This window comes from Schistocerca americana, chromosome 5 (assembly GCF_021461395.2).
Source record: "Schistocerca americana isolate TAMUIC-IGC-003095 chromosome 5, iqSchAmer2.1, whole genome shotgun sequence".
Taxonomy (NCBI): Eukaryota; Metazoa; Arthropoda; class Insecta; order Orthoptera; family Acrididae; genus Schistocerca; species Schistocerca americana.
In genome coordinates, this window is record NC_060123.1 from 140877688 (window position 1) to 140949776 (window position 72089).

At 44.6% G+C, this 72089-nt stretch overlaps 1 non-coding gene across 1 annotated transcript; it reads right to left on the reverse strand.

The window, feature by feature from the left end:
* Positions 1 to 26783: 26783 nt before the first annotated feature.
* Positions 26784 to 26867, reverse strand: Trnas-gga. The gene is given in 2 exon segments: positions 26784 to 26818; positions 26828 to 26867. It is a non-coding gene; the product is annotated as a tRNA-Ser (tRNA).
* Between the last annotated feature and the right edge of the window lie 45222 nt (positions 26868 to 72089).

The following is a 72089-nucleotide window of genomic DNA, read 5'->3' on the forward strand; positions in this document are numbered from 1 at the left end:
AAAATCACTTGCGACTTGACGGGAGTTCCAGCGATGTCGACGCACACTATTTGTGGGACGAACACAGCCACTGTTAGAGAGAGTGGCACGGGGCAGAGTGGAATGAACTATATGAATATCCATGGGCGAAGTTCCGCGAGCCTGAGTATCCTTGGTTCGATTCCGATTCCGGCGCGATGCAAAGGACCTGGAATGATTTTGAGTTTCCAATGTGAGCTTTTTCTGGCAAACACTTTGAACATGTCCTTTTTTATTACAGTAAAAGCAAAGAGCTAGGCGTGACGGGCAATTCTCACGCGAATGTACAGTAGCACACCGTGGTCATGATTTTAGCACTGCATTTGCTTGCCAGCACGGTACACATGGCTGAGAGCCTGGCGGCAGCGGCGCGGCCGGGTGCGAATGCTGTTTACTGCTCCGTGCAGATCGCCCAGTGGGCCGGTTAACCTGACACACGGCTGGCGATGTTTCAAATGATTCTTGAGCAAAGTCAAGTGTGTCCTGCCGATCCAATATGTCCATCACTTGGTGAAGGGAGGGACTGACTAGTTTCAAAATCTGTTCCCTTATATGAATATCAGGAACGTTCTTTGCAATTGCATCACGTACCATAGTATCTGAATAAGGGAGTCCACATTGACACTCAAAAGCACAATCCCTAGTAAGGCATGGTTGTGTGTGATGTCCTTAGGTTAGTTAGGTTTACGTAGCTCTAAGTCTAGGGGACTGATGACCTCAGATATTAAGTCCCATAGTGCTCAGAGCCATTTGAACCATTTGAACCCTAGTAAGGCCTTGCAAGGTTGCAACCCACTCCCGATTAGTCTGACCTGCCGTACGTTTTGTACGAAAGAAGGTATACCGTTTGCGAACTACATTGACTGGGTCTTTGAAATATGCATCTAATGCAGACAAAATTTCGACGTAGGAGAGAGTTGCTACGTCGTGTTGGGGAAATAATTTGACTATCACACGGTATGTTTGTACGCCGACTGAAGACAACAAAAACGGCTGCTGCTCGTTACCTTGAATTCTGTAGGCTGCGAGGTGGAATCCAAATTGGCGTGACCACTCCATCCAGCTTTCCAGTGCAGCATCAAAAGGACGAAAAGTTGGTGCAACTGCGTTTTGTGGCTGTGTTAGCGGTGGAGCGGCGGCTGCCGCGTCGTTTTGCGGTGCACGTTGACCCTGGACGAGCTGTCCAAGGGCATCCAGTAATGCCTGCGTCTGCTGATTCTGTAAGCGATAAAATTCGGACAGTACATCTGGAGATGGTGGCGAAGCCATTACACAAGTAAGTCAGGGCAGTATAGGTAAGAAAGCAGTGTTGCCTCGTCGCCAATGTTGTGGTTGGCAGGAGAGCCAACATCGTGTTACTACAGGAAGCCAAAAGGCATGCGTTTTAGCTCACACAGGCTGGCGTGAGGTCTGGAACAGGACAAGGAAATTAGACTTTAGAAAAAACGGACGTAGCTGGTGGAATACTTAACTTTAATCCATTAACGGTGAACGTCGCTCTTGACCATACATGGTTCAGTATCAATAGTAACTGGTAATGGCTCGTTGCTAGGTCGTAGCAAATGACGTAGCTGAAGGCTATGCTAACTATCGTCTCGGCAAATGAGAGCATATTTTGTCAGGGAACCATAGCTAGCAAAGTCGGTTGTGCAACTGGGCGAGTGCTAGGAAGTCTCTCTAGACCTGCCGTGTGGCGGCGCTCGGTCTGCAATCACTGATAGTGGCGACACGCGGGTCCGACGTATACTAACGGACCGCGACCGATTTAAAGACTACCACCTTGCAAGTGTGGTGTCTGGCGGTGACACCACATTTATCCTGCTGGACGATGCAGTTGCGTCGGGGAAGACCTTTATCGTGAAAGAATGCGGGTCGACCGGTGTAATGTTGACGTGGTCCACAGTTGTCAGCGTGTCTCCGGTACCGCTACCGAACGAGTGAGGTGGCGCAGTGCTCAGAACACTGGACTCCTGTTTGGGAGGACGACGGCTGAAGCCCGCGTCTGGCCATCCGGATTTATGTTTACCGTGATGTCGACAGGACGTTAAACCCAATCTTCTTTCCTTTCTATAATACTACCCCACCACCCTGCGTCCGTGACGCAGTGCATGTTTCGGGAATGGATGACAGCATATCCGAATACTGTCATCGACCTCATTTAACAGGAAACGTGATTCAACTAACGATGCTACATGCTTTCACTGATCTACTATCCAATCTCGATAATCCCATGTCCATTGCAATCGTAACAGACTATATCGTTGGGTCGACATGCGAACACGCAGGGGTTGTCTGGTGCGGAGCCACGTATTCAAAAATGAACGCTGAACTTTGTCCTCCGAAATACTTCTGCCTGCACCAGAACTGTTCTCTTTCATCATATCCGCCACAAATCGGTATCTATCCTGCTTTGCAGAGAGAGCAAACCTTCGACCTCTACGTTCTGTGATGAGATGTGGACGTCCAACACCTCCTCATGACTTCATCGACATTTAACCACTTTTCATAGATGCTCACGACAGCAGCATGCCAATATTTGACCAGCTTCGCCATTCGCTAGAGAATCGTAACCAGCCGTAAACCCATAAAAACCTGCCTTTTGTCAGATTCGCTTATGTTGGTGGATTTCGCCATTTGCAGCACATATCGTCACTAGAATGATTCCTTATGTGTGTTTGTACAGCTAATGCAGTGTGTATCATAATTAATGGTATAAACGCATACAATTGAAAGTATGCGTTGTTGTTGTTGTTGTGGTCTTCAGTCCTGAGACTGGTTTGATGCAGCTCTCCATGCTACCCTATCCTGTGCAAGCTTCTTCATCTCCCAACACTTACTGCAACCTACATCCTTCTGAATCTGCTTAGTGTATCCATCTCTTGGTCTCCCTCTACGATTTTTACCCTCCACGCTGCCCTCCAATGTTAAATTTGTGATCCCTTGATGCCTCAGAACATGTCCTACTAACCGGTCCCTTCTTCTTGCCGAGTTGTGCCACAAAATCCTGTTCTCCCCAATTCTATTCAATAATTCATCATTAGTTTTGTGATCTACCCATCTAACCTTCAGCATTATTCTGTAGCACCACATTTCGAAAGCTTCTATTCTCTTCTTGTCCAAACTATTTATCGTCCATGTTTCACTTCCATACATGGCTACACTCCATACAAATACTTTCAGAAACTACATCCTGACACTTAAATCTATACTCGATGTTAACAAATTTCTCTTCTTCAGAAACGCTTTCCTTGCCATTGCCAGCCCACATTTTATATCTTCTCTACTTCGACCATCATCAGTTATTTTGCTCCCCAAATAGCAAAACTCCTTTACTACTTTGTCTCATTTCCTAATCTAATTCCCTCAGCATCACCCGACTTAATTCGACTACATTCCATTATCCTCGTTTTGCTTTTCTTGGTGTTCATCTTATATCCTCCTTCCAAGACACTGTCCATTCCGTTCAACTGGTCTTCGAAGTCCTTTGCTGTCTCTGATGGAATTACAATGTCATCGGAGAACCTCAAAGTTTTTATTTCTTCTCCATGGATTTTAATTCCTACGCCGAATTTTTCTTTTGTTTCCTTTACTGCTTGCTCAATATACAGATTGAGTAAAATCGGGGAGAGGCTACAACCCTGTCTCACTCCCTTCCCAACCACTGCTTCCCTTTCATGCCCCTCAACTGCCACATGGTTTCTGTACTAACTGTAAATAGCCTTTCGCGCTCTCTATTTTATCCGTGCCACCTTTAGAATTTGAAAGAGAATTTTCCAGTCAACATTGTCAAAAGCTTTCTCTAAGCCTACAAATGCAACAAACGTAGGTTTACCTTTCCTTAATCTTTCTTCTAAGATAAGTCGTAAGGTGAGTGTTGCCTCACGTGTTCCAACATTTCTACGGAATCCAAACCGAAAGTACGCGTTAGCAGAGGCAAAAAAGTCAGTGTAAACATGGGTCTGCAAACGAACCGTTTGCGAGGTAGTTGCCACTTTGTGGTTACCAGCCAACACTGATTTATTCTGTGTAAACGTGATCCCAATTATGAAGAGGTAATAATACTATATAGCATTAAGAAAAGTAATTAGAGACTTTTGGTAGAAGTGCAGATGTTTTTGAATGAACACGACAACAGGTACAGTAACAAGTCTGTTCTCCAGTTCTTCAACCACATTAATCAGAGTGGCGTACAATACACCTTTAACCTGGCCAGAAACTGAGAAATACATGGGGTTCACATCAGACGATCTTGGACGCCACAGTACACATCCTCCTCGCGCAATTCTTCTTTGATCATCGTCGCGTTAGATGTCGCCGCACCATAGTAGCAATATGTGCTAGTGCTCCTTCATGCACGTACCATACCCTCTGGCATTGCTCTAACCGAACATCTGTAAGATGATGCAGCAGACCCCGAACTTAATTCCGTCCACTGAGTTTGTTTGATAATATGTACGGTGCAACAAGACGATCACCTAGTACCCCTAAGCGTTGCACATGGACAGCCTGTGATTGGAGGTTAGATGACTCCAGACGAGAGAATTGTGGTAATTAAACAGACCATCACGAGTGTACTCTCTACTGCCGAACCTACGGTTCCCTACAATTTGCTGTTGCATCCACTGACAGAACGTTAATATAGGACCAAATTCCACCTCACTGAGACACTGAACGCCATGCAGAAGGTATGGGTATATTGCATTGCCATGCGTTATTCTCCATGCACTACTGTGGATCATCCAGGAATTTTTGTGGCAAATCTCCTTGTCGGGACACGTGGAGAGTGTGAAACTGTTTCCAGCACCATCTTTTCAAGCGCAGGTGTAATTCGTGCAGACCTACCCGCTCGTGCAGTATGCTCAAAGCTCCCAGTTTCTTGGAGTCGTTGACGCACCCTGTAAACATTCATCTCCGACGGTGCATTCGCGCAGGTTATGCTTCTTGGTGCATTGCCGTTAGTTCTACCACACATCAAATGCATATCTGTGTATTCCTTGTTGCTGTAATGTTTCATGTTACCACGAACACGTCTCGAAAACGTAAACAAATACATCAGCATGCGGTGTTTACACAGAGTAACGTCAGTAGTGGCTGGTAGCCACAAGGTCTCGGTTATCTCGAAAACGGACCTGTGTTTACTGAGACTCTTTTGCTTCTAGTCTAATGCTCAACCACATGAGTCTACGCCATTAATTACGTTAAACCCTGTACACTTCCCTTATAGCGTCACTCGTCCGCAACTCCGAGAGGCAGCATTCAGTGTCGCGGTGTGCACTGGTCATGTTTCTGCTCATTAGTGTACAACTTCATGGGCATAAATAAGAACCGAAATTAAGGGGGAATATTACTCGATGCAATGTGTTTCTAAAAACACCTTGTGGCGTACGTAAATGAAGCCGGCCGGAGTGGCCGAGCGGTTCTAGGCGCTGCAGTCTGGAACCGCGTGACCGCTACGGTCGCAGGTTCGAATCCTGCCTCGGGCATAGATGTGTGTGATGTCCTTAGGTTAGTTAGATTTAAGTAGTTCTAAGTTCTAGGGGACTGATGACCACAGATGTTAAGTCCCATAGTGCTCAGAGCCATTTGAACCATTTTACGTATATGAAGGTAACTGCGATCGATCTAATAACATGTAAGTTAAACACGTCACACAGCAACTTCAGAAAAAAAATTGTAGGTAAATCGCTATCACACAGTTACACACTGCAGTTAGAGGTGAAAAACATACTCCCGCCAAAAGTTATAGATCATAGAATTGGAGACAACAAACGTCGATTATGTGTGAAATACGCCATGTATAGCACTCCTAAACGTTTGAAATTATTCAAAATTATTCATTGTCTCACAAAGTACAAAAAGTTATGTAAATACCAAACGAAAACCAGGACACAATATTATTTACATTTAGTTGGCTTCCAAGACGTTAAAGCATAGTTTTTTTAAGGAAAATTCTCAGGAACGCGTGGCGTCAGTAGCTCACAAAACAAAGAAAACGGCTAAATGTATTTTGAACGAGTGAGGTTCACAAATTTTCATCTATATTTAACATTCGAAACCTGTAGTGACACATTCTACACAAGTGTGAACACAGTTCATCTCATTTCAAAACAGGAAAAGTGAAGAGCGAAGCTACAACGATCCTTTCCCGCTTGGAGAACTAACTTATGAATTGTAATGACGCTCAAATTTTGTATAAAAATGTTCTAGACACGTTACAGATGTAGGTATTGTTTACGTAACATAGCGTGGAAGCTATTAGTTAAATTCCTTATGCAGCAAGCACCAGAGTCAGCTCTGCGCTATTACACAAGCCAGCCTCCGAGAGACATGGTAGGATGAACCACGTCACACTTGCCTCATAGAATTAGACGGCTGGGTATCACAAGGATATGAATAATTCACAGAATGCAGTTGGCAGTTCGGAACTAGTTAGGCACGTGATAATTTTCGAGAGTCCAACAGCCTGAGTCCTGGGTGGGCTTCTAATCAACGCCGCTTATGCTACGTCGAGACGGAATACTGATGAGTCGTAAACGCTCCTGCAGGTGATCGTTTGTTGCTAATAAAAAGTAGAAGACGTAGTTGTAAATAGTTGGGCAGTATCTTTCGTTTCACTTGGCTTCTTAAAGAATATACGCCCGAATCCAGATTTCGAAATCTTGTATATTTTGTGGTCTAATGAAATCCCCCTGCCTCAGTACATGCATTTTGTGCACGAAGAACTGGACAACACGTAAAACAGAGCTGTTTTGTCGGAAGGTATAGACAAGTCGGAACGTAAAATTATCGCGTAGTTTAAAAAGACTGTCTGTCGCATATATTGTCGCTATTTCTCCGTTCAGTGTACGAATCAGCTTCTTGACTGATATTACAGATCACTGTAGTTATTCAGTAAGTGACGTTAGTAGCAGTGGTTGTTAACACGGTAATATATACATATTTTCAAATGGTTCAAATGGCTCTGAGCACTATGGGACTTAACTTCTGAGGTCATGAGTCCCCTAGAACTTAGAACTACTTAAACTTAACTAACCTAAGGACATCACACACATCCATGCCCGAGGCAGGATTCGAATCTGCGACCGCAGCGGTCGCGCGGTTCCAGACTGTAGCGCCTAGATTAAGTCCCATAGTGCTCAGAGCCATTTTTGTAGCGCCTAGAACCGCTCGGCCACTCCTGCCGGCTTATATATTTTCACGTAGCAAGAAACTCAGTAACAGCATCCTCAGCTTTCAAGCTCCAACTATCACGTACATTTGGAACTAAGACATTGAAAATTTACTAACATTCGCATCACTACAACCCAAATCCTAAATGGGACTAACACTCTCACTGAAAATACGAGGGTCGTTCAATAAGTAATTCCTCACTTTTTTTTCTCGGAACATATTTATTGTTATGAGTCACAATTTGGTGACAATATACATGTCTTGTCAATGTCCTATATTCCTACGTAGTCTCCTTCGCGTTCTATGGCTGTGCGGCAACGTGTGGAACATCATGTATTCCCTGCTGGTAGAAGCTCTTGTCCTGTAGGCGAAGCCATGTTTTCATTGTATGACTGACACTCTCGTCATCTTCAAAGTGTGTTCCTTGGGAGAAAATTTAAGCGGCTCAAGGAGATGGAAGTCCGAGGGTGGGAGGTCTGGACTGTAGGGTGGATGAAGCAATTATGTCCAGACCTATTTGGCAATGTGTTCTCGGGTTCTCAGTCTTGTGCGTGGGAGTGCATTACCGTGTTGGAGCAAGATTTCTGCTGGATTCTTGTCCGATCGAACACTTCGGAAACGGTTCTCGAGTTTATTCAGAGTCTTCACGTATGCCTCTGAATTGATGGTTTACCCACTTGGCATCACATCCACGAGAAAGACGCCATCATAAACCCAGAAGACTGTCACCACGATTTTGCCGACAGAGGTGGTTGTCTTGAATTTTTTCTTTTGTGGTGAATGAGGATTATGTCACTCAATGGACTGTCTTTTTGTTTCTGGTGCAAAGTGGTGCACTCAACTTTCGCTCCTCGTAACGGTCAGTAGCAAAAAAGTCTCTCCGTCGATCTGCAAACGCTCCAACAATTCAGATGAAATGGCCTTTCTTTGGATCTTATGGTCCGCTGTGAGCATTCGTGGAACCCATCGTGAGCACCTCTGTGAATATCTGAGAGTTTCGATCACTGCGGACGCACTTCCAATGCTGACCGACAACTGCACAGCCAATTGTCGAGTTGTGATGCCCCGGTCGGCACGAGTAATGGAATCCGTACGATTCAGCACGTCTGGAGCAGTGGATGTGACAGGATGTTCGGAGCGTGGCTCATCATGGAGCTCTGTTTCTGCATTTTCTGAGGCTGTAACTTTGTTTACCCATCGCCCAGGTGTACTCCTATCAACTGCAGCATCGCTATACACTGCACACAGGCATTTATGGGTGTTCACCACGGTTTCTTTTTCTGCACGCAAGAATTCAGTAACAGCACGCTGCTTGTACCGTGAGTCGTATATAGACGCCATTTTGTGGCTACACTGCGGCTCTGCCATCTGCCAGAACGGTTCGAAACTTCACCGGCGCCCAGATCAAACATGAAATGTGAAGCACCATCAAGGGCGTTCGTCCAATTATATTGACGGCTTTTTAAAAAATATAGGAAATTACTTAATGAACGACCATCGAATGTCTTATAAAGTCAATACGTCACAGGATGGAAAACATTGTGGTCTTAAACAATGGATTTGTGTCTTCTCAGAGAGGTCTATTTTCGTAAACGACAACAATTTTATTCGAATTTCACATGGGCCTGAGGCAATATCGCTGTTACGTAGGATGACAAGTTTGAGAAGTCACAATCTTCAATGAATACTATATCGAAACAATTTTAAACAAGTTTCAGATTTGTGCTCTTAATTAAAGCATATGACCTAAAACAATGCCAAAGAACACAATTTAAAATGAATAACGGATGCAGTGAATTCAGGGAAAGATAAGGCAGACTCTGGAGTGAAGACGTACTGAAACAAACATGAACCAACGGTGTTAAGAGATTAGACATTGGCAAGAATATGAATGGGAGGCGAGTTTTTTTGCCTGTTACGCAACTCTCTGATTCATTTATCCATTCATCTCTTTCCGTAGAGAGCTTCAAGGAGGACAGACTTCGGGAACGTAAGTAGAGTGAGGGTAAACGTTAATAAAAGACAATCAAATCATAGAAACTTAATCCACAGAATGTGTTAACATTAGACTATCACTGTCCTTCGTAATCCAATTCATGTTCGTGTCAGGCAGATTCAACAAAGTTAATTAGAAAGAAAGCTGTTATCTTGACAAACCAGTTGCCGCATAATCAGTAATGAGGGTGAGATAAGATCACACTGCCTGATTTATGAATTTAGAAAATATTTGATGAGGCGAACATCCGCAACTGAGGAGCAATTAAAATCTGGAAAAATCCGCTTCAGTTGCCAGTTATTCGTTTGACGCCTTCCTAAGAAACAGTCTCCATTTCTTCCAATCTGTAGACCAGATGTGGTTTAAATTCAAAGAAATATGTCGACGGCAATTGAGAGAGTGGTTCAAATGGCTCTTAGCGCTATGGGACTTAACTTCTGAGGTCATCAGTCCCCTAGAACTTAGAACTACTTAAACCTAAGGACCTCACACACATCCATTCCCGAGGCAGGATTCGAACCTGCGACCGTAGCGGTCACGCGGTTCCAGACTGTAGCGCCTAGAACCGCTCGGCCACACCGGCCGGCAATTGAGAGATATATACCAAATAAATTAATTAGAAATGGTACTTATCCCCCACGGTACACAAAACAGGACGGAATACTGTTACAGAGGCAACGAAAAACCTTGCCAAATTGAAAAGAATGCAAAATCCCCGGGTTTGGCAGAGTTTCACGGAAACTGGAAATTTATCTCGAACATCAGTGCTAGGTGCTTTTAACAGCTTTCACAACGAAACACTGTCTCGAAATCCGGCAGAAAACCAGTAAGATTCTGGTCGTACGTAAAGTGCACCAACGGCAAGACGTACTCAGTACCTTGACTGTGCAGTAGCAATAGTAAAGTTAGTGATGGCAGTGCCAATAAAATAGGTTTCTTACGGAAGAAACACGAAGTAAACATTCCAGAATTCAAATCAAGGACAACTGCCAACAAGACTAATTTAGACACAGATATCCTTAGTTTGGCAAAGGACCTTAAATCACTTAACAAAGGCATCATCTCCCGTCCAGTTAGGCTGCTATCAGGGTATGCTGATACAATAGCTCCGTACATAGTAAAAATGTAAAACCGCTCACTCATCGAAAGAACCGTACCTAAAGACCGGACAGTTGCACAGGTCGCACAAATACTCGTGAAAGGTGGAGTAATACGCCGAATTACAGACCCGTATCACTAACGTCGATTTACAGTAGGATTTTGGAACATATAGCATGTTAGAACATTATGAATTACCCCGAAGGAAACGATTTATTCACATACAGCCAACAGGGATTCAGAAAACATCGTTCTTGTGAAACACAACTAGCTCTTTATTCTCACGAAGTAATGAGTGCAATCGACAGGGGATGTCAAATTGATTCTATATTTTTAGGTTTTCAAAAGGCGTGACACTATTCCTCGCAAGTGGCTTCGAATCAGATGCGTGCATATGGAGTATCGTCTCAGTAGTACGGCTGGATTCGCCCGTGATTTACAGCCAGAAAGATCGCAGTTCTTTGTAACTTGAGGATAAGTCATGGAGCAAAACAGAATTAATATCTACAGTTCTCGAAGGAAGCGCTATAGGCGATCTGCTGTACCTTATTTACATAAACGATTTAGGAGACAATCTGAGCAGCACTCTTAGATTGTTTGCAGATGCCGCTGCTATTTAACGTCTTGTAAAGTCATCAGATGATCAAAACCAACTGCGGAATGATTTAGATAAGACATCTATGGTGCTAAAAGTGACAATTGACTTTAGATAGTGAAAAGTGTGTAGTCATCCATATAGGTACTGAGAGAAATCTGCTAAATATCGGTTAGACGATTAGTCAGAAAAATCTAAATCCTGTAAACTAAACTAAACGCTCTGGGATTAAAGTTACGAATAACTTAAAGTTCAACGATCGCGTAGGTAACGTTGTGAGGAAAGCAAACCAAGGACTGCGATTTTCTGGCAGAACAGTTAGAAAATGCAGCAGCTCTGCTAGAGAGAGAGAGTCCTATACTATGCTTCTCCACCCTCTTAGGGAATAGTGCTGCATGGTATGGGATCCACCTCTTATAGGATCGACGGAACACAAAACACTTTCTGAAATGATCAAGAGGGTAAAATAATATAAATTCTAGCTCGTACGGGCTATTACTGACAATCGTTCTCCTTGAACACCATTCGATAAAGGGAACGAATTGTGCAAAAAAAAAATCTGTACCCGTTAAACCACTGGGCTTACCATATATCGCCGGCCGGGGTGGCCGAGCAGTTCTAGGCGCTACAGTCTGGAACCGCGCGACCGCTACGGCCGCAGGTTCGAATCCTGCCTCGGGCATGGATGTGTGTGATGTCCTTAGGTTAGTTAGGTTTAAGTAGTTCTAAGTTCTAGGGGACTGATGACCTTAGAAGTTAAGTCCCATAGTGTTCAGAGCCATTACTACACATAATATGGAATATATTCCCTGATAAGTGAGTGGCTCAAAGACTTTTTCAGTAATAGAACCCAGTTTGCTGTCCTCGACGGAGAGCGTTCATCAGAAAAAGGATTCGTCAGGAGCGGCCAAGGTAAGTCTGATAGGACCGATGTTATTTTCTATGCAGTATACACCCACTGATAAGCCAGTATATTATGACCACCTGCTTAATAACTTGATTGTCCGGCTTTGGAAATATATCATTGATTCTGCATATCAAGGATACGACAGTTTGTTGGTAGGTTTGTGGAGGTATGTTGCGTTAGATGTCTACGCACAGGTCATGTAATTCGCGTAAATAACGGGCCGCTTATTTGCGCACGCGGTGATGGCACTTATCAGCTACCCAGACAGGTTCCATAGGATTTACATCACGCGAATTTGGTAGCGAGTTCCTATAATGATCCTCAAACCACGGTAGCGCGGTTCTGGCTCAGAGACACGGACAATTATACTGCTGAAAGATGACATCGTGGCCGGGGAAAACATCAACCATGAAGGGATACAGGTCGTCCGCAGCTGTCAGCGTGCTTTAGATTACTGCTACAGGTCCCATGCCACAGGAGGAGAATGTTTCCCATTGCAATAATACTGCTCCCACCAGCCTGCGTCGGTGGTGCGCTGCAGTTCGATGACGACGTTTGTGGAGACGACCATAGACCTAGTGTAGCAAAAACGTGATTCACCCGAAGACCGTTTTAGGTTGGGGATGATAGTTTTGTGCTATATTCAGAGTATGAGTTACAGCCAGGTGTGGGCTGTATTCCAGTAAGTTATGCATACCAGCAATTGCGAAGGCAGGGGGTGGTCCAATCCCGATGGTTCTGTGCCCACTTTAATGGTAAATGACGATGTCGTTGTGTCAACATGTGAAAACGTGGGGGTATTCTGCTCTGAGCTCCTTGTCCAACCAGGTACATTGCTCCGAAACACTTGTGCGTGCACCAGCATTGTGCTATTTTGGCAGAGAGGCCAGAGATCACCATCTATCCTGCTTTACACAGCAGGCAATCCTCCGAACCCCATGTTCTGAGAAGAATCGTGGACGTCGTACCATATAGCACCTACTGGTAGTCTCAGTGTCCTTCTACCTCTTTGGGTAGATGGTCACGACAGTAGCACGTGAACACTCTGCCAGCTTCGCCGTTTTAGAGATGCTCGTTCACAGGCTATGCGTAATGATAAGCGACTTTTCAAAGGACAAATTATCTCAGTGGATCTCCGTATTTGCAGCCCATATCTTCGCTAGAGCGATCCCCCATCCATCTCAGCTTCCCTTATATACTTTTCATAGCGCGTCACCTGTCCGCAACGTCACCAGGCTGCGTCCACCCTCGTGGTGGGCAGTGATCATAATATTTTGGCATACGTGTGTAAATAATCTGGCGTACAGAGTGGCCAGCGGTTGTTTGCTGATGATGCTGATGGCGGGAAGCTGTCGAAGATGACTGTAGGACGGTACAAGATCTCTTAGACAAAATTTGTAGGTCGGTGATGAATGGCAGCTAGCTCTAAAAGTAGTGTATCAGGATGACCAAATGTGGTGGGAAGACACCAAATGTAGTGGGTGGATGCCAGGAGGTGCCGTATTAAAACTCGTCCGAGCTTTTCAAATGATAATGATTTATCTGCTTCCGCTACCGTGCTCCTTTCACCTTGATCTGCATCACAGGGCCCCGAATGCTGAGGAAGCACCCCAGTGGCCAGTGCAACGCAACGCTGTGTCGTGCCGGCCTTGACCGGCCCGCTGACTTCCGATGATGTCAGGATCGCTGCGCCAGCAGCCGACTCAGCAGCCACCGTCCCCATTGTCTCGATGATGCTCTGCTGGGAGTTGTAGGCTGGCCCCACTGCTGCTTCTTCCTTGCTCGCGTAGCTGAGAACGCGGCAGCAACGACCGCCTGCAATCCAGCGTCCGAATCTGTGGCCCTCTCCTCGGAAGTTTCTGGCGTGTGTCAGGAGCTGAGACTACTGCCCGCGACAGCGAGCCGAAGAGTGGCCCACCGCTGGCTGGCTGCGGACTCTGCATCAGTCTCAGAGGGTTGAACCAACGACCCGCCATGGACTGGGACACTGTCGCCCCATCTGTTGCTGCGTGTAGCCTGGCGGTGTGACTCGCCTAGCTGTCCAGGAGAGCTGCCACACTTGAACGAATCTCTTTAGAAAACGGCACCTATTTATACTCGGCTGTGCGCCTCTGTTTTGTCAAGTGCGTCGCTTCGCATCACGTATGCATAACACTTAGGTTGGCCAGTGGCCCTCCTCTGCCTGGGACTTGCGCCATGGAAACTACTGTGTGCGCCCTCTGCAGCAGTTCTACACCCCTGTGGCCTCCATTTGCCTCCGAAATTACTGGTATGCATAGCTTACTGCAATGCAGCCCACACCTGGCTGTAGCTCGTGCTCTGAATATAGCACAAAACTAACTTTCCCCATCCTAAACGGTGGTGCTGCTACAGTAGAAGAATGTAAGTTAATGCAAATGAGTAGGAAGTCCAAACCCATAGTGTTCGAGTATAGCGCTGCTTGACACAGCCACGTTGATTAACTATCTAAGTGTAACGTTGCAAAGCGATATGAAACGGAACTACAATCTCAGGACTGTGGAAGGAAGGTGAACGGCCGACTTCCGCTTGTTGGGAGAATTTTGGAAAAATGTGGTTCATCTTTAAAGGAGGCCGCGTATGGGACGCCAGTGTGACCTATTCGTGAGTACTGCTCTAGTGTTTGAGATTCGCAACAGGTCGCATTAAGACATCGAAGCAATTCAGAGGAGGGCTGTTAGATTCCTTGCAGGCGGGTTCGAACACACTTAAGTATTACTGGGATGCTTCGGGAACTCAAATAGGTATCCCTGAAGGGAAGATGATGTTCAACATCACTGAGAAAATCTAGAGGACTGGCATTTGAAACTGATTGCTGCTGCCAACATACATCTTGTGTAAGGGTCACAAAGATAAGATATGAGAAACTAGGGCTCGTAAGGAGGCACCTAGACGGTCATTTTTCCCTCGCTCTATTTACTAATGGAACACGAATGGAAATGACTAGTGGTGGAACAGGGTAACATCTGGCACGTACTGTACAGTGGCGTGCTGTGTATATGTTTAGACGTAGATCCCGACCTTAATTCCGAAAGTATATCGTGAAGATATAACTGGGATGCACTGTGTTTGAATGAAACTTTGTAACGATTGATAGCGGCTTCCATAAAGGCAGGATGTGGTTATTAGTGAAACGCGTTATATGAATGCGTGGGTGTCTTCTCTTGTGGACATGTCTGAAAGAACAGACAGATGCATTCGTATAATTGATATGACTCTATGAGCAATGAATCCACCATCTTCAGTGCGGATGCGCAATTACGTTCGACCTCCTGCAGGTATCTCAAAGTAGTGAGCATGGGGGACATGGATGGGACTGTGAGAGTGTGGGGTCGGCCGAAAGGCGTGCCCGGATAGTTGGCGCAACTACAGTAAACTATGTCCGAATTGCACAAAGGTTAAACCAAGGGCCTAGTTAGCAGAAGAGTCCGGGTAGAATTCCCCTCCAGCACAAATTTTCAGTCGTCGCCACTGATTCCGCAATTCCGCAGAGAAGTTGCGATGCTAAGTCCCTTGCCTTTCCTATCCTTTCTCCCTTTCCACCTTCAATTGACATAAAATGAGACACATATCCCGATCTAGCGTTTCCATTATTTTGCCCAGTCTGCACAGTGCCTTGAGCACAACATGGAGCAGGCACACAGCGGTCTACACGATCGTCGAAAATTCGCCAGAATAAGGCACGGTTGCTACACTTTCGCCGGCAGCGCCGAATACTGTCGAAGGCACCCGCTGCCGCTCGCTTTCAATAGGATATAAATTGCAATTGCTGGCCGGCTTAATCACGATACAGCTGGGTGAATATTTCGTCGTGGCCGTCCGGCGATAGGGCAGCTGCGGCCGTGAGTCACAGGTAATGGCTCCATTTCGCGTCCCAGATTTATACGCCGCCTCCGAGCGGACGGGCCGGCGATTTTGTTCACCGCCATTCTTTTTGCCCCGCCAGAGGGACAAACGGGCTGGAGGGGGCCCCTGAGCTCCTCGCAGGAAAACTATATAGCTCCCGGGGCGCTCACGACCAGCCAGCGTTCGAAACAGCAATAAGAGATGAGACTACTGACTCTTGGGAACAATGTGGGAATCCCGGATTTGTTTCTGAATACTACTGCCAACGATTTATAGATGCTTGGATAGTCCCAAGCCGCACTGTAGTTTGGAGTTCATGATAAAGCGCACGTCCCCTACAACGCTTTGAAGGTCGAATTAGTGAAAGAGGATATACTCTGCAACAAGCTCATGCCAAGTAAATCACTAAGATGTTCCTCAAAGCAACCTACGGGTTCATGACAGCTTTATTTTAATAAAACGTTGGGATAGATTCACCGTTGTCTTCCTTCAGTCAGTAAGTTTTAAGAACAGCTGTTTTTATTTTGTTGCTATGTGTTGTTATGCATGACAGAGCGATGATGAAATCGGATATGGCGCATAATCTATTCCTTTTAAATAACACCAAAGGGTTAGCTCAACACAGTTATCCAGCTGCCCAACGGAGCAGAAAGAAGAATTTATATTTCTCGTCTGTAGTGAACTAGACCCACAACCGTGTAAAATATAAACTGTCTACTTCCGCGTTTCCTTCCCCATATGGTCAAAATATGAATCTAAAAGTTCCTAAAATCCCTTATTTTGGAAAGTTAGGAATGTATTTTAGGACATTCGAAAACATAATTACTTGCAAACCAGTAACATACAATGTTAAATTAAACAATAATTATAAAAAATCCAATATGAAATAAAGCAGCTCATTAACCTACTCTCCATCGACTCATTACTCTTACATATTAATAGCTCTCTTGAAGAACTAGTAACCACAATAATGAGACTTTTCCCTTAGGTTGGCGCCCGCATCTCGTGGTCGTGCGGTAGCGTTCTCGCTTCCCACGCCCGGGTTCCCGGGTTCGATTCCCGGCGGGGTCAGGGATTTTCTCTGCCTCGTGATGGCTGGGTGTTGTGTGTTGTCCTTAGGTTAGTTAGGTTTAAGTAGTTCTAAGTTCTAGGGGACTTATGACCACAGCAGTTGAGTCCCATAGTGCTCAGAGCCATTTGAACCAACCCTTAGGTTGGCAGAAACTAGGAACACGTTTTGAGCCTCTCAGTGAGGTATTGTCCAGTCCCAGGCTCCTACAGTCGTCAAGAGAGAGCTGGGCGGGATGCGTTGTGAGGACCTAGTTTTATAGCACAAAGATAACATCATTGACAGTAACACAATTGTTAGTCGACAATGCAGGATTGTCTACCAAAGCGCCACACCTCAGCCAGGCCGGCAGAGCAGCCCTTGCCAGCAATTGAAGGCCGACTTGGGCATGACTTGAGTACTATCAGGGCAGCAGAGTGTCAGCTGGCAGCTGTTGCATTATGGGGCGGTCATCGACCCGAGGTCTCCAGGAGCCTCCAGCCTACCTATCGATCTCCGAAGTGCTCTTGTTGACGTCGAAGATTTGCTCTCAGGATTCCTTGCAGGGATCGTCACTCAGTCCCCATTTAGGAGACAGGAGTTAGCAGCATCGGTATTCGCCACAGGAATGGGATAAGCTGCAGCAGTTCCCTGCCCCCCTTCCCCCCCCCCCCCCTTCCTCTCGAAAGCAGATGACGGACATTGTCCAGGTCGTGCAGGTCATACTTCCAGCAGACCTGCAGGGTGACGGCGGCCTTAGACCCTCAGCGTTGCCTCAGAAGTTGTCTGAACAGCTTGTACCAGCAACGTCCATTCCATCCGGATTCCTGGTTCCATAGATGATCGAAGACAGCTGGTTGTGCCAAGGCTCGACTTCCATTGGATAGCTGCAACTGACGTAAGGGATGAGACTATGCACTGGGCGGTTGGGAGTCAGTACTCACAGTCAGTACTCACCAAAATGAGGCATTTGTTAAGAACGGTGGGGTATTTATGTTACCACTTCCTGTGCGCTCTGAGGCAGTGGAGATGGCTATGCCAACAAGAGTTCTGATTTTCCCTCGCTCTCAGCTCTCCTAGTGACTTCAGACTTTCGAAATTCACCTGACAGTGGCTCTTTTCTGCTGGTTCAGCACCTGAATACTCGTCGTTGTGTTATACCTGGGCTTACTTACGACACTCAGATTTGTCACCAGTATGATGGTATCTCTCCGCTTCCATGATTTCATTATGCTTCTCTTGCAGATTTGGACATTCAGTCGTTCCCCCACGATGCGATAGCTTCCATGTTTGTCGAAACTCGCTCTGCATTTCCCCCTAGCTGCCAGACTACTGGTCACTGACACAGGCCTTTGGCGTCTGGGAGCTACCAAGGAAGAACTCGGACGATTTAGAGTCCGCTGGAGGTAATATCCTGGGGTGTAATATTATATCAAGACATGGATTGCTTTTCATTAAATTATTGTTTCCGAGTAATGGGGAATCTTAAAATGGGGATTCAGCTACAACAATTCATTCTTCTTCGTTTTCCTCTTCTTCTTCCTCTTCTTCTTCTCGTCAGGTATCAGGCGAAATTACCTGTTATGGTACCCACTGAAACCTTCCCGTCTCCTCTATACCTCTCTTGTTAATGATAACCTTCCCTTTTACAATAACCGATGTAACCTTTCCTTAGGATTTCTATCTCTTGCTTAATAATAACAAACGAAATCTTCCCTTTGAAATTTATTCTCTTTCTCAATCTTTGCATACAAATTTAATTGCTGCTTATTAAAAGTGATTTTCTGATTATTTCGACGAAACATAGAATGTGTCGTCGTCGTGTGGCCCTCAGTCGTTATCTGCAATAACCCAAAACTGTTCCTTACCTTTTTTATTGTTACTGGATCGCCATATGACTGCTACATCGAACTGCAACATAGATATACTTACTCTGTTTTACTATACTCTATTAGCTTCTGGTGGGCTTTCATAATAAGTGGCTGTATTTATTACCAAAGCTGACGTTATTATTCAATAGCAAAGCTGACGTTTTCTTTAATTTATTTGACTGGAGTTACGTAATTCATAGTTAAACTTTTTCTTGACAACAATAAAATTTTGCAAAGTTTTACGTTGATGGTTTTTGGGATGGATTATAATCAGTAATGCAATATTGCTGGCAAAAATTAATTATATTCTGAAAACGTTTCTTCAAGTATTTACTGCTTTCACAAACGTTCAAATGGGACTTACTTTTTACAATGATCTTCCAACTAGCATTGCGCAAACATACCTTCAGTAGCCTTGAGTTTCGCAAAGAAAATAATTCAATAATATTAGTTCCTCTTATGATAATAGTTAGTTGATGTCTCTGTACATCCGTTTATAATCTCTTGTAAACCATAGCTAGTGGCTGGCAGGCACACCGCTCCTCTCAACCTCTCGCTTCAGACCTGCTACCAACTCGCTTCACATCTCGCTTACTACTGACATCCTATGAACGCTAAAGTGCGGTCTCTCCTGCCAACAATGCTTTCTGGTACAGACAATCCCTGCTACCATTACAAAATGTATCAATGGGCGGTCTTCCCCGCTCTTTTCTTAAAATGTATCCATACGCGGTCTCTCCCACCCTTTTTAAAATTATATCAATTTGCGGTCTCTCTTGTCAACAATACTTTGGTGCAGACATTCCCTGCTACCACAGTTATTTCCAACATGACAAATATTAATCATTCCTACTTAATCCTATTAATAAAATATAAACATCTTTCATAAATTGTGATTTGACAAGAGACAATAGAAATATAAACGTCTTACACCATCTTCGCTGGGGTTTTCCTCCACCTCTTCCACCTCGGTATTTACGATTTGTAGAGTTGCGGGGAGTCTCTCACCCTCCATTCTTTCTAGGTGCTCGTTTCATTTTCTTCTATATCCCATAACTCTACCATTTAGTCTAAAAATTTTTAGCTCTTCTTTTAACATTGTGATACTTCAGCCAGACTTTTAATGTCTTTAACTCGTCTTAGCAATTTCATTTCTTCTGCCTGAATACGGCTTCCTTGCTTTTTGCTAACCACCCAGGTCTCGCTTCCACAGAGCAACGTGGGGACGGCAACTGTTGTGTACAATTTCATTTGAGTATCTTTCTTTGCTTAGTTCATAAAGTTTTCTGTTAACTGTTCCACATACCCGGCTGAATTTATTTAGCTTAATTTCTGTATCTTTGCTGTAGACTATGTCACCTCACATGGTAGGGAACTGAACTGGCTCTCTTGCTCTAAAATCTACTGATCTGCTTTTTTGGTTATAATGTGTTATTTATCCATGAAGAACACTGTCTTAAATTTCACTGTTGTGATCTCCAGGTCAAATTATACTTGTATTTGTTTCAGTAAGTAAATTCCTTTCTGTAGGTCCTCTTCTTTGTCTGCTAGTATGACCGCATTTTCAGCGATATAGTAAGTCATTTAAAAGGGACCTCCTGTCTATTTCCGATACACGCATTACACCTCCCCGTGGACTATCACCTTAACGTTGACGGTGATGTTGGTGTATCTCAATGATCCACGGAGTTTTGCTGGAGGGAGCGATGCACCTATGCCATACTGATCAGTTGGTGAGATACGAGCCCTCGGAGGCTCCCTTTTCGGGAGTATGTGGGCGGCAGTCACACGGGATCTTAGCCAAGTCTGACATTATTTCCGCTTACGTCTGTCAGGCTTCTTGGGTTCTTTCCTCCCTTGGCTAACTCCTGTTGTTTTAGACCCCAACGGTATTATGTTTCGAGGCATGAAGATGCCTTTCATTTTCGTTTTCTGTCTCCAGTGGTCAAAGGTTGGCAAAGGATTCCGAAGTCTGTCCAGACTGCTGATACCGGTTGAGAAACAAAACTCTGAGAAACGTCTACTGAAGTCCGAGGGACTAACCACTCTGCCGACAAACCCTCCTACCATGCCCAAGACGTCATGAGTTGCATGACCCCCACACGGTGCCTGGCGTACAGAGGCTATACGTTATGTAGCCAACGGGAGAGAAAGAAAGGCAAGTTTTCCGGCGCATTTAAGTAACCCAAACATATCGGCTAAGGGAGATAAACCTTAAAGAAACTCCTGGTCCTCCTAGGAAGAGAGTTGAGTAGATGGCTGAAACCAACTCTCGGAGAACACACACTACTCCTGGTACCTCACGCAGGTTCGGATACTGGGTGGTTTCGAAGGAAAATGGCAAAGCTACGAATAATACGTAATAGATTTTTTGAGGCTATTTTAAAGCAGCCGCTAGCACAGCAGACATCGCCTGATAACATTTCCGTCGGACAAAATGGTTCTGAGCACTATGGGACTTAACATTTGAGGTCATCAGTCCCCTAGAACTTAGAACTACTTAAACCTATCTAACCTAAGGAAATCAGGAAATCACACACATCTATGCCCGAGGCAGGATTCGTACCTGCGACCGTATCAGTCGCAAGGTTCCGGACTGAAGGGCCTAGAACAGCTCGGCCACCGCATCCGGCCGCCAGTGATTCGTCTTGAGCCAACTGTTCCGATTTTATTCTTCTTTCGGCGTCACCCTATTAACATTGGGTGTTTACCGGTGATGACATCTCAACGTATGATCTTTCTCACATCTTCATATTTACTGAGATAACCTTACGCCACACTGACACCGCATCACTCATCACTCTAGTTTCCACGCACAACAACAGCTGAGTTCCTGAGATGCTGCTTGTGTTTAAACAATTACTGCAACCATATTTAAATTATGATAAAGTTCTCTGCGCCTCACGCAAGTTACATAAATATACAAATCGTGACATTTCTTTACATGCGTATTAATAGTTACCGGCTACAAAATAAAACTTAACAATTTAAGTTAGATATGCATTTTAGTTATTAATATGAAGTTATCAGTTTTCACTACAGCGAACAGCACAGGCTAAACACACTATGTCTTTTCTTTCTAGATTTAGATTCGACACATTTAGCTGTTAGTACACATCAGCAGAAAATACTTTGAGTGCGAGAGTTTACGATATCCATGTCCTGTCAATCGGAGACTCTATTGTTGCAAGTCAACAGTGAAACAAGGTCCAGCTCTCCCTGCTCCAAAGCAAATTTGTTGCCTCACTGCCGCGGAAGATGGGTGGCATGAGCCAACGCGCGTAACACGTAACATCATTTGCAATCCAAGGTCTTCGTATGGTGGGTAAGGCGTTATTTTTCGCGCTAGTGATCAGTGTACGTTAGGACGTGGGAGGAACTTGTAAAAGAACGGTGGACCAAAGGCACGTGTGATTTGAATAATGCACAATGAGAGAATGTTTTGGTGGCCAAGCCATAAGCCAAGGGATGCCGGAGCGCACCTTCGCTGCTGTAGATCAAATTCAGATTAAATTCAGGAACAGATTCCACGATAACTGCTCATTAACGATGATGAGCGGTGTAAGAGAACCAGATCCTCCTTCAGCCCTGCGCTCACACTGTGCAGAGCAGCTGTATCAGCCACCCCTCGGTGTGGGCAGCAGGAACACTCCTATCAACAGGAACAGGTGCGGGAAGAGGGACAAATGATTTTCATGCCGGACACTTCTGTCACTGGATTATGTTGTGATAAATGTATTGCCTGATGGTCGACACTTTCAGCTGTTGCTATGACTCGTACATAATGCTGTAAGCTATTCCAAGGTATAAACAAATATACATATCCGGCAATCGACACGTTATCTGGAAAAAGCAACTCAGTTCAGCATCCTCTAACATTTGTACAATTTTGACTCTAAAGGTTTGTAACAAAGACACGTCCCGAATTCCTATAAATTACTTTTGTGCTATTACGGATTTTTGTAATGTTCTGGACGCATCTGTAGTGTGGAAACTGTTGTGTCTAGACAAGACAGCCTAGACACAATGAGAGGAAGCCGAAAGGCACGCGCTTAAACTCACGCAGGCTGGCGTGAGGTCTGAAACAGGATACGTAATGAATGCTATAAAGAAAAGTACGTAGCTTCTGGAATACTTAACTTTAATCCATAATTGTATAACATCGCTCTTGATGATACATGCTTCATATAATAAATATCAATTGAATACGGCACCTTGCTAGGTCGTAGCAATTGACTTAGCTGAAGGATATGCTAACTATCTTCTCGGCAAATGAGAGAGTCTTCGTCAGTGTAGCATCGCTAGCAAAGTCGGCTGTACAACTGGGGCGAGTGCTAGTACGTCTCTCTAGAAGACCTGCCGTGTGGTGGCGCTCGGTCTGCAATTACTGACAGTGGCGACACGCGGGTCCGACGTATACTAATGGACCGCGGCCGATTTAAAGGCTACCACCTAGCAAGTGTGGTGTCTGGCGGTGACACCACAGAAACAATGGTTATTCACATGCTTCTGGCCATACAGGTGTTACCCCTCCATTTATTAGAATGGCCTCTTCTGGGAGCGACATTTTGGAGTCTGAAAATTTTCGCGGTAAAGAATATTCAGCATTATCGTTAAGGTGCCATTACACTTGCGACCAACATGTTCTCACGAGCCACGAGATGGGGAAAAGAAACTGACCACAGTCTGATCAGGGCCTGAGCTTTCTGTGAACCACGTTGTGCCAGAACGCGTAGACACTTACGTTACAGTTCAGTCCCCACTAAGTCTGAGCGAGCTATTGTGTTCGCCGGAAAAGCCGACGGCAGGTGGCTCTGGCGAGCAACTGACACTTGCGACTAATGTCCTTGCGAGCGGCTCATGGGTCGCTCTGCTCGCAAGTACACTACTGGCCATTAAAATTGCTACAAAAAGAAGAAATGTAGATAATAAACGGGTATTCATTGGACAAATATATTATACTAGAATTGACATGTGATTACATTTTCACGCAATTTGGGTGCATACATCCTGAGAAGTCATTACCCAGAACAACCACCTCTGGCCGTAATAACTGCCTTGATACGCCTGCGAACTGAGTCAAACAGAGCTTGGATGGCGTGTACAGGTACAGCTGCCCATGCAGCTTCAACGCCATACCACAGTGCATTAAGAGTAGTGACTGGCGTATTGTGACGAGCCAGTTGCTCGGCCACCATTGACCAGACGTTTTCAGTTGATGAGAGATCTGGAGAATGTGCTGGCCAGGGCAGCAGTCGAACAGTTTCTGTATCCAGAAAGGCCCATACAGGACCTGCAACATGCGGTCGTGCATTAACCTGCTGAAATGTAGAGTTTCGCAGGGATCGAACGTAGGGTAGAGCCACGGATCGTAACACATCGGAAACGTAACGTCCACTGTTCAAAGTGCCGTCACTACGAACAAGAGGTGACCGAGACGTGTAACCAATGGTACCCCATATCATCACGCCGGGTGATACGCCAATATGGCGACGACGAATACACGCTTCCAATGTGCGTTCACCGCGATGTCGCCAAACACGGATGCGACCTTCATGATGCTGTAAACAAAACCTGCATTCATCCGAAAATATGACGTTTTGCCTATCGTGCAGCCAGGTTCGTCGTTGAGTGCACCATCGCAGGCGGTCCTGTCTGTGATGCAGTGTCAAGGGTAAGCACAGCCATGGTGTCCGAGCTGACAGTCCATGCTGCTGCAAACGTCGTCGAACTGTTCGTGCAGATGGTTGTTGTCTTGCAAACGTCCCCATCTGTTGACTCATGGATCGAGATGCGGCTGCACGATCCGTTACAGCCATGCAGATAAGATGCATGTGATTTCGACTGCTAGTGATACGAGGCCGTTGGGATCCAGCACGGCGTTCCGTATTACCATCCAAAACCCACCGATTCGCTATTCTGCTAACAGTCATTGGATCTCGACCAACGCGAGCAGCAATGTCGCGATACGATAAACCGCAATCGCGGTAGGCTACAATCTGACCTTTATCAAAGTCGGAAACGTGATGGTACGCATTTCTCCTCCTTACACGAGGCATCACAACAACATTTCACCAGGCAATGCCAGTCAACTGCTGTTTGTGTATGAGAAATCGATTGGAAACTTTCCTCATGTCAGCACGTTGTAGGTGTCGCCACCGGCGCAACCTTGTGTGAATGCTCTGAAAAGCTAATCATTTGCGTATCACAGCATCTTCTTCCTGTCGGTTAAATTTCGCGTCTGCAGCACGTCATCTTCGTGGTGTAGCAATTTTAATGGCCAGTATATATACGCACCTAAACACACTCTTGGCTGTCGAAGAAGCCTTTAACCAGACGCGTGTCCCATTCGTTGAAGATCTCAGTTCCCCTCGAATGGAACGGAAAGGCACATGGAGAACTGAAAACTGATATACTACGTACTCTGCACCTCACGCCCTGCGATAGCTTCTACTGCACGTATGCAAATGTAAGACGTGACAGCAGTTTCATTCGCCTCCTCCAACCGTGGCCTCAGAAGAACGATGCCATAATCGCGTTTCTTACGATCGAGTATCGCGCTGTACCTGAGCTTGCGCTCGCCCGTAGCCGCACGGCTAGAGGTACTGTCCTTGTCGCCGGTTGCTAATGAAGTGATAATGGCCAGTAATCACGCAGGCACCTGCGCCTGCAGCACACGCGAGACTCGACAGCGGCGGCTGCCCACCAGACGGCCGTCTGTCACGGCGGACGGCGGCGGTCGCCGCGCAGATCGGAATGCGCAGATAGGTGCGAGCCTAGTGGAGCTGCTGGCGCCCATGTTTACGCCAGCCGTCAGGTGCCGTGCTCTGCTACCGGAACTCTACCAGACCAACACCGACTCAAAGGAAGGCCTCGGCGCTTGTTCGTGACGTCACGTCAGCTAGGCACGGCGAACGCCAGGTCTGTTGCAGGCATACTCATAATGGTGGTGTCTCCCTCTCTGACACAGGAAAATGTGAAACTACGAGGGCTGTCCAGAAAGTAGGTTCCGATCAGTCGTGAAATGGAAACCACAGTGAAAACCAAAAACATTTTATTTACAGCAGTTAGGTACACATTCCACCTACTTCTCTGCATAGTCGTCGCTCCAACTTCGAGTTTTGTCATAGTGTTGTATCAACTTTTCAATAGCCTCGTCATAGAAAGCAGCCGCCTGTACTTTCGGCCAGTTATCTGCACTGGTCTACAGCTCGTTGTCTGTGGAAAAATTTTGTCTTCATAGCCAGTGGTTCTTGTGAGCAGAGATGAGACACAGGTGGAGCCAATTAAGGACTGCATTGTGGGTGCTCAAACACTTCTCATCGGAAACGCTGCAGGGGCTTCTTCATTGCCCCTGCAGTGTGCGGCCGAGAACTGGCATGAAGAAAGAACTGCTCGACAGTTTTGTTATGTGGGCTGCATGACACAGGCGAAATCTCTAAACAGGCCCTCATAGTTGGCAGAAGACGCTATTCCCTACGCACCTTTACGTGCTCACTCTTCACTCAAAACTGAAAAGAGTGACGGGACACGATCGACGGGTATACTAGAGACACTGCCCAACACATCTGTGCAAAGCTTTACCGGATTTTACCTGTGGTTTCCATTTCGCGACCGATCGTAACTTACTTTGTGGACAACCCTCGTATTGGTGGTAGTTGACCAACACGAATTGTTCTGAGAGATTTCTGCAATCAATTAATTGTACAATTCATTACACTTCTTAACAAATAGTGTACTCCTGATCTTAAGTTTCCATCTGTTTTAAGGATTGACGTATAAAAACAACTTCATGGTCCAGCAGCAACAGAATTCGTGCTTCTTTACCTTATTTGTAAATCTGAGAAAGTTACGTTTGTACTGGGCTGCTTTTAAGAGACACTGTGAACATATTGGTGCTCTTATTTAGGTATCTTAGTTGACTGTGGGGTGAGGAGCATTTAATGTTAATGAAATATCTTGTACACGTTGGGGGAGGGGGTGGGGGACAGAAGAAGAGGCAAAAGAGAGATACTTGTTTTATCAAATAAATTTTTTTTTATCTTATTAAGTTTCTCCTTTCAGTTGCAAGAGGGGAATATTTATCTTTCTAATTTGCATGTTTCAAATGGTTCAAATGGCTCTGAGCACTATGGGACTTAACTTCGGAGGTCATCAGTCCCCTAGAACTGAGAACTACTTAAACCTAACTAACCTAAGGACATCACACACTTCCATGCCCGAGGCAGGATTCGAACCTGCGACCGCAGCGGTCGCGCGGTTCCAGACTGTAGCGCCTAGAACCGCTCGGCCACCCAGGCCGGCCTGTGCATGTTTAAAAAAGTTTTTCAGCAGTATTTTCGATGTATTAAGCTATTTTGTTTCCTGTTTAGAATTCCTTTCGTTGAAAACGACTGTAATCTAATGACTGGCAACAGTTGGACATTTACACATGTAAATTAGTTCACATTTCCACTGACGATGTCAAACGATGATGAATAAATAAATAAATAAAAGAGTTAATTGTAAGGGATTGGGGTAAGTATCGATAGCAAAATGGATCAAGTAAATATAGTTACTTGAATGTAAAATTTCCGGAGCTTGCAATGGGGCAAAGCCTCTTCTCATATTGATCTACGTTTGTTTCGACAGGATTCAGTAATACAGAACTATGGTCTTCATTTGTACTCGTAGCTCTACGATAGTAAGAAAATCTTTCATCTAAATAAAACTGCAGATAGTGATAAGCACGCCCAGGCGTTTCTGCCTGCAACAGACCTGGCGTTCGCCGTGCCTAGCTGACGTGACGTCACCAACAAGCACCGAGGCCTTCCTTTGAGTCGGTGTTGAACAGACTCGCCTCGTACTTCCCACCGCCACTGCTGCTAGCACACCACTGCAGCAGAACCAGCGCCTGCAACGACCCCACAATGGTCTGGGCATCTCAAACTGGTCGATTTCCGTCCACTGACTGAACATCATTTATTAAGTCACAGTCGAATAAAACCTTTCGTAAGACATCGTGGTCGCCTAAGACTGTCAGATCCATTATTGCAGTTTCGGCATTTAGCAATCAACAAGTGCAGTAATTTGATACTATATGTTTGTATAAGATATCAAAAACACCATACAATCAGCCAACAGGGATGAGCCATTTGATCTACTTTACATACAGAAGAGTCGTTAGGCATATTTTTTCTGGTGTTTTAGCTATATTTGTAATTCCGTTTTTGCATTGTGTATCTGGAGTCAGCCCAAACGAACAGTGCTGATCAAGTCGTTCACGCGTTGCCCAGTGTCAACGGAAGGTATCTGTTCCTTTTCCGTTACAAAGAAAATGGTTTAAAAACGGAATTTGACTTTCTCAATCGAAATAACGGTCCCAGATTAGTCTAGTGCGACATTTGTTTCATTGATATGCTGGGTGATTACAGTTAAACTACCCCTATTTAACACGTTATAACACGGAAACTATTTACCGTACGAGTACCAAACCTGGTATCATTAATGTCCAGAGTATGGTCACAGCGCCAACGTCCAGTTCCAACTATGGCCACCAGGTGCCGTGATCAGTCATCGTGATTCGCAGTCTCACACACCTGACCAGTGCACTTGTTGATTTGTTAACATGAGCTTGGACAAAAGAAGAAAAAAGTTGGAAATTTGCGGTAAGTTTCTATGCGACCAAACGGCTGAGGTCATCGGTCCCTAGGCTTGCACACTACTTAAACTAGCTTACACTACGGACAACACACACACTCATGTCGGAGGGAGGACACTAACCTCCGACGGGGCGAGGCACGTGAACCATGCCAAGACGCCCTAGACCGCACGGCTGACAAAAGGAGCAGGGATTATTGGTGGAGCTCTGTTATCAAAACAACAGTAATGCTGCAACTGCACTTTGAGAATACCGCCGACTGAAAGGAATGCGGAAGGGTCCTTTCTCCACCAGCTGTGCAGTGCATGATGAAGAAGTTCGAATCAGCTGAAGAACTGGGAGTCGCTCCGCGAAGAGGCTGACGACCGGCTGCACCACAGGGGGTTGATGAAATCGCTGTTGCTATGGCAGAGAACGCTGCGCATAATTCCCGATAGTCAGGCAGTGTGCGTGCTGTGTCACGACAGTCGAACATCCCGTGGTACACTGTACGGAAGGTGCTTCGAACTATTCTCAAATGGCATCCATACAAGATCCATATCGTCAGCATCTTGCATCACAGGACGCACAACGACGTGTTGACTTCGTTCTCCACTTTCTCGCAACGATTGAAGTCGACGAGGGCTGGCCCTGGATCATCTTATGGGCAGACGAAGCTCATTTTTCTCTGATGGGTGAGGTGAACACACAGAATGTAGTGATCTGCACCTCCAGTCACTGTGCATGAAGTTTTTCTGTATGGTGAACGCGTCATAGTATGGTGTGGCTTCACGGCTATGTTCATGACTGGCCCATTCTTTTTTGAACAGTTTGGTGCTCAAGGACCGAAGACGCGCAGTGTCACTGGCCAGCGTTACTATGATATGCCTAGCCAGCATGTCATCCCCGCCCTACAGGAGAAACAGTTTTCATGCAAGATGGGTCCCCACCGCACATCGCTCGTGAAGTTCATCTGCTTCTTCGAAACACCTCTGGAAACGATCGAATTATCAGCCGACCGTTTCCAAATGCTTGGCTGGCACGACCATGAAATCTCACTCCCTGTAAGTTCTGGTTGTGGGCTTACCTTAAGGACAGGGTTTACTAGGAGAACATTCACAGATGTGCTAGTCTGAAGTGCAGCATACCAAGAGAGGTAGCCAGCATACCTAGGGGCATGCTTCGTTCTGCTGTGCAGAATGCAAGCCTGCGCTTTCAGGCTTTTCTGGACATTCATGGGCGCCACACTGAGCCCATTTTCTAGCAGTAATGGTACCGGTATGTAATGGTCTGATGAACCAAAGCAGCACATTAAAACTGTTTCAGTTGAATTGAGTCTGCATTATTTCTCTTCCCCATGTCCTTGACATTAATGCTACAAAGTTTGGCTCTCGTACAGTAATTAGTTTCTGTGCTATAACGTGTTAAATAGGGAAAGTTTAATTACAATTACCCGGTAAATTAAAAGGGACAATAAAAGTCGGGGAGTGGCCAGTACACCAGCAGCAAACAGCGTTGTTCTGGCCCGCGCTCGCTGCTACAGCCAAGGATGCAGCTTTTCTGAGCTGCTGCTGGATGGTTGTTTATCCGTCCTTGCGTTTTACTGTCCCTGTCAATATACAGGTTGAGTCACCTAACGTTACCGCTGGATATATTTCGTAAGCCACATCAAATACTGAAGAACCGATTCCACAGACCGAACGTGAGGAGAGGGGCTAGTGTAATTGTTTAATACAAACCATACAAAAATGCACGGAAGTATGTTTTTTAACACAAACCTACGTTTTTTTTTAAATGGAACCCCGTTAGTTTTGTTAGCACATCTGAACATATAAACAAATACGTAATCAGTGCCGTTTGTTGCATTGTAAAATGTTAATTACATCCGGAGATATTGTAACCTAAAGTTAACACTTGAGTACCACTCCTCCGCTGTGCGATCGTGTGTATCGGAGAGCACTGCAACATACATCGCGTTTCTACAGAATGGTCTGCCAACGTTGCTCGAAAATGTCCCACTGGAAACGCGTCGACGTATGTGGTATCAGCATGATGGTGCACCTGCACATTCCGCAGTTAACACTAGGCTGACCCTTGACAGGATGTTAGACGGGCGTTTCATAGGACGTGGAAGACGCATAAATTGGCCAGCCCGTTCTCCTGATCTTACACCTCTGGACTTCTTTCTGTGGGGTACGTTAAAGGAGAATGTGTACTGTGATCTGCCTACAACCCCAGAGGATATGAAACAACGTATTGTGGCAGCCTGCGGCGACATTTCACCAGATGTACTGCGGCGTGTACGACATTCATTACGCCAGAGATTGCAATTGTGTGCAGCAAATGATGGCCACCACATTGAACATCTATTGGCCTGACATGTCGGGACACACTCTATTCCACTCCGTAATTGAAAACGGAAACCAAGTGTATACGTGTACCTCACCCCTCATGGTAATGTACATGTGCGTCAGTGAAAAAGACCAATAATAGGGTGTTAGCATGTGGACGTAATGTACTGTTCCAGTCTCTTCTGTACCTAAGGTCCATCACCATTCCCTTTGGATCCCTACGTAATTCGGTGCTCTCCGATACACACTATCGAACAGCGGAGGAGTGGTACTCAAGCGTTAACTTTAGGTTAAAATATCTCCGGATGTAATTAACATTTTACAATGCAACCAACGGCACTGATTACGTATTTGTTTATATGTTCAGATGTGCTAACAAAACTAACGGGGTTCCATTTAAAAATACGTAGGTTTGTGTTAAAAAACATACTTCCGTGCATTTTTGTATGGTTTGTATTAAACAATTACACTAGCCCATCTCCTCACGTTCGGTCTGTGGAATCGGTTCGTCAGTATTTGATGTGGTTTACGAAATATATACAGCGGTAACGTTAGGTGACTCACCCTGTATATCGATAAAACGACTATCGGACAAGATTAATTTCGGAGCACTCTATCGAATGGACAGGTAACTTTCCGGTTTAAGAGTAATTTTGTTTGTAATTGGAAACAAATAGAAACCTTCTGTTGACACTCAGTGCCGCATGAAAGACGTGACGAGTAGTAATTGTTTGGGCTGACTCCCGCTGCACAATGCAAACGTTATTACAAATATCTGCCGAAACACCAAAGAAAGTGCGGTTGACGACTCTTAGGAGATGCAATAAGTATTCAAAGGTTTAACGGGTATAAGTCCAGATATTTTTATATGTAGCATCTTAACATGTATACACATCAGTGTGTTGGCTGTTTTTCCTATACATCGGACAGTCTTTCCACAGACACGTCATGTTACATCCTGACATTCTCTGCAAGGGCGTGCTTCATCTCTAAGTGGACTATACCTGTCAATATAGACTAACTTTTTTGTGTGCGTATACGTCCGCACTTCAACACCTGACCTGCTGATCAGGGGAAACAAAGCGTTAATGGCATACTTTTGCCAGTGTGCATCGTTGTTCAGTGCGCCGTTCTCAGTCCAGTGGAAGTATCTCCACTTATACCCGCCATACCCTGCATATAACAGGGTAATCAGAAACAGTCTGAAAATCTAGTAAGGCTGTTGTAGGATATTTGTGCTGAATTTCGATGCATTGCACCATTTCCCAGTTAATTAATTTCCGAGTTAATTAGTACTGAAGTAAACCAATCAGGCCATTGCACGTGCATGTTCAAGTGGCCCTTCAGATACAATTAGTGCCACCTGTTCTCCTAATGTAGATGACAGTGCACAAGGCAGCTCAGTCTTTGGTTTGGTTTCGGACCTTACTACTGCCCCATGCCCAATTCGTGTATTATTCCCTTGATCAGTTTTAGGAAATGAAACGAAGAACGTGTTTGGCGACACCGTACCTGGCGGGCCGCTTGAATTTGCGTGCGCAGAGTTCTGATGGGCTAGCTTAAATGGTAATTAACTCAGAAATCGTGCAACGCATCAGATTCCTTTCTTAACAAGTATCTCTCACCACAGCCTACACTGCACACCCTTACAAATTTTTCAGACTGTTTCTGACCACCCACAAGTCCCATCGCCACTGGCTGATTGTGTGATGTTTTCCACATCTTTTCCAGACAAGTAATATCGAACTACTGCACCTCTTGATTGCTAAAGGCCGGAACTGCAATACTGGATATATACAGGGTGTTCGGAAGCCGTTTGTTCAAATTAATACAATAATTACAGAACAGCAAAACAAATAAATTAAATTATGGTAAATAAGGCCCCTTGGCAGCAGTTTCTGATGCTACGGACGTTTTACACAGAAGGTAGTTTAGCATGCTAATAGCAGCAGTGGCATTCACAGGAACTGCTCGGGTACGCGACCACTGGGCTGTATGCACGGAGTACATCATCGGACCATCGACTATCGTATCAGTACGAAGACTTCTGGCATATCTGTAATGGTACCAGTAGCAATCGCAATTCTAGCGATGAGGTCTTCTTCTGTTCCCACAATGCTTTCATACCCAGCTGCTCCATATGCCCCTAAAGGAAGAAATCCAGAAATGTGAGGTCAGGTGGCCTGTTTGGCCAGGCCACAGAGTCACCAAAGATCATCCATCGATTCCCGAAGGTCGCTCTCAGATGATTCCTCACAGCAATCCTGAAATATGCTGGTGTCCCATTGTGCTGGAAGTAAATCCCTTGTCTAACCTTCAGAGGTAAATCCTCCAGTAGTTCTGGCAACACACATTCTACGAAGATGCTATATCTCCACTTGTTGAGGTGAAACGGAAGACTGTATGGTCCAGTCAACCTATCGCTGTGAATGCCGGCCCACACATTAACACTAAATGCGATAGTCAAAATATCCACGGGTGTGCTGCCGGTCTACAGTGTCCAACGGGCACAATATTTCGGGGATCATACATGTCGCCATCATCAGGTGAACTGACGGACTGAGCTCCTGTGAACGTGCCGGCACGGAGATTCGTACGCTATGGCTGCTCAGGAGCAGCCATAGCGTACGAATCTCCGTGCCGGCACGTTCACAGGAGCTCAGTCCGTCAGTTCACCTGATGATGGCGACATGTATGATCGCCGAAATATTGTGCCCGTTGGACACTGTAGACCGGCAGCACACCCGTGGATATTTTGACTATCAAATACGCCGGGAGAAACTCAAGAATCACTAAATGCGATGCTTGTGCCTGGATCGGTGGGTTTCCAAGCAGACCTCAGAGCCAACCATCTGTACACAGAACATTTTTGAAAGTCAGTACATATTCCCATTCAGAGACACTGACACAACAGCTTATACCAGCACCACTAACAAAATGTTCCCTAGCATTACAAGCTGACTTCAGAGACCAAATGTTCCTTATTCAAACTTATTTGCTTTTTTATGTTCTCTACCTCCAGTACTAATTTGAACAAGTGGTTCCAGGATACCCTACGAGTGGAAGTACAGATCTTTCTATTGGTGACTGAAGACAGTGTGCTGAACAACATTACATCAGTATTTACTTCGTTTGCAGGCTAATAATTGTAGCTATTTGGAGTAGTATGTTTTTAGGTTGGTTAGTACATCCAGGTACATGTGACAAGGACAAGCCATTAATGCTCACTTTCCTCTGAGTCATAGGTCAGGTGTTGAAGCATGGACGCAAAACAGGTAGTCTGTATGATAGGCATAGTCCACTTAGTGATGCTGTCATGAGCATACAGAAATCATCAGGTAATAAATTATGTGATGTGTTTGCAAGAAGACTGTCAGACTCAGAGAAAAAGCAACTAACACACTGAAGCAGGTACAAATCAACTTACCAATGATCACAATAATACACTTATTCCCCGAAAACCCCGTATATATAGGATACTTCGCAGTATGTGCATCATACATCTAGGGGTGATAGATCACAACATATGGAACAACTTCTTTACAGACAAAATCTTCACTGACCTTGCGCGATGACGCTGTGCTTAGTTTCGTATTTTCCGGCCCTGGAACGACGAGATTTCACTGAACTCCTTCAGAGTGCCTACAACCTGCTGCCACTCAGGTGCACAACCAAATAAAATAAAATTTCAGGTGGTGCCGTAATTTATATCCAGTTAACTACCAAAGCTGTGGATACCCTGAAGTGTCATGTTTAACGCGCCAGACAAAAGAAATTACACAAACATGAACTCGATGATGAAATGTTAGTCTCAGGACCTGAAAATAAGATGGGATACTCGAAACTTGTAGTGGCTAGCAGAATAAATCAGTTATTAAAAACTGACTACTAACACAAATAGTTATTCTCGGTGAGATATACCTCTATATTCAAAGAGTGGCAGACTTTACCAAAACTTTTAAATGACGGACCAAGGGAAATTAATTATCAGGCGGGACATTCCACATTGCAGGTAAACTACTGAATATCGACCCACTATCTCAATAAAATATTAGCAATTAATTTATAAACCTTAAATAGTAAAAAACCTTATAGAAAATTAAAAGAGAAGAACGTAACAATGTAAGGTAGAAGCTGAACAGCAAGAATTCTACAATATTTGATTCCATGAAACAGATTTTCCTCTCACAAGGAGACGGCAAGACCGTGGGGTCGGGGATTTGTTCGAAATTTTGTGTGGTGAAAGAGGACCTCTAACACCTCACGTGATTAAAGTATTAGGACGCACTACTCGGAAAATCCCGGGAAAAATCAATCCAAAGTTTCTTAGGTGACATATGAGTATAAAACGTTAGTGAATTGCCGAGCTGCCGTCTGTCCTAGATGATTAGGGGTCGTACTATTATGCCAGAGGTCGCGGGTTCGATTCTTCCTCTGGTACTGCTTTTTCCTTCTGTTTCATTTTCTTTTGTTATTCCATCAATCATTCAGAAAGTTTCCCAAACCTACATTATCTTTAACAAATTAGTTACATTATTGAATAAAAATTATTTTCTGTATGTCCAAGAACACAATTCATGGCGATGGGTTTTCCATTTTTCATTGTAAAGTATATGAGGAAAAATCATTAGGTTTTTAATCAGAATAACAAAGTCGATTGGGAAACATTCAATGTTTATACATATAATAATTATAAACAAGAACTGCAGTGGTAATTATCGTAAAAACAAACAAAGCAATAATTTTTGCGACATCTTGCGCAACACATAAAAGCGGATTTTTTACAATCACAGGGCGTTTGCAATAAATCTGTACAAAAACATGCCCCATTAACATTAACGAAAATGTTTTGAATTTCTGATGATTTTGAGGCAAACCAGGCATATTGAATCATGTCTCGGGATATTGGTGACGATAATTGATGGTGAATTATAAAATGAATTTTTATACCATCTTCCCAGGAATTGATTTCACGATTCTCCTGTAACAATGCGCTGCAACTTTGCAGGCAACAGAAGAAAGAAAAAGTGCCGGAGGAGGAATCGAACCCGAGACCTCTGGCGTAAGAGTCCGAGCGCTGACCATGTAGGCCAGACGACGGCTCGGCAATGGTCTAACATTTTATACTCATAAGGCACTTAAGAAACTTTGGATCGATTTTTCCCGGGATTTTCCGGGTAGTGCGTCCTAATATTTTAACCACGTGAGGTGTTAGGGGTCGTCTTTCACCACAAATTTCGGACAAATCCCCGACCCCACGGTCGTGCCGTCTCCTTGTTAGTTCCATTATTTTGTTACATTGTTCATTTTACAGTGCGATTGAATTCAGTGCCATACGACCACATACTAAGGCACCTATATGATACAAACATAAATGAAATGTATTATGTTGCAGAGATAATAGAAACTCGAAGTCACTTGATTGTATAATGAACAGGTGAAGAATAGGGCTGCTAAGAAAATCTGTTCCATATAACTAAATAGGAGCAACTGTTTCTTCGACTGTACTACTATTTATAAGTTACTTACGCACAAGAAAACCACTGCACTGTACATGGCACAGGGTACTTCGAACGTTTACTGTCGACTTCCTGCCGTATCCTGTTCTCACAATGGACAATGGAAAAATGACTGTCTGCGTGGATACATATGCATCTTTCTCTCTCTTATCTTTCTCTCATGATATGTATGTGAGATATACAACGGTGGCGGCAGACTTGTTGCACAATCTTCTTCGCAAGAGCTATATCGTCTGTGTTGGAGAGATTTTCATGTAAGTTTCTGTTACACGTTAATATGAATTTTTGCAATCCGTTATAATTCTAGCCGCGCATCTCTGTTGCAATACTATGTCTGTTCTGGACCCATCATTGATTATCAAGGTCATTGATGACATCATGCATGACTTCATGATGACGTGACGATCACTTGACGTCTTTGAAGGTCATCACATGCAGGCGTGAACCGTGTCCAGATAGCCCACTGGTAAGGCGACTTGTCGTGGTAAGAGGGAAATCCTGTTTCGTGTTCCAATCCGGCAGAAATTTTCACTATCGTCATTCCATTACACTGCTGATAGTTGCCTGTATTCGCAACTGCGAATACATTTCATGGATTTCATAACGGCTGTAGTCGTCACAGTGCCCGATCCTTCGGACATGCATGCATGTCCGAACGAACATTGCACCGTACTTCTGAACAACACAGACACTACGTATACGCCGGCCGCTGTAGCTGAGCAGTTCTAGGCGCTTCAGTCCGGAACCGTGCGACTGCTACGGTCGCAGGTTCGAATCCTGCCTCGGGCATGGATGTGTATCATGTCCTTAGGTTAGTTAGGTTTACGTAGTTCTAAGTTCTAGATGTTAAGTCCCATAGTGCTCAGAGCCATTAGAACCATTTGAACTACGTATACTGTTGTGAATGAGCAATGAAATACAGTAATGCCATCTAGTGTATGTGCAGCATATTGCATATGCAGGAGGATAGCTCTTTCTGATATAAATGTATGATAGAACAACACTGTTATCACTGACATGCATGTACAACCGAGCAGACACTATGCGTGTATAATCTGGAATCTAGGCTAGTGTTCAGGAAAACTGAAATGATGATGAGTAAAGTTTTAGTTAGGGCGGTGCAAATATACTGTGATGGAATCTAGACACAAGCGAATTTGGATGAAAAGCAATTTGTCGTACCTGAAAGAAAGGTCTTGAAATAAATTCTCGGGCTAGCAGAGGAAAATGGTGACGGGATTAGTCGATTCTACTGCGTATTATAAATCTACATACATAAGCAGATATTGTCAGTTATATTAAGATTAAAAGGCTGGAATTGGTGGGGCATGTACTGAAAGCTAATGACACGGTAATTAGGAAGCTATTCAACGTAGCGGCTAAAGGAAGTAGGACGGTTGGAAGACCAAAGTTTAATTTGGAGGTAGGTATCAGAGATGACATAAAGAAAATTGGAATTCAGGATCGGAGGGGTTCGGCAACAAACAGAAAAGACTAGAACTATCTTTTACGTAAGGCCAAGGCTAAGAAAGGGCTGTCGTGGAGCTGATGGTGATGGTGATGATGATGATGATGATTGTGAGGCTAAATTCGGCTCCGTCAGTAAACGTTTTTGAATAAATCTTCGGAGCAGTGCGTAGCTTGATTTGTCTCGCGCACCACCCATCTCACAGGGTGAGTGGATTCTTAGAAGCAGCCGTGGGGGTGATTCAGCTCGACGCCACGCAAGCTCCGATGTCGGTTGAGAAGGAACTTATCAAAGGAACATTGTCACCTGTCTTTCCGGATGTGTCTCCCACCTATCACTGCGTAAATGCCTCTAAACGCGAGCGACGTCTGTACCACTGAACGCTACTGCGACACGGGACTGCACTACCGGAAGCTAGGGCAGCAGCAGCAGCCTACGCAGCTGGGCGGTGCGGGTCGAGTCAGCTGCGCGACGCACGGAGGTAGGCAGGCGGTCGGCCGTTAATTTTTAGAGCCGCTTTTCCGCGCCGGAGGAAAGCGAGGCGCAAAACCCGGACCTGATGGATCGCAGCCCGCTAATTGGAAAGCGGCCGCCGCGAAAGCCGGGCGCCGATCCCAGGCCCGCACGCCAGGTGGCGGCCGCTGGCGGCCGGTGGGGGAAAACTAGTGTCCTGATGTGTGCGGTCGGCGAGCCGTCCTGACGCGCGCTTCCGCTCCGCTTCTTCGGACATTCCTAATCCTAGCGCGGCGACCGCTTGCAGTCAGAGTATTGCAAATCGCTTTGGACTACAAACCCACTACTGGCCATTGAAACTACTACACCAAGAAGAGATGCAGATGATAAACGGGTATTCACTGGACAAATATATTATACTAGAACTGACATGTGATTACATTTTCACGCAATTTGGGTGCATAGATCCTGAGAAATCAGTACCCAGAACAACCACCTCTGGCCGTAATAACGACCTTGATGCGCCTGGGCATTGAGTCAAACAGAGCTTGATGGCGTCTACAGGTACAGCTGCCCATGCAGCTTCAACACGATACCACAGTTCATCAAGAGTAGGTAGTGACTGGCGTACTGTGACGATGATGGAATATTAAGATTAAAAGGCTGGAATTGGCTGGACATGTACTGAAAGCTAATGGCACAGTAATTAAGAAGATATTCAACATAGCAGCTGAAGGAACCAGGACGGCTGGAAGACCAAAACTTAAAATGGAGGAAGTCAGCACTGACCAGACGTTTTCAATTGGTCAGAGATCTGGAGAATGTGCTGGCCAGGGCAGCAGTCGAACATTTTCTGTATCCAGAAAGGCCCGTACACGACCTGCAACATGCGGTCGTGCATTATACTGCTGAAATGTAGGGTTTCGCAGGGATCGAATGAAGCGTAGAGCCACGGGGCGTAACACATATGAAATGTAACGTCCACTGTTCAAAGTGCCGTCAGTGCTAACAGGAGGTGCCCGAGACGTGTAACCAATGCCACCCCATACCATCACACCGGGTGATACGCCAGCATGGCGGTGACGAATACACGCTTCCAGTGTGCGTTCTCCGCGATTTCGCCAAACACGGATGCGACCATCATGATGCTGTAAACAGAACCTAGATTCATCCGAAAAAATGACGTTTTGCCATTCGTGCACCCAGGTTCGTCGTTGAGTACACAATCGCCGGCGCTCCTGTCTATGATGCATCGTCAAGCGTAACCGCAGCCATGGTCTCCGAGCTGATAGTCCATGCTGCTGCAAACGTCGTCGAACTGTTCGTGCAGATGGTTGTTGTCTTCAAACGTCCCGATCTGTTGACTAAGGGATCGGAACGTGGCTTCACGATCCGTTACAGCCATGCGGATAAGAGTCCTGTCATCTCGACTGCTAGTGATACGAGGCCGTTGGGATCCAGCACGGCGTTCCGTATTACCCTCTTGAACCCACCGATTCCATATTCTGGTAACCGTCATTGGATCTCGACCAACGCGAACAGCAATGTCGCGATACGATAAACCGCAATCGCGATTGGCTACAATCCGACCTTTACCAAAGTCGGAAACGTGATGGTACGCATTTCTTCTCCTTACATGAGGCATCACAACAATGTTTCACCAGGCGACGCCGGTCAACTGCTGTTTGTGTATGAGAAATCGATTGGAAACTTTCCTCATGTCAGCACGTTGTAGGTGTCGCCACCGGTGCCAACCTTGTGTGAATGCTCTAAAAAGCTAATTATTTGCATATCACAGCATCTTCTTCCTGTCGGTTAAATTTCGCGTTTGTAGCACGTCATCTTCGTGGTGTAGCAATTTTAATGCCCAGTAGTGTAGATTTCTGGAGGAAGGTTGCAACGCCAGATGACTGTATGCGAAATCCTGGATGATCCGTGGAAGATCGACGATTGTTCCAGGGATCGACAGTTGACGCTGAACTAAACACAGGTAATTGTACGGTATTGCTCCATTACGCTATTGGTGATAAATCTGTGGAAGCTATAACACGCATAGAATACCAAGGAGTACCTATTCGGAGCAACCTAAAGTGGAATGACAACATTAAACCACTTGCAGGAAAAGTGGACACCAGGCTGAAAAGCACTGAAAACATCAACCGGAGTTTTCAGGTCCTGTGCCGTCAATGATAAGTAAGCCAAGTTTATGTATCTCTATCTCTGGAACCAATGAAGATGACAATGCATAATTTTTGGAGGTAATTTATCCACGTTATTTATGATCTACTGAAGCAGAATTATGAGATAAGGTACAAAATAACCTGAGACATATATTTTTAAATTATACTATTTCTTACTGTGAACATTTGCACATATGAGCTCCTAGATTCATAACTATTCAAATCACTACCATGATTTTGGTTCAATAGGTACAAAATGTTATAATAAAACAGGTCACAAAGCTTCATGTTGCTGTCACAGTCACAAGTAGTTTATGGTAAATGGGTACATAGTATGGTTCAAACGGCTCTTAGCACTATGGGACTTAACTTCTGAGGTCATCAGTTGCCTAGAACTTAGAACTACTTAAACCTAACTAACCTAAGGACATCACACACATCCATGCCCGAGGCAGGAATCGAACCTGCGACCGTAGCAGTAGCACGGTTCCAGGCTGTAGCGCCTAGAACCGTTCGACCACCCTGGTCGGCCTACATAGTATGAAAAAGTAATTTTGAGAGACTCGCGTTTGAAGTTTAAAATGATAAAAACTCAGTATAATTTTTATATTAAGGCCCAAGAGCACCCAGCGGCATTGCAAGCATCATCTTCTTTGTCTTCTTTGCCACCCCTCTTCGGTGAAGGCTTCTTCCTTCTGACTTACCTTGCATCTTTGGCGGTGAATTCGGCTGTATGCTGTGCCTTGGCATGTCTCGACTTGTCTAATATTTTCAACCACTTTATAGTATGATGGGGTGGTATTAAGATGGACTAGAGCTCTTATTCTCCCTATGTGTCCACCATTAAATTTTGATACAGCATCACTAATTACCCGTTTCGGTCTGTTAAATCCTACACTCTTACCGAAATAACATTATCTCCCCATGTAAACACTTTCGGACGTTGTTTATGTGAGCTAGGTTCCAATAAATTCGCTTGAGGCCATCCATAACTGTTTCAGGAATTCAGTTCTCTCGTTCAAAATACACTTCCGAAACTTCGTCCTTCCGGAATTTAAGCCAGGATTCAGGTCTAGATGGCCAAGTGAATGTACCGGTTTTCTGTCAGTTGAAAGTTTGTACAATTATGAGGCTAAGACTTCTTTCTTCGTAGTTCCTAAATCATTTCCGTTATTCCTGATGGCACAACACTGCTGAAGCTGAGCTGTTGTTTTATCAGTCAATGGATCACTCAGTGGCTTGTCGTATGGCTGAGTTTCTTATATTTTTCTGAGGCATGTGCACACCAAATTTTGTGTGCCTCCATTCCATTCCAGTTTCTTTAACTTCACATCTTCGTAAGGACTGATTCAGCTACACATTTATATGGTTTAGAATCGCATATAAAGAGAAGCGGTCCTAAATTAGGTAGTTTCGGAGATACGCAAGTTAAATAATAAAATAAAAATAAAATATTTATAAAGGTCGCACAAAGTTACGTTGTATATCATTTCTCTGTCTTTTCAACACTTTTTTTCTTACGAGAAGACCGAAAAGACTTGAAAATATTTTGGGTGGTCGCGTGCATCCGTGAGTAGCACAGATCGAGCGAGGAGGACATGTGCGAAAGAGATGGAATATGTGCGAGTACGGGTGAATGTTCGAGAAAGTACAGGAGCTTTTCTAGGAGTGTTATGGAACAGGAAAATATTGACGCCATCTTCAACAAATCTGAATCCTCTGAAGTATAAAAAGTAAAGTCCGGTGTGCGATTAATGTGGAATCAGGTAGAAAGTTACAGAACATCTGCATCTGTACGTACCCTGCAACCCATCTTACGGCGTGTGGCAGAGGGTACTTCGTGCACCACTGTCGCTTCCCCATTTTCCTGTTCGAGTCGTGAATTGTTCGCCGAAAGAACGATGGTTGGAAAGCCACCGCGTGAGCTCGAATCTCTCGAATTTTACGTTTGTGGTATCGATAGTTCCGCTGCCACAGCGTAGTTGTACGCTCTTAAGTTGGCACTACGAGGGCGGACGAACTACGCCGACCACAGCGCCCTCTAGCCGACGCTGTGTAGCTCAACGAGCGCCACTCTACTTTCTGCCCAGTTGATCAAGAGCAGACGACCTAGCAACTTAGCTTCTACTTGTAGGTGGGGCTAGCCATTATAGACTTTGCCTTAGTAACTTCTAATAACTGTTAGCTTTGATACATGAACAGCTTCGCACCTACGTGCTCATCTGTACCAAAAGTTAAGCAATGTGTTTGTGTATGTTTATACACCAGTAAAGGTGCTTTAACTTTACTTACATTACCGAAGTGCTTTACCTCACCTGCTCCTACTCGCTTCCTTCATTCGGCCTATTTTACAGATCTCAGGAGCAGACCCACGCGCTGCCTTCCAGGCGGGATACAAAAACCTTCATGGTCTACTCTGCAAATGTTCGAGAAACAGAAATTGTAGATGCTATATTCTATGAATTCTGAACCTCTAAGGCAAAGTTCGGGGAGCATACGTCAGTATTATTTTAGCAACGAATAAAAATGGATCGTTTGTAGCTAAATTCCAACGTAAGATAGTTTTTACAAAATTTCTAGCTAAATCACAAAGAGATAAAGGGTGAAAAAGAAACGAAAAACAGGAAGAAACAGAAGGGTATCTTACTATGTAAGAGAAGGAATGCAATGAATAAGGTAATAGCAGCCTTAAATAAAACGAAAAGATGGTAGAGAAAATGGTGAGAATCTATTACGTTGAATTCGACACAGTGAATCAGTCTAACAAGAACGACGAGTCGAAGCATGCACGAACTGAAATTCGGGTTTATTTCGAATCATAATTCGGTGATCGTAGAATCGGACTTATGTTACTTTTCTGTTGGTTGGTACTTACAGAACAGGGCGGTTATATGATAATTAACTTTCGTTTCACAATCTGGTAGAGACCGAAAACTGTTTACCGTGTGAATACCCAAATGTACAGAAATGGCTATCAGTCGGTGTGCTGCAGAGTTTTCTTTATTAGTAGTGCTAGTGTCATGACCGGCCGCTAGGCGCCAGTACTGGTACGGTGACATATTGAGGAACTCCACGAGTGAAATGCACCGTGAACGACACACATTACTATGGTCTGCTTCGCCAACATGTGAACTCACTCGGTTACTCAGTAGCACATCTGGAGAAAACCGAATCACTGGCCGATCGTTGCAAACTGCGTGGCCCCCAAGATCACTAGATTTGAACCCGTGTGATTTCTGGCTGTCGTGTTACGAGAAGAACAGGGTTCATCAATGGGACACTGTCGTTGGAGATTCCAGATGAGCATAGCGAGGGAGGTACTGAACATCCCACTTGAGATGTTTCGGGGAGCAGTAGAACAATCTGTAGTGCGATTCCAGGCTGTCGTGGACGCACATTGAGCAACATTTGTAACCTGGACCATAATCATGGTATACAATTAACAAATGCTACCCTCCTATGTGGAAATTAAAATGTGTTTCTTTCTATGGTTTAGGCATTATTTCTTTTCAGCATGTCACCACGAATGTTTCAATAAAGTTCCAATTTCCTACTATCATTCGTTTCAACTAGCGAAAGTTTAATTACAGCCATGTCTACAACTGCATTACAAAACTGAACACGAAAGGGGGAAGGGAATGGAAAGGAAAGGGAAGAAACTAATGATAACAGCTGCATAGGGACTTTGGGCGGAATGAGCGGCAACGAGTGAAAATGAATGTGCCGGACTGGGTCTCACACCCAGGACCTCCCGCTTACTAGGCAGTTGTGCAGTTGTCTTAACCAGTGCGCTACCCTGCCACAGTGTTCAGCGCAGGTGGCGGACTGATTCGGCACACTCACTGGCCGACTCACAGTCGAACCCAGCGCCACCTGTCCGCAATCCCCGTCCATGTCCTCCATGCTCGCTAATTTTAGAGTGTTCAACGTTAATATGCATCTGTAGTGGTTAACGCAACTGCCTAGTAAAGAGGAGATCCCAGGTTCGACTGCCAGTCCAGCACACATTTTCACTCGTCGCCGCTGATTTCGCATGAAGTCTCGATGCACCTGACATCGTTAGTTCCTTTCCTTTCCTTTCTACCTCCTCCACCTTTAATTTACAAAACATGTATCACAGGTTCTAGGCTCTTCAGTCTGGAACCATACGGTCGCAGGTTCGAATCCTGTCTCGGGCATGGATGTGTGTGATGTCCTTAGGTTAGTTAGGTTTAAGTAGTTCTAAGTTCTAGGTGACTGATGACCACAGATGTTAAGTCACATAGTGCTCAGAACCATTTGATCCATTTGAACATGTATCACAGCTGCGGATTTAGGATTGTGTCTGTTCTTTGGGACGCGTCTAAAAGAACAGACACTGCACATTCCTATAATAGATAATTATATGCCGAATGCTCAGGACTTGGATTATCCGAAAATGGATTCAATTACAGACAGAACAACAAACTTGGGAATGTAAAAAAACAACCACGTGTTATAACAAAAACTTAAAAAATAGCTGTGATTAAATAAATCGTTTTGTACAATACCTGTTCAGGCTTTTGTCGCCACATATTGACGTATTTCTTGTCGGTTTTCGTTTCGGGATGATCAGCGGGCGTTCGTTTCGGGATCATCAGCGGGCGTTTGTTTATTCATTTTTCTGGCTTTTCGCCGCGCGGGATTAGCAGAGCTGTCTAGTGCGCTGCAGTCATGCACTGTGTGGCTGGTCCAGGCGGAGGTTCGAGTCCTCCCGCGGGCATGGGTGTGTGTATTTGTCCTTAGGGTAATTTAGGTTAAGTAGTGTGTAAGCTTAGGGACTGATGTCCTTTGCAGTTAAGTCCCATAAGATTTCCCACACATTTGAACATTTCTGGCTTTTCGCCGGCACGAGTAGACTAAATTTCGTCACCGGCAATTGGAGTTTTAATCTCTGACAGTGGCAACCACTCGTGCTGATGAACCGTCATATCAGTAAACGACTGTCAGCAGAACCTTGTGACACGATAACCAACAGCCAAAATGACGTTTATGGAGGGTAAAAAGAAAATTATGCATTCAAATATGCAGTTTTATAAGAGGAAATGGAAAGAAATGCTTTTCTTAACTGACAGAAGTGTAAGAGGTGCGCTATATCCCTATTAGGGGTCCTTGACGGGTTTTACGCTGGACTTCCCTTAGGCCAAAGTTTACAGTTGTTTTGACTGCTTCGTATGCAGCATGTTACCATGGGAATTTGATTTGGAACGAAATTACATCTTACTGCTAGAAAGTATAAGTTTTATTCAATGTTGACTGTTTCCACGTCTCTGGATAAACAATGTGACATGAATTTAAAGTTCGCGGCACGTGATTCTTCCATCTCTGCCATGTCGGCCTCGACAGCGCTACCCTCGCGCCAGTGGTTGGTGCGAGGGCACCTTCGGTGGCGGGTGAACACCTATTTATAGAGCTGCTCCGAGTTGACCCGGGCCGGCACGAGGTGCAGGGTTCTCAGTCAGCTGCTCCGCTACCTGCGTGGACACACGTGCCGGATGCGAGTGGTGTGACCGCGGTGCAGCAGTTGGCAAGTCTGCACCGTCGCTGGTGCTCAACGCGGGGCGTCCTCTGAGCTGGGGACGGCGGCCGACGTTGCTGAAGCAGGCTCCGATTTTACTTACGGTGACAACAAGGAGAACCTCCGACAGTAGCCGTCGTACCAGCAGCTGACGAGTTATGGCGAGCAACCGGGCCAGAATTGCGATGTTGGCCCGACTCGTCTCAAGCAGCGTAGCAGGTCGAAGCTGTAGCTGTGGCAGCAGTTGTACCTGCAGAGTCAGAGAGAGAAGGCAGTCAGCCGGTGGGCAGCCTTCAGTACGAGGCCTTCTCCAGAGCTTTTGCGCCAAGGAGCTGATATTGGGATTTGACTAACGATCAGGGCGAGGTGTGGCCTCTGCGTGTGGATACCAACAACCCAAGAGGGTGGTTATTTTCCTAGGCGAGAAGACGCTGATTCCAGAGGAGAGGCAGACAGTGGCTACGAGATTACAGGAGAAGTACTGACAGGTTGCTTTAGTGACTGACAGTAATATTTTGGCCATTTGGTTGCTGCAAGTTAGTGTACAGTGAAGAGCACAGGCTGGAAGGTCCGTTTGTACACTGTGGTGTGTTGAACTTGCTGTGATTGATGGCGAGCTGGGCGTGCAGCTGTTTTCTCAAAGCGAGAGCCATATTGATCTTATGATTGTGCTGTGAGAGTAACTGTTATTGTGCATACCATCGTACAGAAGACTTTAATTTCTAAATTTGCGTAGGTACTTCTTTAGCGGATTGATAATAGCCTTGCTTTAGCAAGTAGCTGATGACTATAGTGATAGTAGATGAAGATTTAGTTGAGTGATAAAGTAAGAAAGCCCAAAGACACATAGCTGTTTACGGTTTCGTAGCTCGTGATAATGGTAGGTGCTGTTTTCACTGGTCATTATTGTGTATGTGGCCAAGAGCTGTATATTGCCGGCCGAAGTGGCCGTGCGGTTAAAGGCGCTGCAGTCTGGAACCGTAAGACCGCTACGGTCGCAGGTTCGAATCCTGCCTCTGGCATGGATGTTTGTGATGTCCTTAGGTTAGTTAGGTTTAACTAGTTCTAAGTTCTAGGGGACTAATGACCTCAGCAGTTGAGTCCAATAGTGCTCAGAGCCAGCCAGCTGTATATTGTGAACTTGTTGTTGTTAGCCCAATTGTAACATTACCGGACTGAAAGTTAAATTTAAATTTTTTATCATTGTATTGAAGAAATCCTATGCTGTTGTTGCGCTGTTTTAATGCCCCAGCTTCAGCAGTTGTAATGAGGTTACAAATTAAGTTCAGTTATATTACTATTTTTCAGTTGTCAAGAAGGATTTTTTGTATTTAGTAAAATTATTTTAAAAGTGAACCCATGCCTACACAATCCATAGCCTGGCCCCATCCCACCCAAGGCCTACACTTGCAACATTTACATATCTTGTGTTTATATGTAAGTTTACATTGATGTTGACAGGTTCCTGATGGCTTCTTACTATCCAACAGAGTTAGCGGACATCGATATCGTATATGGGGAGGCAGGATTTAGCAGTCAAGCAGAGAGACTCCTGCATGCAGAATAATTTACAGGGAGGAGATTACTAAATCATGCCACATTTCAGAGAACCGATTCGTGAAACAGAATGCCATAGACCAGACCGACAGGAAACTGGTAGACCCTGCAGTGTGCGAACTGTTCGGTTTGAGAAAGCTGAGTTACGGCGAACTGAAGACATCCGCAGCACCAGCGCCTAATTCGAAACTAAAGAATGAAATGGCTCCAGCGCCAATTTGTGGAATGTCCTACACGAGACGGACATGCATTCAATCAAGTATCGAAATGTAGAAAACGTGCCAGCTGATATCATATCCCAGCGTGTGGCATTCTGTCAATAGCAACTACATGTTGTTGTAAACATGTCAGTCTTCCAAACATGTGTTTTTTACTGACAAGCCTGACTTCACAAGGGAAGTGATAGTCAACAGCCACAATATCCGTGTCTTGGAGCAGAAAAATCCTAAGGCAACCCGTGTGAAAAATATGTGCGCTCGTATTGTTCACTACCATTTCACTGCGCCTTGTCTACTACCTAGCACGCTCGGTAGACGAAATAATCGTGTCTGTGTCCGTGAAGTACTATCGCAAATAGCGGAGAATGTCCCACTAGCAGTCAAGCAATGATTATGGTTCTATCATTAAGGGGCTCTCTACACTTTGCCGTTGACGTCACAGAACATGATAATGTGCTCCCCAGTTGTTGGACTGGGAGGGGTGGGCTGGTAGGGAGGTCATCACGCTTTCCTGACCTCAGACCTATGCATTTCTTTTTATGGGGGAAGATGGAGCGTTTGATGTTCCAGATACCTACAGACACTCCAGAATAGCTGGTTGCCCCTTTGGCTGAAGCGGCACCCATTACTCGTGAAACACCTGGTTCTTTTGAAGATTTGACAGAATCATTAGCACGCACATGCCACTTGCCCATTAACGTAAGCGGACGATATTTCTAAAATAACTTCATCACGCCGCAGTCTGAACACCGCCTCACAATATTAATGACTGAAAACCTATTGGAACCCCAGCAGAGAAAAGGCGCAGATGTGACATTTTTGTCACATAAAAAATATTTCTTTTTTGTATCCTCCAAACAATCTAAAACTCTTTTATTTAATCGTAATTCCTAACTCTACCCAGGATTACACCTCAAAAATTTCATACATAACTTTTTCTGTACACTAAATCAGTCACGATTTCTTTGATGTTCAAAAATGGCTCAAATGGCTCTGAGCACTATGGGACTCAACTGCTGTGGTCATAAGTCCCCTAGAACTTAGAACTACTTAAACCTAACTAACCTAAGGACAGCACACAACACCCAGCCATCACGAGGTAGAAAAAATCCCTGACCCCGCCGGGAATCGAACCCGGGAACCCGGGCGTGGGAAGCGAGAACGCTACCGCACGACCACGAGATGCGGGCTTCTTTGATGTGTTTCTACCTTTTCGTATTCACTGTTTAACTTGTTATTGTGTTTCTGGCCTGCAGCTGTTCGTCTGCTGCTAACAAACGTCGCAGAACGCCACTAAAATTGCAGTTAAACAAGTCTAAGCACTCTTGAGCAACGTGCGGTGGAATATGGTTGTGGTCGGTGATCAGTATATAGTGCAGCAACTTAATCATCAGCTGAGGGGTGTGTGAGTAAGGTCTTTCGACGTGCTTGCAAGTCAGAGCGAGCTGGCCTAGCTTTAGTCGATGAGTATTGAATAAATAATTGTATATTTATACCACAAGAATGTAGGTCGTACAGTTTTTAGACGTATTGATCTCTCATCATCTTCAACGGCACTCAGACACGTTTAAACTAAGCAGGTCACGTCCTAACCATCACAAAGGAAATTTAACGTTGACTATAATTTGTTGTTTGCAAAAAGAGGTAAGTCTTCGGGAAACTAAGCGGTTTATCACACTCGCAATTCAGCTGCGTTAATTTTTACATTTCCTCGTTATGTGCTGATGCTATTCTCGCTATAAGTAAAATTTGAATAGTCTTTTCTCCTAATTGTATAAGGATCAGCCAAATGAAAACGAGACAGGTGGAAAAAAGTAAGTGAACTTTCCATTGTTTCAAAAGTAATAGTTGTAACTGTTAATACATTTGCCCCACTGTGAGACAAGATAGTCAAAGCCTTCATGGAAAAATATTTGCGACTGCCTGCGGAACTATGATTGTACCAAGACGTGCACCTCTTCGTGCGAAGAAAATCGATGGCCACCAGTGTCATTCTTCAGGGCACCAGAAATATCAAAACCGTACTGGAAAGGCAGGGACTGTAAGGAGGTTGTATAAGGGCTCCCCAGCAAAACTTCTGCTGCGTAGTCGAAACAAACTTGGCAGCAGGTGGGGATGCATTATCTTGCAACAGAATGATGGCGCCTGTCAACTTTCCTGGGCGTCTGAAATTGATGGCGCGATTCAGTTTTTGTGAAGCGCGCCGTGCGTTGGTTGTAGCACCGTGTTCCAGCAAGTCAGTGAGCAGCTGGCGGTCCTTGCAGTCAAAGAAAAACGTCATCAGACTTTCCAGGAGCTGGTGAGCCTATTGTTCCGACGACGCTGTATAAGTATCGCTGGAAGGCCTTACGCATCCTCCACACACACACTGCCTACTCCCATGCAAATTCCATATTTCTGGAGCCCTGAACATTCGTGGCCGTCGATTTGTTTCAGGCGAAGAGGTGCACATCCGTATACAATCGTGGTTCCATAGGAAACCGTAAACATCTCTCCATGAAGGTCTTGACCATCTTGACTCAGAGTGAGATAAATACATTAACAGTTATGGCGATTACTTCAAAACACGCAAAAACGAGATTTTTCCGGGGCTCATACTTCTGGTTCTATTGGAGACAGAAAAGTAGGGGCAAGTATTTCGGACAGCCCTTAGGCTAGGGACAATTTGTATATCCAGGAGAAGGATCATATTACTGTAACTATCCTACAGTACAGGTTAAAATCCGGGGATAACACGTTTTCTCCAGCTTAGGCAAATGAAGCAAATCGGTTAGTTCTTTTTGCATTAGATCTGGTCTACGGTGCGCCTTAAGGAGCTTATGCTAGCGCCATTTAGTTCATGGGTCGCTACTGAGAAAACCAGAAAAAACATGTTTTTTGGGTACCAAAACCGAGTCGCGGATTCCAAGACGGTTGTGCACAGTGAATGACTCAAATCACTACGAGACATTCCTAGGATCCTATTCTATAACAACCTTGAAAATTTTCTTGATATCTTTATATGTTTCCGAGGTACAGAGGCTCAGATTTGTCCTCCTTGTACACATAAAATATGCACTAAAATCCGGTGTGAGGTGAAACTTAGCTTATAAAGTGGCGTAGCACGCAGAAATACGGTGTACAATGTTTCCGTTATCACCAAGGGTTCTGGAAACCCAATGATGGTGTAGTACTGAAGCAGATGCAAAATTTTTCTGCACACATTATATAGTTTTGTTTTAATTCAATTTCACAAAAGTAAACTGTCAAAAATTTACTGACGCATAAAGTCCTTTCTGTATGAGTGACATATTCAGGTGTAATAGGCGAAAAAGGCAACCAGTGGAAAAATGCTCCTATGGAGCACAAAAAAGGTGAATATCCTCCTTTTTATTAAAAGAAAGACTGAAATACTGCGTACCAGGTGCCTCATTCTACCTTTCGCAGCACCTTTAAAAGTCTTTCCAAACGTTTTGGCTTGCGAACATTTCCACGTCTTTTTTTTTCATGCTGAGAGGGAAGGAGGCAGTAGCAAATTGAAAGAAATGGAAAAGAAATAAGTCTGGAAATTCTTAGTAGACAGTGGTTGTAGCAAAGGGTGAGCGAAGGAGACAATGGCAGTGTGAGAGGAAGAGAGGGTCGCAGTGAGAGTGGAAAATAGTTGACAGTGACACAACAGTGACAGGAAAAAAGAGTGAAGAAGACGGAGCAGTGGGAGAGGAATAACGAGAAGGAGAAAATGGAAGAGCGTGAAAGACACTGATAATTAGAGACGAACAGGAACAGAGAAGGGCCAGCAGCAGTGGCAAAGATTGAATGAGATAGTACCACTAAGAGAGAGCAGGAAGGGGACAATGACAGTAAGAGAACGCATTAATAGTAGGACAATACGAAGGCACCAACCTGTGGCTGTGAGACAGGAGACAGTGACAGTTATAGACACAAAGAGATAATGAAGATGAGTTGGGGTGAATGAGTGAGTGAGGGAGGGCAAGTTGGTGTTGGTGGGTTTGAGCGACTGACAGCGATGGGCCAATGGGCGTGAACGAGTTACATTTAGGGTAGTTTGTGAGAGTGGGAGGTGAGTTGCATGTTAAAAATCTGCGACCATGATCGCACGTCAAATTTTTGGAAAACTTTTAAAGGTTCTGAGGGAGGCAAAATGAGACAACTGGTACCCCTCTTGTTCAGTCAGAATCTTGTAAAAACAGAAGCGTATTCGGCTTTTTTGTTCTTCGATAGGAGATTTTTCCGCTCGTAAACTGTTTACTTATTTTTTCCGTCTCGCTTTCATTTAGCTACTCCTTATAGTTCGAAAAACTAATACTACTGTAATCTGTCTGCAGTCCCGACTCAGAGACTTCTCATTTCCGTTATTCTAGTGCTAGCATTCTTATTTTCTTATGGGGAGGCTTGAACGTAGGCACCGCACAGTTACTCATACCTATAGTCCGCTTGTCTGGTAGCGCAGTCTCGACTGCATGCAGATTCCGAGTGCACTGGCTTGACGTCTGGCAGATTGTAAGTCGATTAATGGGGCGGAATTGAATTGCCTCGCATGATGGAAGAGTGGCTAGCTCCGGCTGCCCTCCTCGAGAGACTTGGTCGCTAATTGCCTGTCAGTGTGAGTGCACCATCTATTGCGCGTCGGCCGGGGTCGATTGTGTGCCATATTTAGCGAGCCTCTCCCTGCTGTAGCGGTGGCCATTGGTCCCACACTAAAGCTGTTCAATATAAAAATAGCCTGCAGTGGACAGTCTTATGCTGAAGCCCTTTGTCCAGAATCCAACTAGAAGTGGATAACAAACACAGCATGCATACAAGTAAATCAAAGTGCAGAGTTCTGCTTTGTGAAAGTGGGAGGTGAGACACTTAAAATTTAAACTCACATATTATACACTGATAAAACAAAACATTATGACCACCTGATTAATAGCTTGTCTGTCCATCTATGGAACGAAATAAATCCCTGGTTCTGAGTATCAGGGATCCGGCTGTTTGTTAGTAATTTTGTGGAGGTATGTAGCATTACATGTCTACGCACAGGTCATGTAATTTGGTTGCCGTGGCATCATCGTGAGTTCACTATAAAGCTCCTCAAATCACTGCACCACGGTTCTGGCTTCGAGACACGGAAAATTATGCTGTTGAAAGATAACATCAGGTTTGAAGAGATGCAGTTGGTTGGCAGGTGTCAGCGTGTCCATAACTACCACAGACAAGCAAGAGAATGTCTCCAATAGCATAATACTGCTCCCATCAACCTGCGTCCGTGGCGCGCTGCACGTTTCGAGCCGCCGTTCACCTCGGTGACAGTGTTAGTGGAGACGACCAGCAAAAATATGATTCACCCGAAGAGCCGGCATGTTTCCATTGATAGAATCCCTATGGTCCCGTGCCCACTGATATCTAAATTGACGATGTCGTTGGGTCAACATGCGAATACGTAGGGGAGGTCTGCTGCGGATCTCCATGTTCAACGATGTACGATGAATGGCGTCTCCGAAACACTGAAAGGTGGCTACACTGAGCCACTGCGCCAGAGACTGCGCCAAAGAGTATTATTAAGCCGCCTCCACAGTGCTTGTTGAGAGCTCGTAGTCAGTCAGTGCCTGTTAAGATCTCGTAGAAGTCAGTGCTTGTCGAGAGCTCGTAGTAGTCAGTGCCTGTTAAGAACTCGTAGAAGTCAGTGCGTGGGCAGAGCTCGTAGAAGACAGTTCGTGTTGAGATGTGCGAGTGGGCAAGGCTTGTCGAGATGTTGTAGTAAGGAGTGTTTGTTCCATGTTTTATCCAGTTATTTGATGGGAGAGATGGCAGATGTTATTCTAATGAAGATATTGTAACGATCAGAGTGCTTTTCGTCAATATATATGAAGGTAAAATATTGCGTGTTTTTTCATTATTTCCATGTTTTAAATAATGCGTCATGACAGGTTCAGTCAACAAAGCATCTGGCTTGTGTTCTTGTATTAGAGTGTAATTCTGGTTTTCTTGAGTAATTACGGTATTTTTATTTCCTTTAGTTACTTCTGTATAAATGGCATTTAAAATTTCTTATCTTGTTGAAGAAGAACCGTGCCAGATGTGTACGTTGAGTCACACTCCCACACACAGAACAGTTACATTTGTGCTTGGGTTTTGTAGGTTTTATAGTTGCTGGGGACTTAATTAATTAACTGTGTTTATGAAAAGTTTCATCTAATTCTTTGTTATTGTTCTTTGCAGTCAGATAGCGTAATAATACTAGTCAGGGCCAACCGATTACGAGACACAGCGTAATCGGACATAACAGCTACGAAAAATAAAAAAAAATATTTTCAATCATATTTAATTAAGCCCCCGTGCAACACTTGTGCACCAGCATTGTGCTCTTTCGGCAGAGATGCCACAGATCATCATATATCCTACTTTACACAGCAGACCAGCCTCCGAACATCACGTTCTGTGAAGAGTCGTGGACTCCAACCATTTAGCGCCCAGTGGTAGTTTCGTTGTTCTTCTACCTCATTCCGTGGATGCTCACGACAGTAGCACGCGAAAATTCGACCAGCTTCGCCGTTTTCGAGATACTCGTTCACAGGCCCTGCCCATCTTAAACTGCCCTTTGTCAAAGTCGCTTATCCCATTGGATCTCCGTATTTGCAGGCCATATCTTCGCTAGGATAATCCGCCGTCCGTGTCTGCTTCCTTAAACAGTTTGTTATGGTGTCACATTCCCCTAACGCCACCAGGCATTCAAATGGCTCTGAGCACTATGGGACTTAACTGCTGTGGTCATCAGTTCCCTAAAACTTAGAACTACTTAAACCTAACTAACCTAAGGACATCACACACATCCATGCCCGATGCAGGATTCGAACCTGCGACCGTAGCGGTCGCGCGGTTCCAGACTGTAGCGCCTAGAACCGCTCGGCCACCTCGGCCGGCCCACCAGGCAGCATTCAAAGCCTGGGTGGGTAGTGGTCATAATGTTCTTGCTCAACAGTGTAGATATTTTCCAACGACTTAAGGCAGCAACCGACTTCCTACGTACAGCGGCTGATCTTGTTATGAAAAATTAGGTTCAAAAATGGTTCAAATGGCTCTGAGCACTATGAGACTTAACATCTATGGTCATCAGTCCCCTAGAACTTAGAACTACTTAACCTAACCAACCTAAGGACATCACACAACACCCAGCCATCACGAGGCAGGGAAAATCCCTGACCCCGCCGGGAAGCGAACCCGGGAACCCGGGCGTGGGAAGCGAGAACGCTACCGCACGACCACGAGATGCGGGCGAAAAATTAGGTTACTTTGCATAATTACATCCACTGATGTGACAAGGAATGATGTTCTGCAGTAATGCCACACACTGAGACAAAATATTCTTTGCACGGAAACGTGCTGAAAAAATTGCCCATCTCAGAACTTTGTGCTGATAACTGTTTAAAAATTCAAGTGTACTAACAACATTTACTCTTTTATGTCCTTGTGCTACGAGCAATAAGGCACCATTTAAATATAATAGCAGCACTCATATAATACTGGGAACAAAAAATTGCATCCATTGTCCACAATATGTACGGAAAAGAACAAAGCAAGCAACGTAAAAATATTTGACTATCTCCCTTGTGATTTGTGGGTGCTGGCAGATAATGAAAGCTATAGAAACAAAGTGTAATTATTTCTGCCTGGCAAGTCCTTCTACTTCAAAGATGAATTTCTGAATAGACTATGCATGTGGCTGGGTTACATTTATCAAACTTTGTTGTAGATTAATACTTCAAAAATCTGTTTAGGTAAGTGGTCCAGCATTCAGCTACATTTTCGCAGAGGAAATTTATCTGATTTATAAATCTGTTGACGCATTCTACACCAGAGACAGTTGTCGCCTATATGGTTCATCGAACATGCAAAAAACTAAACTGAACTAACCAAATACGTATACAATTTGCACGCCGGACTAGCGATTGTTATTCTGGTACCATAACCAGCTTAAGTGAGATTTCCCAGTAGCTTTACGCACTATCTAGGCTTCTCATCACGCCTTCAAACCACAGTGCTCAGATGACCGAAATACGAATATGTGCAGAGAAAGATGCATACGATTCATAGATGCTCGGTAAGTAAACCAAACTTCATGATATTAGGGATTATAAATAAAAAAGTATTTAATCTCGAAACTGTAGCCGGCCAGGGTGGTCGAGCGGTTCTAGGGACTACAGCCTGGAACCGCGCGACTGCTACGGTCGCAGGTTCAAATCCTGCCTCGGGTATGGATGTATGTGATGTCCTTAGGTTAGTTAGGTTTAAATAGTTATAAGTTCCAAGGGACTGATGACCTCAGAAGTTCAGTCCCATAGTGCTCAGCGCCATTTCAACCATTTTTCGAAATTGTATGTTTTACATGCGAGAGACCAATACATTGCTCAATTAATCCATGATAAAGAACACTTAAGAAATGAAAAACTGGTAAAGTTATGAAATGCAGCAAACAAAGTGATCATGCTACCTAATTTCAGCATAACGTTGCAACATACCTAATTCTATGACATTTATACTTTACTTCGTTGTAATGCGCTTAATTACTTGATAATTGTCTTTAGCATTGTTAAAGTTCACTTAACGCACTTTTTATTTATTTTCAGCATCGGTGTCACAGTCACCAACATTTGCACAAACATCGCACATAAATACTCCACCATCAGGAGAATCGATGGACTGACAACATTTGCAAAAACATCGCTTACAAAATCAACACCGAATTCAAGCACTATTAATCTTCCCACGGCTGTACCTGTGGCACAGATGTCATTTCTTTTATTCTTTGACTTTTGTGTTATCTTAGACACTGATTTTATAATGCTACAATGATTAGTGGATTGTTCGGTTAACTTCCAGGCTGAACCATATTTCGTGCATTTGTATTATGAAATTAACAAACTTCCGGGACCCTCGTAAGGCAAAACGGTCTTCTAAAATGGTTCGGAGCACTATGGGACTTAACATCTATGGTCATCAGTCCCCTAAAACTTAGAACTACTTAAACCTAACTAACCTGAGGACAGCACACAACACCCAGTCATCACGAGGCAGAGAAAATCCATGACCCCGCCGGGAATCGAACCCGGGACCCCGGGTGCGGGAAGCGAGAGCGCTACCGCACCTTCTTATCTTGTCAGTGGTCACATTGTCTTTGGCACCGCCACTGCTGTCTACATAGACTTTTAAAGTACTGCATGGAATGGTCAAAAGTTTAGCAGCTACGTATATCGACCATTTCTCTTCCAGAACCTTCTGAAGTGCTCCACGACACTCGTCGGTTGAATAGAATTGCCTTCATCACATTGGCTTAGAGATGGAGCCACTGTTTCTAAAATGAATACAAAATGGTTCAAATGGCTTTGAGCACTATGGGACTTAACATCTAGGGTCATCAGTCCCCTAGAACTTAGAACTACTTAAACCTAACTAACCTAAGGACATCACACAACACCCAGCCATCACGAGGCAGAGAAAATCCCTGACCCCGCCGGGAATCGAACCCTGGAACCCGGGCGTGGGAAGCGAGAACGCTACCACACGACCACGAGATGCGGGCTAAAATGAATACAGAACTTAAGACTATAATTATGTTCCACTGGTAATACAAACCACATACAAGTGTCTAATTACCTGAATAACTTACCTTAATTAACTTGTATTAAAGAATCAGGGCAGCAAACGACGTGTTCCACTCCACACAACAACCAATAAACTACCTGTTCCACACAAATCGTTCATTTCTGCCCAGAATGTCTTTCCCGTGTGAAGACAATTTGCCATTTGTAGAGGACGTTGGAATTGTGTGTAGAAATCCTGTCGTACTTAAGGACAAAAACGTGTCCGATATCCCGAAAAGAGTTATGTCACGGACGTAGGTAGGTTTATCATATAGCGAGCATGATATTCTACCCACATGTCAGTGGAAATGGTGTCCGGCTGCAAGATTAAGAATTAGTATTAAATCGAGGAAGTGGTTGCAGTTCATTAGAGGAACAAGATGGCACAAAAGATGAAAGAAAAAGAAGGTTAAGAAATTGGGTAGCGCACCGAGATCATTATAGACAATTCAGTTAGTTTATGGAAGGTGTCCATGGCTTTGTACCTCATCGTATGCAGAAAATCACATTCGTAAAAGCCGTTTTTCAGATACCAGAATTATCAAATCCAATGAGCAGGGCAGGTGGAGGGTGTATCCATGCCAGCTGAGGACCATAGACCTGACACATGTTAACTTTACAAGCAGAAGGCGTTAAGCATGATATGTGACTTATATAGGGTGTAGAAATGCTTAGTACAGCAGCCCTAATTCGCAGTTCTAGTGTTTCCACTCTCCGGTAAGCACAAGTTCCACTTTCTTCTGCTGGATCAAATAGCGGTAGTAATTTGGAGTGACTTTCACAATTATTAACAGTATGTACCTCGCATTTACCTTCATAAAAACCAGGACAGTTTCGCAGAAGATACTTACATACTTCTGGAATTATTTGGGGAACAGATGCGGTTGATGTACGAAATAGATATTTAAGCCTAGTGTAACTGTAGCCTGTTGCTAAGAATAACAACTTAGTGCTAGTCTCCCTCCTGCTGAAATGGCACGTCGACAGTATTTGGGGAACTGATGCTGTTGATGTGCGAAATAGATAAAATGGAAATGCCGTGTAGCTAGGGCCCCCGGCGGGTAGGCTGTTCACCTTGTACAAGTCCTTCGAGTTGACGCCACTTTGGCGACTTGCGTGTCGATGGGGATGAAATGAAATTGATATTTAAGGCTGTAACTGTCGCCTGTTGGTATGAATCACAACTTAGTGCTAGTCACCCTGCTGCTGAAATGGCACGTCGCAATTTGTGTTTTGTGCGAAATCTTCGGTTGAGCTGCAGCTAGAAGAACGCGAATATAGTCCATCGACTGTTTCATCACTAATATTACTTAATTATCGGTTGGGTGTTCATTAGGCACCATGGATTCAGATATTACTGTTCGTTTATCACGAGTGGGAACTGGAAATGGACAACTGAAATGCCAGAATGAAACCCTTTTTCCCAGAAGGTTCGCAGGAGAGCTTCTGTGAAGTTTGTAGAGTAGGAGACGAAGTACTGGCGGAAGTAAAGCTGTGAGGACGGGGTGTAAGTCGTGCTTGGGTGGCTCAGATGGTAGAGCACTTGCTCGCGACAGGAAAACGTCCCGAGTTCGGGTCTCGCTCAGCCACGCAGTTTTAATCTTCCAGGTAGTTTCGGACACCTGAAATACTTGAATTCTCTTCTTGAGGCTGTTGGCCTAAAGGTCCTTTAATGCACGAGCAGGTGACAATAATTAATGCAACACATTCTTTCTGTTGAAAAATTGCGGAATTTGTTGCGGCACATGATGGAATAACCTCGCTTCAGCCTCTATGGTTTCATAAAGCTCCAGTAGCTGCCGGCGCTATACGTAGCTCTTAAAATGGCGTTTTCAACAGAGGTGCGTTCCAGAAAGTTATTGAACTGTCATTGAGTGTCTTTTGGCGGAAAACCAGAGTATCGCATATAGTCGTTGGCACTGAGAATGTCTACGGAGACCTACCAGTGAAGAAAAGCTCGGTACGTCTTCGGGCGAGCGTCTGTCACCGCAGCAACGAGGTCGCTCAAACCTGTCCGATCTCCTGCTTGTGGGCGGCCGCACACAGCTATGAGTCTTGCAATGTTGGAACGTGCGGACACTCTCATTCGAGATGACCGTCGGGTCACGATCAAACATCTGTCTGGTCAACTGGACATCTCTGTTGGTAGTGCTGACACGCTTGTCCACTAGTTGGTGTACTCAAGGTGTGTGCCCGATGGGTTCTTCGACACCTAACAGAAGACCAGAAAGAGGAGTAAAGTACCATCTGGGAGGAATTACCTGCTCGTTACGATGCTGATCGTAACAGGTTTTTGTCGAACATCGTCACAGGTGATGAAACATGTTTTCATCACTTCGAACCGGCAACAAAATGACAGTCCATGGACTGCCGCCACACCGACTCTTCCCGAGAGAAGAAAAAGTTCAAACCGCACCGTCCGCCAGTAAAGCCACGGCGACAATATTCTGGGACTCCGGTGGTTATTCTGTTTCATGTCATCCTTGAAGAAACGACTTTAGCGTGTTCGTCGCCACAAACATGCAAGCGAACTTGTTCTTCTCCAACACAGCGCAAGGCCTCACACATGTCTGTGCACCAGAGAGAAACTCACAAAACTTCATTGGACTGTTTTCCTCGTAAGCCCTACAGCCTGCATCTCGCACCTTCCTACTTCCATCTGTTTGGCTCAGTGAATGATGCACTCGGTGGGAGGTGGTACGTGAATGACAACTAGGTTATTGATTTATCAAGACGTTGGTTCAGACGTCGACAAGTAGAGTGGTACCACGAGTCATACAGTCCCTCCCAGTAAGGTGGTGTAAGGCCGTCGCATTGAACAGAGATTATATCGGAAAATTATTTTTTGTAGCCAGAAGATAAGCAAATAATATGGTGTATTGAAATCCTGAATAACAGAAAAAAAATGTCACATCAATTATTGAACACCCCTGGTATACCTTTTGTCGAATGGTATTGTTGAGTCAAAGTCATAAAATCATGTCATAAAATCCGAATAAAACTTCAACTTTCTTGAATGCTTCAATCTTGGACGACATTCCGTACGTGCGAATTATTATTAAGTGTTCCTCCGACATGCGACCGTAAGCTTCAGTACACTACTTGGTTTTCTGCGACAGCGAGTTCGCGACGGACCATACCTGAAGACTCCTCATCAATGACTGCCACGCTCAGGCGCACTCGAAAACAAAGCAGCCGATGGATGCTTAACCGCGTGTAGTCGCGCCTCCCAGGGGTTGTGTTTGCTCTCGTATCGATCGAAATGCAGCAACAGTGATCTCGCTACAAACACGCGAATTGTGAACGGAAACGATACGACAACCCATCGACAAGAGTGTCACTAAGATACACCGAAAAATAGATGACTTCAACGGCGACATCAATACGATAGGTAGAACAGAACAACAACATTGACACCGGTTCCGTACTGCAAGATAACTGCAGCGTGGGGTAGCCGTGCGGTCTCGGGGACCTTGCCACGGTTCGCACAGATCACCCCCGTCGAAGCTTCGAGTCCTCCCTCAGGCATGGGTGTGTGTGTTGTCCTTAGCGTAAGTTAGTTAAAGGTAAATTCAGTAGTGTGTAAGCCTAGGGAGCGACGACCTCAGCAGTTTGGTCCCATAAGAACTTACCACAAATTTCCAATTTTTTTACAAGGTAACTAGTATTACGAAATTAGACACGCGTGGAGAACAAATTAGCAGGTAACTCAAGGAACCGTCTAGGACTGTGACAAGCCTACCTTCGAATTATGAAGAAACAAAGAGATCTCAGGTGCTCTGGATCGCCGTAAGCGAAGGTGCTTCAGAAACATCGCGAAAAGGAGACAAATAAGAAATGAAAAAAGGAAGAGGCTAAGTGGAAGTAAACACCACTACACGGTCACGAGAGACGACAGCTGGAACGTGGGTAGGGAGAGGGGGGAGGTGAGCCCGGGCTGGCGGCCTGCGCCTCGTACAAGGCGTGCGTGGGCGTGAGTGCGAGTGCGTGCGACCCGGCGGCCGGGCTGTTCCGGACGTGCGAACACGGCGCAGACGCAGCACGACTCGGTGCTCCGACATCCCACGCACCGCGCGGCCGCGCCGCTCGTTTCGCTTCCCATGCGATCGAACGCGCTCGCCAGTTGTGCGGTCAAACGGCGCTCTCGATTCCTTCTCTGCACAGCTGTTTGCATTGGCTCCAGCAGTTCGTCATTTCTCGGCTTAACACTTTCTCAGTCACAAAGTAAAAACACACCATGGTCGAAACCATTGGGGCACGATTAATAGCACGTATATGACGGCGGTAGTATAGCATACACAAGATATAAAAGGGCAGTGCATTGGGCGAGATGTCAATTGCACTCAGGTGCATCGTGTGAAAAGACTTCCGACTGATTATGGCCGCACGACGGGAATTAATACACTTTGAACGAGGAATTGTAGTTGGAGCTAGATGCATCGTACCTTTCATTTTGGAAATCTTGTGGGAATGCAATATTCCGAGTTACACGGTTTCAAGAGTGTGCCGAGAATACGACATTCCAGGCATTGTCTCTCAGCACGGACAACATATTGGCCGATGGCCTTCGCTTGTTGTTGTTGTGGTCTTCAGTCCTGAGACTGGTTTGATGCAGCTCTCCATGCTACTCTATCCTGTGAAATCTTCTTCATCTCCCAGTACCTACTGCAGCCTACATCCTTCTGAATCTGTTTATTGTCCTCATCCCTTGGTCTCCCTCTACGATTTTTAGCCTCCACGCTGCCCTCCAATACTAAATTGGTGATCCCTCGATGTCTCGGAACATGTCCTACCAACCGATGCCTTCTTCTAGTCAAGTTGTGCCACAAGCTCCTCTTCTCCCCAATTCTATTCCATACATCCTCATTAGTTGTGTGATCTACCCATCTAATCTTCAGCATTCTTCTGGAGCACCACATTTCGAAAGCTTATATTTTCTTCTTGTCTAAACTATTTATCGTCCATGTTTCACTTCCATACATGGCTACACTCCAAACAAATACTTTCAGAAACGACTTCCTGACATTTAAATCTATACTCGATGTTAACAAATTTTTCTTCTTCAGAAACGCTTTCCTTGCCACTGTCAGTCTACATTTTATATCCTCTATACTTCGACCATCGTCAGTTATTTTGCTCCCCAAATAGCAAATCTCCTTTACTACTTGAAGTGTCTCATTTCCTAATCTAATTCCCTCAGCATCACCCGACTTAATTCGACTACATTCCATTATCCTCGTTTTACTTTTGTTGATGTTCATCTTATACCCTCCTTTCTAGACACTTTCCATTCCGTTCAACTGCTCTTCCAAGTCCTTTGCTGTCTCTGACAGAATTACAATGTCATTGGCGAACCTCAAAGTTTTTATTTCTTCTCCTTAACGATCGTGAACACCTACGTCTGCGTAGAGTTATCAATGCCAACAGACAAGCAACACTGCGTGAAATGACCGCGCAAGTCAATGTGGGGGATGTAGGGCGAACTTTTCCGTTAGGACGGAGATGCGAAATGTGGAGTTAATGGGCTGTGGCAGCAGTGGACCTTAGTTAACCGAAGGACATCGCCTGCATCGCCTCTCCTGCGCTCGTAACTAAATTGGTTGGACCCTAAACGACTGGAAAACCGTGGCCTGGTCCAATGAGTCCAGATTTCAGTTGGGGTAAGAGCAGACGGTAGGGTTCGAGTGTGACCCCATGAAGCCCTGGACTCAATTTGTCAACAAGGCATTGTTCAGTGTGGTGGTGGACCCATAATGGTGTGGGCTACATGTGCATCCAATGGACCGGATCCTCTGGTACAAGTGGAGCTATCATTGACTAGAAATTAGTACGTTTGGCTGTTTGGACATTTGCATCCAGTCATGTATCTGATATGCCCAAACAACGATGAAATTTTTATGGATGACAATGCACCGTGTCACCAGGCCATAATTGTTCGCGATTGATTTGATGAACATTCTGTATATGATTTGGTCACCCATCGAACATTTATGGGACATAATAGAGAGGTCAGCAACACTTTCGCAATTATGGTCAGCTATGGAGGCAGCATGGCTCAATATTTCTGCACCCCTACAGACGACCTGTTGAGTTCACGCTAAGCTGAGTTGCTGTACTGCACTGGGCAAAAGGATATTAGAAGGTATCCCATGGCTTTTGTGACCTCAGTGTATGTATCATGTAACGCTACTGTAACATCGGAGTTGGCGACAAACAAGTGTTAAAAAGAGTGTTCACAATTTTCAGAGGTGCCAAAAAAAAAGAAAAGAAAAACAAAATAGTGTAAAGCAATCAGGGTCTCTAAAATTTATACCTTGAGAGCAATGAGTGCTTATTCTTCTTTGCTACTGTGAAACATCCCACTGCAAGCTCTCGGTTGTTACGAACGAGTTACAGAATGCAGTAAACAAATAATAACACCTTCATCTGTTAGTATCCAGAGACACACCATGCAGTAAACATCTGTTATGGAGCCAGTGTCTGTTCTGATAAGTTTGTGAATTGCTTTTCCACTGCAGTTTTATCTTTGTTCTAACCATCATAAGGAAAGCCTATTATTCTCCGCCGCAAATGGAAGACATGATTTCTGTTATGTTCTGACAAATGCAATCAATCGTTGAGCTCGTGCCCTCTGTGTTGAAAAATACCCAGAACTTAGTGTACCATTTGCACAGTTAACGCACCCGACTTTCCTAGCGAATAGCGGACCCAGACTCCGTAACTCCAACAACTGTGGATCGTTGCAGCGTTCGTACTCCCGTTGTTCTGGAGCGAATATCGCAACGACTGGAAGAAGTTCCTGAAACTAATGTGCGTAGAGTTTCGGCAACCATCGGGGTTGTTCATCGTCTGATCGAGGCTATCCTGCATGGACAATTGCTGTACTCATATCATGTACTGCGTATCCAAACCCTTTGGCCACAAGATCAGCCTGCCTATTGGCAGTTCTGCCAATGGCTGTTACGATGATATGGTGAAAATCCTATTTTCACAATAAAAACTCTGTTCACAGACAAGGCTGGTTTCCCCCCGAGTCAGAACTGACAATTTTCACAACGACCATGTGTGGGCTGATGCAAATTCGCATACAGTTGAAGAAACAACGCATTACCGCTGATATCTTCAGTTCCTACCAAACGACTTAACTGTCCTGTTAGAGGAGGCACCACCCCAACAACGGTCGCAGATATTTTTCATGCATGGTGGAGCATCAGCTCATTTTCTCGGAAGTATTCGAGAACGTCTGACACAGACACTTAACGGGCAATGGACTGGTCGAGCGGGTCGGTTACGTTAGCCAGCTCGTCCCCGTAATCTTAGCCCCTTAAATTTTTGATTGTGGTGGCACCTGAACTCTTGGGTGTACGCAAGCCCCACAATATACGAAAGCGCCATCAGTGCCTGCAAGCACACCCGTGATCAACCTGAAATTTTTCAGATGGCGCTTGATTCCCTAAGATGTCGGACGGAAGCACACCTTACTGTGAGTGGACACCATACTGAACACCTCCTTGAGCGATGACTCACAAAAGTAGGTCGTATGCAATGCCAAGCACATTACATTAGAAGCTGTGCTGTTTCACAGTAACAGAATAAAGCGTTCTCATTTGTTTAGTGCAGTCTTTAAGCCGTTCTTAATAGCCAAGAGCTTGCAACAGAAGTAATGGGTTTCATAGCAGCGAAGATGAACAAGTTCCATAGCTCTTATTAGATGGATTGTAGAGCCTACGTTTACTGAACTTTTTCATTGTTTTGGCCCATACTACTACATTTCAAAATACGGAATATTTCTTATTACACAAAGCAGATTTCAACGACAGAGAACGGCCGCTGCCTACGTAAATTTCCGTGCAACTTTTAATGAGTATCAATCCTATTGTTGTAGTCATTAAGCAGAAGACTGGTGTTTTGTTGCTCTCCACGCTTTTATCAGAAGACTGAGTCGTTAGATAGCTGAATATTATTGGTCTAGAGCTGCTTGTAACGACAGTGTGTATGGAGTGTCGACATTTGTAAATGGGAATAATGAAGTTCGGTATCGACACAAAGGGACTCCTGAAAGTAAGTCGTACGCTAGAGACCACTGCGCAACAATAGTGGTCCATTCGTGAAATCTTCTCGGGTGATCAGCCGAGTAAAGGCGTCGTCTTCTCGCAACGTTTCGAAGGGTTTCGTACCCATCATCTTCAAGCGAAGATGATGGGTACGAAACCCTTCGAAACGTTGCGAGAAGACGACGCCTTTACTCGGCTGATCACCCGAGAAGATTTCACGAATGGAATACGCCGAGAAAGTCTCAAATCACATTTAATAGTGGTCCAGTCTCAGATGAGAGCATACGTTCTAGGTTTTCTGGAGAGAAAGTTCTGCCGCGGTTCGGATAAAAGGTACACCACAGTATGGCAACAGTAAACGTACTTCTAAATTGGAGTACGCGGGAGAGTACGATTATTGTAGGCAAAGCGTCTAAATTACACACAGAGTCGCCGTGTAATTTAGGCTGGCCTCGGACCAAATACAATGTCGCGTACAACCGTAGTAAAATGGTACCAACAATATGACCGAGGCAGCTCGCAGTATTTGAAAGATAGGTCTTGGTTATACCGATCGGGAAGGGAAGCTATCGACATCGACCACAGGGCACAGTGTCCAGGCAATTGGTGAAGAACATCTGGGGAGAGAGAGATTTTCCAACAATGAGGATGTTCACACAGCGTTCTCGAACGGCCTCGTGACAAAGAAGTGGATATCTGTCGTCGAGTAACTGAACCACTGGTAGAACATTCCGACCGTTCTTTACGGAGACCTGATAACAATGTCGAAAAAGTGTCTTGCATCTGTATCAGCTTCATTGTAATGCAGCATTCCGTAATAGTCACACAACAATGTGTAACTTACATTTTGAAGTCCCTTCCTATTTAAGTGACATACGTTGTCAGAATGTGGTATTGTATTGTTACATTTCAGCAGCCCACTACATGACGATGAAAAATTTGTTTTTACGTGTGAGACCAAACCAGCAATCGCAAAAGACCGTTTGGAGAGTGACGGTAAAGTGAGTCTTTCGATTTCGTTCAAGGGAACTAGTGTGACATTCGCTTTCGTAAACATTCTTGAGTTGTGTGGGCGCATATGGAGACCCAGGAAAGCGACTCAATTAATGGGTCGTGTTTGAGTGTTCTTGAACTCTGACATGTCGTTATTGGTTTGATTAGGCACAAAGCAGCATAATTCAAAAACTAACTGTACGAAAAATGGATACCAACCAGAAAGTAACCAACAGAAATGTAATAACACATTTGTTAGAAGCCGAGATGATGGAGACGGTGTGATGTGATGCTGCCATTCAGTACAAAGGGCCCATTTGCTAGCTAGAGATCTGAGACTGAACAAGGTGGCTGACTGGGCTCATATTCAGTAGGATGGCGAACCACACCCCAGTCCGACCATCGAGCTTAACGTTTTCTGTGGTTTCTCTACAACACTTAAGACGAATGCCGAGATAATTCCCCTGAAAGAGCTCTGGCGATTTATTTCTGCAACCCGAGCTCGTGGTCCGTCTCTAACGACATAGTCGTCCATAAACATCATTCTATTTCTTTTTAAATCTGCGTTTAGCTGGTATAGAAAACTTTACGTACCTTGTCACACAATTTAGCATCCATAACCACTTAAACAACAGAAAAAACAATGTCTTACTAAAGCATCCAGAACATACTCCAACGTCAAATAGATAATGATAGCGCACGCGCTCTTTAAAAAAAAAAAAAAACAAACGCAAGGCTTATAATGCAGAAATAGTTCCAGTGGTGTTACATGGAAGAGAGGCCGTGAGTACATCAGTAGATCTTGAGGAACGCGCAGTATTTGAAAGATAGATCTTGGGTATGCTCGCTAGCCCATTGTGAGCCCAACGAGGAAAATGGAGGAACTAATGTGTCCATCACACACTTTTCAGAAAATAAAGGCAAGAAGGTTGTGTTTCGCATGCTTGAAATCCGTAGAGTTAACTCATCACTTGTAGCAAAATCCGTAGGAACACGGCCTCTAGGGAGACCTAAAAGCGATATACTGACGAACACACGGATAAATCAGCATTTCAACCTCTACATTACATCTGTTTACGTTGACGGTCAACTTCCAAACTTAGCACCAAGCCTCGATCCTTTGCAGGTCTTCCTGCACTTCCCTGCAATGTTCCAACGTTATGACTTCCCCATATACATATTTTTAACGGTAATGCTGAACTAGTACTGTCTGCCCCAAGCTTATTTTACTTCTGAAGACTTCTCTATGTTAAGAATGACACACTGTCTTCGCTTCACTGGGAACTATTAAGTGGTAAAACTGCTATAGCTAGTTGCATGCAAACACCTCTATAGTAGCCTCCTAGAGCAGATATTGAGATCGGCACATGATGTCCAATATCGTTAATTTCCCGTTAAGCAAGTAAGTATAAGGTACTGTTAGCCGTAACCTCTGTGATCTCGTTTAGGACTCATTCCAAAAATGGATAGATTCATCTCCATGCCACCGCATAGTGTGTAGTGGAGAAGCTAATTTGCATAACACAATTATTAGACGCTATTATTATTATTATTATTATTATTATTATTACACTCTCGAAAGTGAGTCTACATTTGTCTGATTTTTGTTGTTCAAATGTTCAAATGTTTGTGAAATCTTATGGGACTTAAATGCTAATATCATCAGTCCCTAAGCTTACACACCACTTAAACTAAATTATCCTAAGGACAAACACACACACCCGTGCCCGAGGGAGGACTCGAACCTCCGCCGGGACCAGCTGCACAGTCCATGACTGCAACGCCTGAGACCGCTCGGCTAATCCCGCGCGGCTCTGATTTTTGTGCCGAGGTCATTATATTGTATCATACCAGCACAAGCACCTAGTTATATTTCGCGTGGGAATCATACCCATAAAGAAAATGAAAATAAAGTGCTACTATAGACACACACTTCATCATTACAAGAATAACAGGAAAACAGTCAAATGACATTAATAAACCTGGCCGGAGAGCCGCGCGCGTTAGCACGCCACTTCGCGGATTCCGGGAAACACGCCGAACCCGGAGCAAATCTGCCTGGCGGATTAACGACGAGAGGCGGTGTCCGGCCAGCTGGATGTTGTTTTCAGGTGGTTTCCCACATCATACTAGATGAATACCGGGCTAGTTTCTACGTCCGATGCCAGTGCCGATGTCTTGTAGATGCGGTATAAGGAAGGAGCCAGAAGAAGAAGAAGAAAAAGTCGTTCGATGTTACTAATGAAATGCTCGTTTACTACGCGTGTTCAAAAATCTGTAGCTGCCGCAGACCTAGCGATCCAACGGCGCAAGGAACGTGCGATATCCCTGTACAGCGTAATTAGCCGACTCTCAGCAATAAGAACAATTTTGTAAGTCACAGATCAGCTACCAACACTTCTGTGTCCATCACATCTTTCAGCAGGGAGCACCAACTTCGTTTTCACGGCTCCCATGTTACTGACTTAGACTCCGTTACTACGTTACTGTATTTAGAACGCGCCTGCTCCAATCTCTGGACTGGGACTTTCAAACTAACTGCCTTTCTCATATAACCATCTACAGCTTTCAACAAACGTCCTTCGTTACCTAGAGAGTATTTTTCAAGGACAACGAAATTGATGGCAGTCCACGGAAACACAAAGTACACAAATTAGTTTTCATCCAAACTGTAATTGTAATCAAATCCTCATCACTATTTGCACGCTCCCCCACATGCTCCAAAACGCGTCAGTTTAATCTGCAAAACTGTGAGTACTTTTCTTGAAAACAGTCTGCACAGTTGACACAGTAACGTATCTTCTCGTTTCTTCTGACCCGTACTCTGCAAATTACACTTCCCCTCTTATTGCTACATCGTGGCAGGAGGTCTAATTACAATGAGATCCTGTAAATAACTATCAAATAATATAGAGAACTGTTTCCACTGTAGCCGTTGGAAACCGTCTTACAATTACAACGTCCCTGAAACCTCTTCCAAGGCATTCTGTCTGCGCTAGCCAGAAGACGACTGCATCTGACTTAGATAAAACAAAACTTCATGAGTAGTTGAGAATGTAGGAAGACACCTAGCCTGTGAACAGAAAGCTGTATCTTGCAAGACCACGACTGCAAAATCTCCACCAATATCATTGGCAATAAATGACCTTCTAGCTGTTCCACACCAGATGTAGCTTAATCACTCCCCAATTGCAATCCAGATTAGACGAGTAACCACTAAAGAAACTCGTCCTGATACGGAGCCAGATAGGGGAGTGGTTAGGACACTGGTCTAGCACTCGGGATGACCTGGGTCAAATACCCATTTGACCAGCCAAATTTTCCGTAGTACCGCAAATTTATTAAGATGAATGATGGGATTCTTCCTTTGCGAAGGAAAAAGAGCATTTTTCTCTCCACCATTGTCCTCTACGAACTTATCCTCCGTCTCTAAAGACTTCCTCGTCAACAGGACGTTAAGGAATGTTCCTCCCTGTTCTTCGTCCGGATGAAGCTTGGAAACAATAGATTACGAGTTAGTGTACCAACCTGATGCACAGTTTTCCTCGGACAGGAAGTTTAAAAACAGCGCACAATCCACTGCAGAGTGAACGATTCATCCCGGAAACAACGCACTCGGGTGTGGCTAAGCCATCTCCCTGCAACATCCTTCCCTGCGGGAGTGCTGGTCTAGCGAGCTAGGCAGGAGAGCTTCTTTGAAGTTTTGGAAGGCAGGACAGGGATACTGGCAGCAGTGAAGGTGCTAGGGCGGGACCTTAACCTTACCCACGAGGACGTCGTGAAAAGTATAGCCTAAGAACTTTTGATGTGAAAACTCTTTTTTAAGTAAAACAAACCTTATTAACATTCTATGTCTTTAATCTTCATGTCTACCTATTTATTTCTCAACCCTAGGGACGAACATGTCTCTTCCAACAGGAGACCAGTTTGCTGATACCGTCACTGTATAATGTCTGATTTTGTTGACGGAGCTACAAACTCACATCTGCTTCCACCGCTTCATCATCATCAAAGTGAAGTCCTCTAAGGTATTCTTTAACTTTTGTAAACACGTGAAAATCGAATGGGGTCAAATCGGGACCGTATGAAGGATGATCGATGACAGTGAACCCTAGACATCGGATTGTTGCAGAGTCGCAGCACTCGTGTGCGGTCTGGCACTATCATGTTGAAGGAGATGGTGCTCCACGTGTGGACGAACTCTCCAGCAGGCTGTTTCTCAAGTGCCGACGCAGTTACATTACACACCGCCATGTTAGAAGCAACAATTAGGAGCTCTCTAGCAGCTGAGGTCTGCAAGTATGTAGACAGGAATAATAAGGCTGTATAATGTTAATAACGTTTGTTTTACTTAAAAGGCTTTAAGAGTTTTCACATAAAAATTTCGGAAGAACTACCAACTTTTCAGACGCCCTCGTGGGTAAAGGTATGTTCTGTGATCTCCAATATTTACAAAATATTTCATTTTGGGAGATTAAACATCTTTATCTCTATGTTGCAAAAACTAAAGGTCTTTTCTTTATCACTGTCAATACGTCTTCTTTTTTTCTTTTTTTGTTTAGACAAGTTTTTTTTCTGAACATGTTCCATAACGAAGCCAATACAACAAATTGACGAATCGTCAACCAAAGCTTAGAGGGGGGGACAAAATCATTTCTTTAATCAACCAGAGCACTAAGTTTGGTTATTGGTGTAGCTAAGCTTGGGGTAAAACGTTTTGTACTTTCATTCAGAGATTAAAGTAGTGTGGGCAACACGTAGATACATTACGTGAAAATAGAGAAGCAAAATTGCATTTATGGGGCAAATAATATAAAGTGGCACAAGAAAAGAAAAAATGGCTCTGAGCACTATGGGACTCAACATCTGAGGTCATCAGTCCCCTAGAACTTAGAACTGCTTAAAACTAACTAATTTAAGGCCATCACACACATCCACGCCCGAAGCAGGATTCGAACCTGCGACCGTAGCAATCGCGCGGTTCCGGACTGAAGTGCCTAGAACCGCTCGGCCACAACGACGGGCTGGCACAAGAAAAGAATAATTTGCAAACGGGAACAGAAAAGGATCTACATCAGAGTTCAATTATTATGAGAAAGATCGCTTTCTAAATGTTAATCACGACCTATCAGAAATGTGGAATACATCGTCAATACTGTCTATAGAAAGCTACAAAATGTTACACTTACGGATTTGATCTGTGCAGCCACATTGTCAGATTCTGAAGGACTGCTCTAAAACACAGGATAAATTATCATCAACGCAACAGACTGAATAGGAAACTGTTCTCAAAAACGTTATTTTTACACTGTGTAGACAAAACGCTGTGGGATATGTAATATTAACTAAATTTGTATTTATTAATTAATGAGTACCCTCATGTTCAGAAAAGAAAGAACACCTTGAACGACTAGGGATGGGACGTTGATGTTCATAGGACATGTACATGAGTATATTCTGCAGCGATGATTAGCATTTTAACCATGTCGGCCCGTGGATTCAAGGTCAACATCCATATCGCGGCGCAACACCACCTACCGGCAAAATGTGCCTGTGGCTCTCGTCCAGACTGAAGCGCCTAGAACCGCTCGGCCACACCGGCCGACTGGGTTTAAGAATCGACCTATGCCCGTATATTCTGCTTCTCTTGGTTTATCAAAAATACCATTTTCTGGCACTGTGCCTGAGAGATCTGTATATATCCTTCAGCTCTTCTTCTGTTTCGCCGAATAAGAGTACATCATCTGCGTAAGCCAGGAGTTTTACTCCCCTGTGTTCGAATAGGAGACTACCGTACAGCTCTAAATTAGTCTCTCGAAGCACTTTCTCCGATGTAAGTTTGAAGAGAACACGTAAAAGAGCATCTCCTCTTTGCACGCCTGTTTTAATTCGGAAGTTGGGGGATATAGATCCTCTGAACTTCACTGTGGCCTGTGAGCCATCCATGCATA